This window comes from Dryobates pubescens, chromosome Z (genome assembly GCF_014839835.1).
Source record: "Dryobates pubescens isolate bDryPub1 chromosome Z, bDryPub1.pri, whole genome shotgun sequence".
Lineage (NCBI taxonomy): Eukaryota > Metazoa > Chordata > Aves > Piciformes > Picidae > Dryobates > Dryobates pubescens.
Window position 1 is genome coordinate 90,031,467 of NC_071657.1, and position 72,089 is coordinate 90,103,555.

The 72,089-nt window shown below is 43.2% G+C and overlaps 2 protein-coding genes across 2 annotated transcripts in view; one reads left to right on the top strand and one right to left on the bottom strand.

The window, feature by feature from the left end:
* The window catches only part of SKP2 (S-phase kinase associated protein 2), a 9,690-nt gene extending 7,662 nt beyond the window's left edge, over nucleotides 1-2,028 (top strand). The window contains exons 8-10 of the mRNA XM_054178251.1: nucleotides 86-137; nucleotides 729-836; nucleotides 1,428-2,028. Of these exons, the coding sequence (XP_054034226.1) occupies nucleotides 86-137; nucleotides 729-836; nucleotides 1,428-1,641 (374 nt within the window). The 3' untranslated portion in view covers nucleotides 1,642-2,028. The remainder of the gene's footprint in view (nucleotides 1-85; nucleotides 138-728; nucleotides 837-1,427) is intronic.
* A 4,011-nt stretch (nucleotides 2,029-6,039) lies between these two features.
* Nucleotides 6,040-47,472, bottom strand: NADK2 (NAD kinase 2, mitochondrial). The gene is made up of 12 exons (XM_054178250.1): nucleotides 46,932-47,472; nucleotides 22,606-22,694; nucleotides 22,304-22,392; nucleotides 17,793-17,874; nucleotides 16,425-16,508; nucleotides 14,777-14,913; nucleotides 14,248-14,326; nucleotides 12,391-12,534; nucleotides 10,172-10,227; nucleotides 10,039-10,092; nucleotides 9,511-9,634; nucleotides 6,040-7,038 (listed from the first exon to the last, which is right to left on the bottom strand). The coding sequence occupies exons 1-12, from the start codon at nucleotides 47,307-47,309 to the stop codon at nucleotides 6,900-6,902; spliced, it is 1,455 nt and encodes a 484-aa protein (XP_054034225.1). The 5' UTR covers nucleotides 47,310-47,472; the 3' UTR covers nucleotides 6,040-6,899.
* Nucleotides 47,473-72,089: the final 24,617 nt, after the last annotated feature.

Below are 72,089 nucleotides of genomic sequence, written 5' to 3' on the forward strand. Positions count from 1 at the left end.
AAGATACATAGAAGTCAGTAGTCTGTATAAAGCATACTTGTCTTGTTAATGAAAGATGGACTGAGTTAGTGTAACCTCTTTTCAGATGTTAAAACACTGGTGGAAAGATGTCCTTTACTTGTCCATTTAGATCTAAGGTAAGATGTGTGCAGCTAGTCCTTAAATCCTTACAGTTCAGGGGAGTGCTCATTGTTTTGCATTGCAGTAATGGCATAGCAATAATGCGTGGTTATGTAGGACGCCATAGCGAGAAAACACTTTCTATGCTTGACCTACTTGCTGTGTCATGACCTAATCTGGAACATTTCACCCTTAACATAAATCGGACATACTACCAAGTGATCATAATTTACAGGTGGAGTGGAAGGAAGCATTTAGATGCATACAGTTTATGAGCCTACCATCCTAGAGATGGTTTCGTTGAGCTCTAATATAAATTTGTTATCTGGCTGTAGAACTGGGGGGTGGGGTGGGGAAAGGTACATTTTGGTTTTGACTTAGTCAACCAAAGTATTTCAAAATCTCAGTGTGTGAAGCTTCTGCTTCGCTTGCCTTTCAGTATACCTCCTCCACAACACACTGGAAATGGGTTACTTACATATTGAACAAAAGAAATAAGATACTTCAGTTGTAGCAGAAGTTGATTAAATTTCTCAGCCTGAATTTTGGAAATACGAAATTTAGTGCTGCTTTATACTTGAAACTGTTTCCTATGCTCTTTTGTACAGTGACAGTGTGATGTTGAAGCCCGAGTGCTTTCAGTATTTTCATCAGCTCGTCTTTCTGCAACATCTGTGTCTTAGCCGATGTTATCAGATATCACCTGCTGCCTTAGTGTAAGTCATCTCTAAATGGCTTTGGCCTGCTGTTCATACAGAGGATACATTAATTTAAACTTGCTTTCTTTTAGGTTTAGAATTGGCAAGTACTGTTTTTAAAGTCTCAGTGGTATGAGGAATTAGGAATAAGGAACTGAGATAAAATAACTTGACTGCTAGAGCATGTACCTATGTGAATCCAGACTGGCACCACGGGTATTTCAGAATCTTTGCAGTATGTGGAACTTGCTGCACAGTACTTAGAGGCTTGTGTCCTGTGAGCCACATCACGCAACTTCATTTGGAGAAATTCCTTCCATTTGTTCTAAATATTTAAGTCCAAGGGAGGAGGAAAAACCAGTTTATTTTCATTCCACATGAGAGAAACAGTAAGAAGCAACGTATTCATAAGATTTCCTGGAATTATCAGTACAGAGAATTAATTCCAGTTAAATAACATGCTTTAAAAAGTAGGAAGAGGAATTTACCTTAAGTAGCTACCTTCAAAAAAATCAGTAGAAATGCAGTTAGCTAGTTTGGGTACAGAATGGTGGGGGGGGGAAAAAGTCCTCAGGTTCATAATTAATTTCATCTTTTTCCTTTTTCTAGAGAACTTGGTGAAATTCCAACATTAAAGACTCTTCAGGTATTTGGAATAGTGACTGATAGCTCCCTACAGCTCCTCAGGGAAACACTTCCTGACATGAAGATCAATTGTTCACACTTTACTAGTATTGCCAGGCCAACTGTTGGCAGTAAAAAGAACCATGAGATCTGGGGCATCAAATGCAAACTGACGCTGAGAAATCCTAGTGGCTTATGATCATGTACAATGGACTGTATGCAATGGACACTGCATGGTGAAGCTCCTTAAGAAGCCTAGTGATGGAGCACTTTTAATCTTAGTACTGTTAGTGTAAAAAGCATTTTAAGTTGCTCTTATACCTTAATGTAGTTTCATAAATATTTTAACAGTATTTTTTTACTTAAAGGCTTCAGAAATCTGATCTGTGAGCAATTGTAGAATTTCTAAGAACGTTTTTACAAGGGAACTTTTAAAAAAATGTTATGAAACAACCATTGTAATTATGTCAGCCTCTCTAGCAACTGTTGCAGGTTGTAATGCAGCTTTTGTTGTTCTAGGGTGTTCTAAAGCTGCTTTTGCTTAACTCTTCCGGTTCTACAACTTGTGAAACTATTTGCAGAGGTGCTAGATATCATAAAATTTATTAATGAACTGGGTTTTGCCTGAGTTTGGGGAACTTGGAATGAATAATGGTATTCAGATCCTTAATTGAACAGGATGTACAGTAAGATTAGAATCACAGATTTGTTTGGGTTGGAAAAGACCTTTAAGATCATGAAGCCCAACCATTATCTGACCCCACCAAGTGTGGTGCTAAACCATGTCCCTTACCACCACACCTCCACATCTTTTAAACACCTCCAGGGATGGAGATTCAACCACCTCCCTGGGGAGCCTGTTCCAGTGTTTGATAACCCCTCCAGTGAAGAAGTTCCTTCTAATATCCAACCTAAATCTCCCTGGGTGCCACTCGAGCCCATTTTCTCTTATCACTTATTACTAGGGAGAAGAGACCAACACCCACTTTGCCACAACTTACTTTCATGTAGTTCCAGAGAGTGCTTATGTCACCCCTGAACCTCCTTTTCTCCAGACTAAACAACACCAGTTCCTTCAGGTGCTAAAGCAACCCACTGTTAGAAGAATAGAGGAATATGTCTGAATCCACCAAACCAAACTAAAACAGGGAAAGCAGCTATGGCAGCTCAAGACTGTACAGGTTAAGATGGAATCTAAAGAAGCTGCAGAGAAGTTTTTTCTTTAGTAGGCCACAAAGGTAACATCTGTTTTTACTGTTCATTGTCAGCAACATAGATTCTGAAAAGCCCATTCAGCATAAGCATCTGTAAAATTCGATGCTGGTTATCAATTTTTTTCATGTTGTGCTAGGTTTTCTGATTAAATATCACAGAACTTTCGTGGAGATTCTGTGAGCTTGAGCTCAGATAAAACTTCTTAAAAATGTTCCCTTTCCTTAAAGAGCAAGACCTTTCAACAGCAACTGATAAATTGGCAGAAATCTTGGGCTCAAATGGTTTTAGATCTCAAACTACAACCAAGACCTGGGACTGCAGCATAAAGTGCTGAAAGGAAGAGATGCTTTGGTGCTATTAAGAGACATAGATTTCTCTTACACCTTATGGTTGTAATATTTCACTTCTCCTCTCTGTAACATTACTACTGTCTAGTGTTGGGATGTTTTTTTAGTCATATGAAAAGCAAATTAACTTAAAAGAAAAACAAATCCCTGACTTAAACCAAAACTGTGACCTGGGTTTATGATCAGGGTTCTTTAGCCATAAGCCTGGAATGTTCCAGCAAGTATAAGCATTAGTTGAGAAGGCCTAGGGCAAAACTTGTGTAGAGCATGAATGTGCTGCTTTTGTTCCCATGAATGCAGTAGGCAAGCAGGTGGTGAATTTATTCATGCATCTTTAAGGTTAGCCTACAGCAGTAATGCAGGGCTGTGGCATTCCCATCTCAATGTGAAGAAGAGTTTAGGAATAATACCTAGTAGAACAGAACAGATTAATCACTGTGGAAAGATTGTATGAGTACTAGAATTTGATATTTAGCTTTACTGCCTATAATGTAGCAAATACAGCATTATGTTGTTAATATATCTTAAGTTGTTTTGATTTTTATTAAATTTAACAGTGTAAGCAATGCCTGAGTCACTAATGGGCTCATGCCCCCTACAAACAAGTTAATGGGCAATACACCTTTTGAATGCTGGAGTAAAGGACTGACTGGAGGTTGGAGGATACTGGATATTCTATTGCTTCACAATTTGCAGCCTTAGGCCTGTGTCTTAAATTAGTTTAAGAAAAAGGGTAAATCTTTGCAGCACAGCAATATTGTTATTTCTATTTTCTATACACAATGTAACCCCATACAACTTCTGCATTTAATAAAGATATAAGGAATCAATATATTGTACAAAATGACTGATGGGTGGGAGAATATTTGCCTGACTTGCCTCTATCTTTATGTAATGGGTTAAAAAAGGAAGAAATCTGTCCAAGCAATGTCTAAACAATGGTGGTTTAGAGGACATGGTGTCATCACCAATGTTTAGCATTTAATAGACTGTGAAAGCCTATTAAATAGTAACAGTCATTAACTAAAGTATTAAAGTTCAGTGTTGGAAGAGGACAAACCTTTCTATTGCAGGTCTTAGTTATAATGGCAGGTGTAATGGACATAATGGAATCCCTCTGGATAAGGTGTACCACTGACCTTTTCCCAATATAACTTATTTGGTAGTTCCAGGCAACTCATACCAAGAACTGCAATGTCGTGTGTCTCTGCACTTGCTTTGAAGGCTTAGAAACCATTATTAAAACAAACTGCACAGAAAGTTAGAAGATGGTGAGCATATGAAACAGGTTTGAAATAAGACAGGACAGCTTCATGTATCTTAAGTTTTACATTTTTATTACACAATGTATAAACACTTTAAAAAAACCAACCAAACAAAGAATGACAGGACTAGTTTTGTAAAACACAGTGCAGACTGGCACTAAATGAGAAGACCATGGATTTGATTCAGTGGGTAGAATAGGTGCACAGTTCACTGCCTGTCCAGGCAGATTAAATTACCGTTATGCCAGTATTCAGTCCTGTCACAGAATACTGTCTACCAGGTTAAGTTGTCTGTACTGCAATCCCTTTGTAATAAAGGATTCTACAATCTTTAATAAAAAAAGGTAGCTGTTTACTGTTTATCTATTATAGATCTCTGAATCATCCTAGTTACTTAAATCAAGCATTCACCAGTAAATGCTTCAACAGATGTGCAATTAAAGAGACAATACCAGTAGAGGACACTCATGAGTTGGTCATGTTTGCATTTTGCTATGTTAAGAGTTTGACTGAAATCTCACTAAACCAGATTGTATATTGTATCTGTAGGGCCTCAGAATACTGCCTTTTAGTTTCAGCATTCATAATAAGGAATCTCAGTTTTCTTTGAGATGCCTAATCAGTCTCCATTAAAACACTGCAGCATAATAAATAGGGAACTTGGTTTCTGCAGGTATTCAAGGATGCTCTCAATACCTAAACTTTTTATCTAAACACAGTTGTGTAGTCATAAATTAGAGTTAATGGCATTAGTGTGTGGTTTGCTACCGCAGCAGCATCTTCACTACTGCACTAGACAGAGTCATGTAAGCCAGCGGAGTAACTACAACACCCTTGTCTCTGTGCAGCCAACTTTAATGAAAGATTAGCCTTTTGCATCTTCACCTATAGACCAGTTCTGCAGATTCTTTTAGACATTAAACTTTTCTTCTGATAGTTCCTGAACTTACAAAATTTTGCAAAAATATTTGGCTACTTTTGATTTTTTCCCTGTCTGGTCTGCAGTCAAGGTAATTCAAGCAGATAGTGTTAATGACTCATTCTGCAGCACACTTGAAAGGTGAAAAGTACACCAAGAGTGAGAACTTATTCAAAAAGCTCCATCACTATCACATTTTCCTAGAAATGAATGGTTTGGTGAAATCAAGTGAATACACTCTTACAGAAGCAAAAAATTCTTTATCTACTTTCTCTACCTGTAAAGATCAGTTTAGCTTTTTTGTTTAGCAAATTGGCCATTCTGGAGAACACTTCCATGAGACCTGAGAACATCTGTTACAGAAGTCTCTTCATTCAAAAGCAGTTAGAAGAAAACTCACTTTTGTAAATAGATCTGTAGTAGGCAGGACAAAACGCAGCTGTTTCAAGTCATGTAACAGAAGAGCTGCTGCTGTAGAGCCTTCATTTCATCTAATTCTGCCCCCTCCATGCAGCTGCACAGCACAGGACTTTCAAAGGCAGTCACAGTTCACAGTTTAAAATGTTATCTAAAAAGACTTGCTTTTCTATAGCCACTTTTTTCACCATTATCAACTTGCTTACCCAACACATGATCAGAGGCATGTAAAATGAAAAGTAATTTGTTGGAATTAAAGAATTCAGCATAGGATTGGAAGGGTGTAAAATACATACTTGGGAGACAGAGCAGCATTTAGTCCAACCCCCTTAATAAAGTAGGATCACCTTAAGAAGGCCACACAGGCACACACAGGTGTTAATTTATACTCCAACTACTAGCACCCAGCATATCACGTTCTTCTTCTATCATAAAGGAACTCAGAACCTAAAATTCCAAACCATTGAACCTAATAAGGCCAAATAGCTTTCTTTGTGATAGCCGCCTATGTACACTATTGTGACTGAACACCTGCTAGCCTGCTAATTCACTCAGTGAAGAAACTGTTTCTTACTTTAACAGGTTTCTATAGTTTGTATATTGCTATTAAAGGGATCAGGAAAACCCTCGGGTTTCAGGTACCTCTCTGGCCAAAAAGAAAAGAGCTACTTCATTAAAGATGTGATTAAACCAGACTTTTACTTTTGATGTAAATCTATAAAGTAGAAAAAATGCTGGAAGAGCAAAACAAATTGTCACAAGTTGTATGAAACTACAAAGTTGTAAAATTTTTTAAAAGCATACAAAAGTTTTTTATTTCCATTTCCATCAGCATCAGGATTTACCAAAATCTATGTATCCTTTCATCTAATTGCTAGATTGACAGTCAACTTTTCTACAAAAGTGAATGTATTAAGGTGTTTAGGTTTATCAGTCCCAGACTGTTACTAAAAAAAATGTACATCTGAATATTTACTGCTACTGACTTAATACTTGAACCCATCTACCTGTGTTTAAAAAGATAGCCTTTCATGTTTTCCTTATAGGTTAAACTCAATTTTCACTGAAGTCAGAGAAGACTTCAGATACATTTCTTTCAAAACAGATACAAAAGAACTATCAGGCTAAGGTTTCCCCAACCCAAAGGAATGAAAAACATCTTGCGTGTCCTCCAAATGCTTTTGCATCCAAAAAGGTCAATTTCCAATATAGTGCAGCATTGCGCTGTGCTGCATATCCCCAGGAATTCCCTCTCTGGATCCAAAATGGTTTCAGCAGAAGACACTAGAATTCTTCATTCTTCCAGCAGAACAGTGCACAGTGCATCCTCCTTGTCGATCATTATTGAAGCTATTGCCCCATCATTGAACTCAAAAGATGTTCCTCCATCTACAACCATACAAGCATCCCAACAACGGGAACGAACACAGACTCTGCAAAACCCCAAAGAAAGAGTTTTCAGAAAATGGCTTTTAAAAAATGAATTATTTCACAAATGTACTCATCTTAGGACTGCTTCTTGGACATTCCTGTGCATGGGTCAGTAAATGGCTTAATCACATGGCAGCATACTTGGAGAAGAATTTAGCATGGAAGGATGGATGGATTTAGAATCCTCCAACCTATGAGTACTTTGTCTAGACTCAGCAAAGCATCCAGAGAGGACTGAAGGTCTTCTCATCATTCAGAGAACTGCCTATAACATAACACTTTATAATGAAAGCTGCACTTGAGGCATATTCTTTAAATAAAGCTACTCATGATCCCATTTAATAGTGATTTACTTAACCTTTCACAAAGACAGTTTTCATATAAATTACACTACTAATATATAGTCTTCATGTTAAGTGAAGCATGCAGTTTCAACTAGCAATGCTTGAGATTAAAATAATTTGGATGTTGATATAGTCTGTTACATATATCTCTTACATGAACCATTCACAGAAAGAAGGGCAAGTAATTGCAAACACAAGGTTTAAGATCAGAATGTTTGCCAGGCAACACCATAAATATGTATTGCAGCCTGTTACTGTCAATATTACAGTTTGAATACTGTACCTTTAAGCTGATAAATTTAGGTTCATAAAATTTCAGGCAGCTCTTTTAGAGCTGCAGAAGGCAGAATAAAGCTACCAACCATCTGTCTCTTCGCTTACCTTTTATAAGGCATTTACTGGAATTTAACCTTTTGCATGTTCAGAAAACAACAACACTATTACATAGTCCTCCAAACCTCTTTCACGATGCTAGACAGGCAGCAATAGTCCCGACAGAGCAGCTGCAAAGACTAGTCTCAAATGGATGTGCATCATTTATTGCTTTGAACTTAGTCCTTGGTCTCAACAATGTTCTGATGTCCAAATTTTGATCAACAGTTACTGGTGACTTAAATTTTCCCAAAGACAACTTTCACAAATATGAAGAGCTGCCAGTGTCTAGTTGTGACCGTTTGACCAAAAAATCCACCCTTACAGGCAGAAAATTCTACTTTAAAACGGGAAAAAATGGTCAGATATCCCTACCAGGTATGCAGAAATTAGTGGCCTAAAGTATAATTTTTATATCCCATGCCAAGTATTCCAAATAAGACAAGAATTGGTCCTGTAGAACCCATAGATGAACATGCAGTTATTTCCTCCTGCTTTAACCTCTCACTACCTCTTAACATTTACTCACTCTTAAGAACTCACAGATCCAAATGACAAAGCAGCAATAAATATTAAAACCCATGATACATACACAGTGGGGATCTAATATTTTAATATTTAGTCACAGTAGCCAGAGATGTCCTTCATTACTAAGTCATAAAATGTTTCTGAAACACTGATGTGGCTCAAAAGACATTTGATATAAAAGGTTGAATTAGTATCTAATTAATACTGAAATACTGTTGTAATTCTGAACATAAAACTAACAGTTATGTGCACTTATATTTAATTGTGGCACGTTCCAGAAAAATCAGCCATAGAATTATTTAGATTGGAAAATACCTTTAAGATCATGGAGTGCAACCATAAAGGTAACACTGCCAAGTCCACCACTAAACCTTGCTCTTCAGTGCCACACTTACATCCCATTAAAATATCTCTAGGTGTGGTGACTCTACCACTTCCTTCGGCAGCCAGTTCCCATGCTTGATAATCCTTCTGGTGAGGATTTTTTCACTATTAGCTAATCTAAACATTCTGTAAATTAAAATGAACTACCAATCATTTATAATTTGGAGGTACATCTAGTCCAATCTCTCACTGGAAGCAAGCCTCACTTCAAACACAGGTTAGGTTGCTTAGGGCCTTGTCCTCTCAACTTTTTACTGTCTCCAAGGACAGTAATAGCACTACTCTAGATGACCTGTTATGCTGCCTGACCATTCTCACTGTGACAAAAACTTTCCTTTTTTTATCAGACCCTTATATCCTATAAAATCTTATGTATTGCCTCGTATTCTGCTCTGAAACCATTTTAACTTGATCTGTTCTGTAACCATCTGCTGGTAGCTGAGGACAGAAACTGGATCTACCCTGCTTGGTCTTGTCTCCTCCAGCCTAAACGAAAGCACCATTTGAGTCTCTCCTTATATTTTCACCCCTCATTCATCATATCAGTGACCCTTTCCTGAATTCACTACAATTTGTAAATGTCTGTGCTTCACGTTGAGGGAAATTGCACACACCTAAAACTGGGTACATTGAGATTCTTTTATTCTGTAGGACTCTGCAAGGATCAATCATTAAAAAGGCATAACACAACTTGGAAATACTTTCTCCCTGTTCTTACAACAACAACACTCAAGCCCCTCAAACTGGATGATGAAAACACTACAAGAGCAACTCTTGGATCACTGATACTTTGACAAATACAGAGAATGAATTAACTCTGTAATGACTCCTACAGCCAACACTTACTTTGAAGAGAACCCACGCTGACGGCTACTTGAGAAAACTCTGTTTACAATAGGTTCCCGAACACTGAAAAACATCTTTGGTTCTTCCGGACTGTAGAGCAAGGACTCATTATAATCATTTGTTACTGTAAATAGAGAAATCAGCCATTAGTTTTTCCAGAGAAATTGAAATTGTTCTTAGAAACACACATTCCTCTAAGAAAAAGCAGATCCCCTCAGAGGGAGAAGTTTAATCTACCAAAAAAAAAATCACAGAAGATTGCTTTCAGTGCTACTGCATGACAAACACTCAGCAGTCTTCAGGTTATTAAAGTGTCTAAAATCTAAACCAAAAATATAAAAATCTAAGTAAGTGCTTTCATATAAAGTCAGACATTTTTCACCAAATGTGGCTAAATAATGTTTTCAAGAAAGACTAATATTGCAAGAGCTCTAAAATACTGAAAGCAATGCTGAGTATTAAGAATACAGAGAAAATGACCCAATCAAAGATAAGATCTCTTAAAGAAACCATGCCTTTTTCACTAACCTTTTTGTACCAGTTCTGTATTCAATGGCAAATTCAAACTTCCATGCTTTTCACCTGTTTCAGAGAAAGAGCCTCAGTGAGCTAGGAGTATCTTTATATAAACTCAGCCAGTAATACCACACTGTTCACTCACCAATCTTAAGGATCTCTTCAACAGCTTGATGTGCTACCTTGTTAATATTATAGGACCTAGACAGAAACATAGAAGTCTTGTTTGCTAAGGGATACAAGATGGGAGAAAACCAAGACCAAAACAAACCAAAAAATCTTTCAGAGAGATAAACTATGTTTAACATCAGGAAGAAAATAAAATAAAAAATGCTATTAAGTGTGAGCTGACATCAGTTACTTTAAAAAACCCAAAGCCTTAAATTAACTCTTGGTTTGACATCTACCTGTGGGTTTGTAAATCTTAAAAATCCATTAAGTGAAATCTTCAGGGAAGAAGAGCACAACACAGAGGATGCAGTCTCCTTACCACTAATCCTTCTGCCTTAAAACCTGAAGAATTGCTGATCTGAGGCTGTGTAAAGAAACACTGAAGCATGAGAGTGTGTACAGACTGTGTGTGTTCTTATCCCTTCTGTCTACCTCTGGCTAATTAGTTCCTACTGTTAGTTCTTATTCATGGGAGCTAAAACCTTATAATAAATATGCCACCTTGTTCTTACCCTAAGGTGTGGGCATGAATCTCACAAGTATCAGTATATACAGAAAAGGAACAGTCAGATCAGACACTTTTGCCACATTTGGATGCACAACAAATCAACATGAAGGCTCAGTCTGAACCATGTCTAAACTCCAATAAAAGTCTCTTTCACAGGATAAAAAAGGATTAGGTACTGATCACAGTCTCTGTGCAGCAGTATTGTGAACATCTCAAATATGCAGGTCTCAATACAGCTTTAAAATGCTCACTCCAGTACTTCTATCATGGCAGTTAAGTATCTCAGACTACAAGAGGAGATCCACTATACATCTTTACAGACTACAGAGCTGCTAAAGGTGGTGGGCTAAGGTTCTCTCTCTTACACCCACCAGCAAGTCTTAGCAGATGGAGCTGAGCAAGGAACTGAGGATGCATACTTTGAAACGGTTCTCTCTCTCATTTAGATATCTTTTATGCAAGTTTTGGCAGCTGCAGGAAGTACTTGGACATTCAAATGCCTCTCAGTTCTAGGAGGTTTGAAATCTGAGAAGAGCTGGAAAACTACAGGCTAAGAACACCACTCCACTGAGGCTTGGCCTCAGTTTAGAGGAGTCCACCAGTATACTGTGATTACAGCAATGGAAATGGGCTGCCCTGGAGTTCAGTCCCTGCTTCTAGGATTGCTCAATACAGAGTATATAAGCAATGAAATACCCAAGAACAACTTTGAACTAAAACTGTACACTCCCAAAGTACTGAACACTAGGAAAGCTCCCCTGGTAGCTGTCTGCCAATTTAATCCTTGGCAGCCTCCAGGACCAAGTTATGCTGACTGAATACAAAATTCTGAATTACAATGAAGAGTAAAACCCAGTAACCATGGTTACAGCATGAATATTCATTTTTTAAATTTCATTAAAAGCTTCAGTTCTACTTCATCTTAGCCTGCCACATAAATCCAGGGCCTGTTGTACAACTTTAAACTGTAAGCAGATTTCCAAATGAAAGGGGCTCTCACTGTACGTGTCGCTTGCATCTCAATGCTATATTTATTAGATTTACACGCAGTACTACAACTTGTTTAAACTGAAGTTAAAATAATTTCTGCCTTTGATTAAGCTAGCATAGCTCTGTGTGGATGCCCTTCTTTATGAGGAATATTCTGGCCAAAAGTCTGTGCCCTTTTAGTTAAGCCTGAAAGAGGCAAAAGGCTTGGAAGAAGAATGGACAGTAGATGTGTCAGGGAACACTTAACACTGTTTCCAAGTACATGATTTCCCATTCTTAGAGCTTAGGAGTTTTCTGAGCTACTTAACTATTTTTATCTTAGCAACATGAGTAGTTCAGCTATCTCCCCAATATACTCTGCAACCATAATCTCTGTCCCGGGCTACCCCAAACCATACACCTCCCTATGTGGAATGTCCTCATTCACCAAAATTACACCTAAAGTAAACATCTGTCTCAATACCTTAGCACCTCACCCCTTCAACCCTTCATGCCTAGAAGTGAGGGGTGCAATGCTCTTCTACACCTAAAACAGCCTTGAACCACAACAACAGTGAGAGTATTTGGACATAACTGGCACAGGCTGACTTACCCACAGCCCAAAGCAGACAGTACAGACAAAATGCTTAAAGAAAATAGGTCCATCTAGCTTATCTGAAGCAACGTTTTATATCAAAGCAGCAACATGCACTTACCATGCTTTTGATCCTGTTCCAGTGCACACATTAAGTCCTGAAGTCTTCTGTTTTTCCCAAGGACCATCATCAACTGATATCTCATAATAGGAGGCCCTATGAAGCGAGAATTTAAAACTGGGTTTGCAGGACTTAAAGTTCTCCCTGAATAAGACAGAACACATAGCCTTATCAGGCACATCAAAATTTAGAGGGGCTAGTTTCAAATCTGGATGATAATTTCACAGGCTTTGCATGGTGCTTCCAATTTGGCAGCCACTTTTGATTCATTGTTTTATAGCAGTTTTTACAGTGAACAAAAGTGATTTGCAGCATGAACTTCTAGGCATTTTTTCTCAACCTCTTTTTGTATTAAATTATGCACAAAGAACTCCATGGTTCATGTGGGAATAGCTCTATACACAAGCAAGATGTGCTGGTCTTAAAAATGAAACAGCAAATACATTACCTTCCTTGCATAATTGCTGAACTACTGAAAACCCCCCATGTTTATGCTGTGATTTCGTTTCATAAAATTACTCCAGGGAATACTAAGAGGCAAGGCACTCTAAAGTCAATTTTAAGCCAATTTCTTGATCACTTCAGTAATTAAAAACTCACTCTGATTCTTCACAAACAGTTTTAGCTTTACAACAGTCAGCAGTCTTACATTTCTTTCTTTTCTTTCCTAAAATTCAAGTGTAGTAAGTCTTAGAGCACAAGCGCCATTAGGTGATGGTGGAATCAAACAGCACAATGTATTTTGACACTCTAAAAGGAGGGGGCTATTATGAAGTGCTGGAAAGCAATTCTGTGTTCCTCTGTCACTCTGTATTAAGGAAACATTTTAGAATATTGATTTTTAGAATATTGATTTTTGAATATTGATTTTAGAATACTGTTTTAGTGGAGAGCAAAACTGTAACTCTGAGACTACTTCCTTCTGACAGTCTGAGCCTGCAGTCCAGATGGAAGATAAAGCACTCAGGGAACATTTATACTGTTTTTAGCAGCAATCACAGTGTTCCAGGCATTACACAAACACAAGATGCTATACTCTGAAACTGGTTTGTTGGGGATTTTGGGGTGTCTTGGTTTGGGGTTTTCTAGGGGGGGCTGTTTTGTTTTATTGTTTTTTAATACCAAATAAATAGATACTCTAAAGTACAAGTAAAAGTTCGGCCAAATCATGTCCAAGGATCATGTTTTAACGCCCTTCCCACAGCCTCAATCACATTCCCACATTTCTTCTTGTTATCTGGCTGGCAGAAATGCACTGATCTTCAGGACAGAATTGACAGTCAAAAGATATCCTGGGTAATAGTAGGTAGTACCAGTATTTGATAGAAACAATTTTTTTAGAACAAGAAAATAAGTTTCTGCCAAAAGTTTCTGATACCTTTGCCTCTAATGACTGAAAAGGAGGGAAAGGAGTACTTGATTATGCTATAAGCTACTTCTTTCTGCCTGGTCATGCTAAAAGCTCTTTCTGCTTGGTCATGCTAAAAGCTTATGGAATGATATGGAAGAAGAGATGCAGGAGAGGAGGTATTTTAAGTACAAATATTTTAATCTTCAGGCCACTGTAAAGGTAGAAGGCATTCAATTACATAAGAACTAAACAGAAAGAAGTAAAATAATAAAGATGAAAGGAAACAACCAGGAATAATGAAAGAATGGCCAGATAGGAAAGTAAAAAACCAGAAACTAACATCACTGCACTTACATCTCTGAAAATATACTTTGTAATCAGCAACAATAATCACTGTTACATATTCATGGACTGGAACTGAAATTTGACAGTAAAGACTGTCACTGGTTCTCCACTGCAATGTCATGAAAAGAAGTGATTTATGCCCTCCTTAACAACAAACATACCTGGATGAAAGAGATTCCCCAATGAAGACTTCATTGAGTGCTCTCACTGGTAAAAGATGTGGACCAGAAATGTCAGATCCTGTGGATAATGATATAACAGTTTTCAACCATGACTCTAAACCCCCAATTTTCAAAACCAATTCCCCTTTCAATGGAGGATACACCATGGGTTTGTACTCCAGACCTAGTGCTTTATTTTCTTCAAGGACTCAATTTTTCACTGATTTACCCTGCAGCCAGTCACTGGCATTTTTCAAAAGCTCAGGTATTTTGCCAGCAGATAATACTATTTAAAAACATCTCTAAATTAACTGTTAGTACTGAAAACTGATTCTAAGTGTACAGTCCAAAATAAACATATAGAAACAAAAAATACTCCCTTCTATAAACCTAAATCTTAGTCTTCAGCTAATGAGCTGCCTGCCAGCCACCCAACAACATTTCAACTCCTTCAGTTCTTAGAAATCTTTATCTCCTATTTCAAATCATCATAGCAAAGTGATTATATACTGGTCAGATTTTAACCTACTTTGATCCTGGAATCTTTCATTTATGTGAGCCCTGCTGTGTTGCTCTTGGCTCAGCTGCTGTTCATGTAAATCTACAGGGGTTGGGTTAATACCAGTTCCCTCAAGATACAGTCGGATTCTTTGCCGCCACTGCCACCTTGGAGAAGAGAAGAAGTTGGTATCAGTAGCTGAAATATTCATTACAGAATTAGACAGAATCAGAGAATCTTCACTCTCAAAGCAGAGCATCTTAAAACTAGAGGACAAATATATTCAAAGTCACATTCCAAGTTTCATGGCTTCTACTGTAATTTTTAGTTTCAGAAAATTAATTTTAAATGTAAATACTTTACAGTTATCAATTTTCTAACTATTCTTTTTTTGTTAAAGTGTAAAACAGGAGGACACAGGCCAAAAGCAGACCACAAAATTATTAACAACTCCTCTTTTTAGGCATGTGATCCTATCTTATGAATTCATGACTGATGCAGTGATTTTGAGGATTTCTCTCAGGATCTCACACAGGATTTCACACGGAATATATGCTGTATTTTTACCATCTTTCATTTGTATTTGTAGCTGCCCAGAAAAGCAGCTCTATCCACCCCTTTACACATAAAGGCCACAAGCATCCTCTCATTTTAAGAATCTCTTCTACCCTAGGAACTTTAGGATCCCTATGAGGAATTCAAATGAAGAAAGACACAGACATAAAAGGCAATACTCCTCAGGCTGTTACAACATTGTTGGTATTTTTTCCTAGAGGTGGCATCAATTCCTTTTTCCTCCTACAGTTTAGACATTATATAAAACAGTAACAGTAGCTTTGCTTAAGAAAGCAAATCACAATGGAGTGCTAGGGGCACATCTTTTCCCAGTCCATACTCTTAATACCTGAGTGACACTAACCAACTTTCCTGAAATTACAGCAAGGAAGGCTTACACTTTATGTAACTACATTAATAGTTTCTCCTCCTTGCACAGCTTCATTCAACACATCTTTACTATAGCTACCTACCTGCCCTTAAATTCCAAGTATGGTTTTAAGTAGTTATGTAGACAGCACACATTGAGTATCACTGTGATAGCCTCCTGAAAATACTCGTGCTAAAACAGGTCAAAACCCCCTAAAATTAAAAAATGGGACTGTACTTCTATTATACCTCTAGTCTGAGATCCTGTTACACCACTGACCCTCAAAAGAGCATTATGGGTAGTGTGACATAGTTTGCCCTTTATAAATCAATAATGCTGTTTTTTTTTCATGGGACTGCAAAGTAATTGCTTACACAGATTGTTGCACCGACTGATACTTCAAGGATAATGAGAAAAGCCATTCCCACTTTTCCAGTCTCTGGCATTTCACTGTCCTTAAGCAACTCTGAGCCATCAGAAGCTCTTCCAGACAGGCTGATCCAGTGCAATCAGTGACTGAGGGTGAAAACTAGAGCCTTTTTGCTGAAATTGGCAGTTACTTTTATCTTTTTGCAGTCCAGTTATCACTCTTGACCACAAACTCATTTCTCAACATAGTGAACATCTACACAGAACTCACAATATGAGGCCTGAGGATCTCACTAAGCATCATCTGCCCCTTAGGAATTGCACATCATTAAGTATTTTTCAACCATAATGTGTTTTAGAAAACCAAAGATCAGTGAATCCTACCTGAACTCACCACGATATAGCTTCTGTAGTGCTTCAGAAAATGAGTGTGTATATCTCACAGGCAAGCATAAGTGTCCCTCTGATCTGGTAGCAAAAAGGACAACAAAAATGACAATTCAACTATGAGGACTTGGTTAAAACAAAACAAAACAAGCACCTCTTTCTATTACATAAAACAAAGCTACACTTTGACATTTATGAACCTATACTATTCCTACATAGTAACACATCTGAGATAACACACCTCTTTCACCTCCCAAGGTGTATGTGTGTAAGACATAGGATGTGTCACACTTTCCCTAAAAAACTGGCTATTCAGTACTAATCCTGCAGGAATATGTAGGTACTAATATAGTTCCTGTCACCATAGCTTGAGGCAAGGAATTCAAGCTTAATAAACATTGCAAGTTAAAAAGAAAATTTCCTCCATTTATACACCAGTTAGTGATACAAGACAGGTAAGCAACATGCCTAAGATCAAAAGAATCTCATATCAATGCCAAGACATTAAACACTGCTCCCCTTTCATGAGTGGTATTTGATAGGTTGAAGGCACTTGTTATTTGAACCCTGCTATTCAGGCTTCATAAAGCAGAGTATCTATTCACAGCATCTGAAAAGTTTTGGAAGAATAAGGTATGGAAGGAATGGAAGGAATTAAAACTTCTGGTCACCAGTTTCCTATCTCTTGACATTAAAATCACTTGTAATATTAAAAGCAGAAAGCTAAATCTGGAAATCTCAGCAGACAAAGACTTAATGAATTCTGAGATCTATTTGCCACCCATTTCAAGGTTATACCAGCCATGCAGTACTGCATCCACCTGCCCTTATCAGTCTTTGTGATAGGTGGATGCAATTCATAGTTTATAATAGGACACTAACTGGCTATGGAGACTGCGTCCTCTAAGACATGACATGGCCTACCAGAAAAAACTCCTTAATCTGAGGCCCTATCAGATTTCCAGTAGGATTCACATCTTTTTAAAGAAATCAAGCTTCTGTGTGCTTAGGCACCATTTTCAGTTGGATTTGTTCCTGTTTCCTCTTCTATACTGCCCTCCCTAGTCTCAAAGTTCTGGTCAGAGAAGCTAATTAGCTTCAAGTGCTGTTACCCTGCTGTGAGTAAACAGCAGTGGTGGTTTAACAGTCATGCTTATCCAATACTTTGTAAGGTCCTCTCAGATGAGACAGGATAACTTATTGGGGAAACTTCCTAATGGCACAGCAGGATCACTTGATATTTACAGTGCACTAAACCAGACATTTAAGCTACCAAATGCTGCAGGCATGCCTCATGCATCATGAACACAAATGCAAATTGTGCCTGGTATTAATGGAGTATTGCCATCACAAATGTGTTTTTACCTTTCAGGATCAGTATTTATTCCAATAACTGGTTTAAATTTATCAAAGACCTTACTGGCTGCCAACAACATTGTACCATCTCCTACAGAAAAAAACAGAACAAATGTTAGTTTCACTTTACCTTCTAGTATCCGAAACAAAACAGTCTCATATGTACTGAAGCATTATCACTATTTACTTTCCTATCAACAACTGATGAGGTAAGCCACACAAAAATAAAACAGGACCAGAAAACTACTGACACCTTTCAAAGCAGAGTAGTGACAACTGAATTTAACATGGAAAATGTAACTGGAAAAAAATATGGCTTATCTGATAGCTATACATAATTTGACAGAGGCAAGTTTGAGAAGATATTTATGGAAAAGTCTGCATGTTTATCAGCTTGTAAAAGAGATTATTTAAAGAAATAAATTCAGAAAGCATTGCTAATAGAAGCCACAGGAGACAGGAAATAATACCAAATTTGATATTATTTTATGTGGATTACATGGAAACAACTACTTTAGAGTTTCATCTCTGTTGCTCTGCTAGAAGCCACAATTATAAGGCTAGAAGCCTTATTTGGGCCCAAATAGGCACACTTGACAAAGAAGTCTTAGATAAAACTGTTGAAGTGAAAATCTTCTAAGTGTCACTGGTTTCTTGAAATACTGATATGCTTTCCCGCCTGTCAAACAGGACAGCTGCATCGGTCTTTGCACCAAATACAAGCTTTGAAAACCTCAGATATGTGTCACTTCCCAGCTGTGTGCCACATAACCATGACAAATGTTGCCACAGACAAATCGGCATTTTAATCTCTAGCTTAGAGGAGTTATTTGAAATCTACAGGAGTTTGTTAGGATGCTTCAGGAATGTACACATGTCCCTTTCTACCCCTGCTGCATGGTAACCTTTGCTAAGGGCAAAGTGGACCACTACAGAGGAAAGAAAGGCAGAGCAATGGTAAAGTCTAATGGCCACAGATGACTGAACATTATGTCAGAGCCCAGCAATATCCTGCATATATCACAGAATTGCCTAGATTGGAAAAGACCTTTAATATCATTGAGCCCAATCATTAACATAACACTGACAACTCCTTAACTAAATCATATCCCTAAGCACTGTGTCTACACAATTCCAGGGATGGGGACTCCACCACTGCCCTGGGCAAGCTGTTCCAATGCCAGATCAACATTTCAGTAATGAAATTCTTCCTAATATTCAACTTAAATAGCCTGTGTGTTGTAGTTTGAGCTGGGTGCCCCCCTGGTGCATTCACTTCCTGTGTCCAGAAGTCCAGCCCAGAGGGATGGACACAGGAAATTGTGTATTCCCTACCATAATTCTTTGCACCACTATAAGATCCAGTGCGGAGTCTGGCACTTCCTCTTTCCTTCCCTCTCCGAGACTTGGTAACTGGGGGAGAGATCTCCCGGCCATGGGCCTGATTGGGCCCAAGGCCACAGGGGGATGGGCAGTCTCAGGCCTGGCCAGCTGAGACTAGCCCAGCAGAGGGAGGGGGAAGAAGGAGCCCTGGGGGTTTTGCATGCACCCTCAGGTGGGGATGGGATCTTTCTTTGTCACTGTGCTTTGGGTTTTATGTAACATTCACTGCTTTCTATTTAAACTTTCATCACCTTTGCAATCCGTTTGCCTGAGTCGTTATTTCTGCCTGTGGTGGGGAGGGGACCTGCCCCAACCCATTACATTTTTGGCGCCCAACGTGGGGCCAACTGCAGCTCGGATTGCAAAAGATGGAGAGTTTAAATTTAGTTCTGGGCGTCGGTTTGGGTTTGGAAAGTTGGGGCTCAGGTTTTGTGTTGCCGGGGCGACTGTGTGAACTCCTGTGGACTGCAGGATAGCTGGTGCGTGGCTGATGGCATGGAATTCCCTCCTGTTGTTTGGGAACAGCGAGGGGTGGCTCTTTCTGTGACTTTCTGCCCAGGGTAGCTTAAGAGTGCTCTAGTAGCCTAAGAAGGCGAGACCTGCCTTCTCCTCGTTCTCTGCGGAGCGGCAGGGAGCGGAGGAGGGGCAGCGGCAAGCAGAGCGTGGTCGGCCCGCGGCCGCTGCGGGGAGCGGACACCCGCGGCGAGCGGGCAAGCGACTGCTGGAGGTGACTCGGACTCTGCATCGCGGCGACAGAGACGGCGGGGGCCGGGCCGGGCCGCGTTCAAGCGGCGGCGGCGGCACCGCCCGAGCCGGGCTGCGTTCAGGCGGCGGCGGCAGCTGTAAATCTTTCCCTGGTGTTTTCGGACGTGTTCCGAAAATGGCGCCGAGCACCTGGCTCCGCCTCCCTGCTTCTTCAGTGGGCTGTGGCGCAGCTCCTCCCTCTTCCGGGGGTGGAGGTTGTGCAGCCGGATGCTGTCCTGCCTCGGTACGCGAGCGCCCAGCCGGGGGGTGCGGAGTGCCTCTGACATGCATCCGTGTAGCTTTGGTCCACGTGAAAGCGGTTGGCTGCGGCACCCTGGATGGATTGAAAAAGGCAGTCGTGGAGCCGGATTGTTCCGACTGGCCTGCCCCAGGGGTGGAGAATTTGCCGCTGAATAGGAGAGTAAAGGCTTGGCTGAGAAGTTGTGAGGTATTTCCAGGTGACCAGGATGTCCCAAGGAGTCCACAAGGAATTCACACTGCAGGAGAAGGACTGCGTCGCTGGGAGGTTCCATCACATGAGGAAGAACAACTGGAATGGACTGATGCTTGAGCCTGAATGAGAGACTGTTTGAGTGGACGCCCAGATGAAGAGATGGACTTCGCCGGACATGTCATCAGAAGTTTTCTGATCTGATGATGTGTTTGGGTGCAAAGATTATGGTATGAAATACAGGGGTGGCATGTTGTAGTTTGAGCTGGGTGCCCCCCTGGTGCATTCACTTCCTGTGTCCAGAAGTCCAGCCCAGAGGGATGGACACAGGAAATTGTGTATTCCCTACCATAATTCTTTGCACCACTATAAGATCCAGTGCGGAGTCTGGCACTTCCTCTTTCCTTCCCTCTCCGAGACTTGGTAACTGGGGGAGAGATCTCCCGGCCATGGGCCTGATTGGGCCCAAGGCCACAGGGGGATGGGCAGTCTCAGGCCTGGCCAGCTGAGACTAGCCCAGCAGAGGGAGGGGGAAGAAGGAGCCCTGGGGGTTTTGCATGCACCCTCAGGTGGGGATGGGATCTTTCTTTGTCACTGTGCTTTGGGTTTTATGTAACATTCACTGCTTTCTATTTAAACTTTCATCACCTTTGCAATCCGTTTGCCTGAGTTGTTATTTCTGCCTGTGGTGGGGAGGGGACCTGCCCCAACCCATTACACTGTGGTACAACACAAGGCATTTCCTCTTGTTACCTGGTTGACTAGACTGACCCCACCTCTCTACAACCTCCCTAAAGGGAGCTGTAGAGAACAATAAGATATCCTCTCAACCTCCTTTTCTCTAGGCTGAACAACCCCAGTTCTTCTAGATGCTCCTCCTAAGACTTATTACCCAGACACTTCAGTAGCTTCATTGTCCTTTTCTGCACCTGCTCTAGCACCTCAATGTGCTTCTTGTAGTGAGGGGCCCAATACTGACAACAGCACTTGAGATGTGGCCTCACCAGTGCCAAGTACAGGGGTAAAATTACTTCCCTGGTCCTACTGGCCACACTATTCCTGACACAAGCCAGGATGCTGTTGGCCTTCTTGGCCACCTGAGCATGTTGTTGGCTCAGGTTCTATCAACATCACCAGGTCCCCCTTTGCCGAGCAGCTTTCCAGCCACTCCTCTCCAGGCCTGTAGCACTGAATGGGGTTGTTGTGACCAAACCTGGCATTTTGGCCTTACTGAAACTCATAAACAATTGGCCTTGGCCCACCCGTGTAGTCTGACCGTGAGCAGCTGAAATCACAAAAGTAACACTGAAAAAACTGCTGTGATCCAGTGTTAAAAAGAAACAACTCAGCTGCTCTGTGGTTAGCTGTTCTGTTGGTTCATTTGAAAACCTCCAATCAGTGGTACAGGTCACTCAAAAGTTGGCTTCTATCATCCAAGATACTCCAGTCACCGGAATTAAGTGTGAAAGCAAGATAGACAGTTTGAGAAAGGGGAGGAAAGGTTGTATGTTAGTCCACCTCATACATGAAAACCCAAGAAGTTTGGTTTATGGCTATGTATAATCACAGGACATGAAGCACTGTATCCTCTTTCGTAGAAAACTTAAAAATTCCACATTTTATAGTGTTTTACACAAGACAATTGAGTATTTTCAAGGTGGTCATACACTGGGATTCAATTCCCAGTGCCACAATTTTAGATACTAAAAGCAGAGAGAATGAAAGAATCACAGAGCATTTTGGATTGGAAGCAACCCTCATAGATCATCCAGTCCAACCCCCAATTGTCACAGCCACTGTATTTTATCATATTTTCTGACAATTAGGTAAGACATGTTTTCTCAATGTTCATACCTCCACATGTTTCAAATACTGCAAAACATTTTTGAAAAAGATATAAAAATACACTGAAATAAATCCTTCTCCCTTCCCTGGAGCATACCTCCTGCTGATATAACAGCGTCGGCCCATCGAACTGTCTCTTCATTATACTCTCGACGTTTAACAAGACGCACTTCAATCCTCTCGTTCCTACAAAGTGCAGAAAAAGCTTGTATGTGCCCTGTATTGCTCCTTGTCACATAGTTCTGAAAAACTGACATGTAATTAAGGACTAACTACAGTGGCATTTAGCCTGTAAGCGTTTGACACACGTAGCACAAAGCTTCCTTACATTGTTTCACACAACCCACGGATATTTGCACTGTCTGAAATACTCAACACTCAACATCCACGCAGTCTTACCGTAAACTCTCTACAAGATGTTCCACATTTTTTGTATGAATGCGATGCCGCTCCAGTAGACCAGCGTAGTTAGACCCCTTCAAGGCAAGCTGTAGGGCATAAAATAATTTGTCAAAGTGCTCTTGAATAACACAAACAGAAGCTATGAAAACAATGTACTTTATCTCAGCAGAGACTTTTAGAAGCATTCCACTAATTACATCTATATAGAATATACATAGAATATACATAGAATAAACCAGGTTGGAAGAGACCTTCAAGATCACCGCGTCCAACCCATCAACCAATCAAACACCACCCAAACAACTAACCCACGGCACCAAGCACCCCATCAAGTCTCCTCCTGAAAACCTCCAGTGATGGCGACTCCACCACCTCCCCAGGCAGCCCATTCCAATGTGCAATCACTCTTTCTGTATAGAACTTTTTCCTAACATCTAGCCTGAACCTCCCCTGGCGCAGCCAGCATTTTACACACACCAGTCAGCCTACAGCGAGTAGCTCACAAAATGAGTTAGATGGCTGCAGTAGCCAAGAAGCACAGAGCTTTCAAAAGCTCTATACAAATAGGCAAGCATGCTACACTGTCTTCTGTGCCACTTCAGACACTTTGCTTTCCCTGAATCTGCTAAGTAATTTAAACTGTAGGTTATATCTACATAAAATATTAAGTAACTATATTCCTGTCATGTGCTAAAAGCACGCAGCTAATTAAGAATTATAAACACTGTGCTACAGAGGACAACAACAGAAAAAGCAATAAGAATTTTTGAAATATGTAGGCCACTAACCTTCACATTGTATGGGAGCTAAAATGGAAGACTGCCAAGTGCTGACAAAGGTGACATTTCCCCTGCATCAAAAAAAGCTTAAGGACAATCTACCTACTACCATTGATACCATCCCTGAATTATAGACCAGATTTTTCAAACAAATTCACATCAATAACAAGACAAACAGAATTAAGCAGTTGCATTCTAGTATCATTCTCTTTGGAAGCTGAATCATCTTAATCTTCATCTTAATCTTGGCACACTCTTCTGCCCATGGAAACATTTTGCAGTTCATATAGGCTGCGAGGTGTAACTGCTGGCTGAAGATTGGATATTTTGCAGCAAGTTTCTGTGAGACTAATTCAGTCACCATCTCTATGCATTCATTCTTCCCCTCACTTTGTGTTGATCTGCATGTTTACATGGAGATGAAGCAAGAGGAGTGAAAAGGATGTTAAGCAAATGGAGTTTACAAATACATTAGAAAAAGTGATCTGGCATTGAGCAGGCTAGACAAGATGAGTTTCTGAGTCTCCTTCTAGCTTGAAGTATTCTACAATTATTCTGCCATTGCTTTCTATTCCATAACCAATGAAAACCAATTTACCAGCACACAAACAGAATTTCTCCTGGAGTTTGTGTAGAGAAATTCACCCATGCCAGAGGCTTTGAACAGGCATTTCCAGCAATTTGTTCAAGTGCCTTTACTCAAAGTTGCATACTGTTCCAAGAGAAAGTGGGTGCCAGTCAGCCACATCTAATCCCATGTCCACAGAGACTCCCACAGCATGGAACTCCATAGAAAAGGGGAGAGGACTGGCACAATAGGGCAATCACAGTTAACTGCAAGCTAATGCCCAGCAAATACAATCTTTCTTCATCTTCCATCTGCTGATGTCAAGAAATCCAACCATGAGCTATGCACAAAGTCAGTCTTGGTGATGAAGAAATTACAGAAAAGAACGGAACTGGCCACTCTGGAATGGTATCAGCATCCTGCTCAGTGTGTTAATTAGTGATTAACGTCAAGAAAAAAATCTTCAGGTGGTCTTGCAGCCGGGGTCAGGAAAGCACCTCCAACAGAGAGGCCCCTGGATGTTGCTGGGATGCCACCAACAGGACCACAGGCAGACAGTGGGAGTACCTGCACTTATTTAGACTCACACAAGTGCATGGGTGATTAGAAAACATCCAGTCAAAGCTTTTGGATAATTATTACAAAGCTTGATACTACTGGTTTACAGGGGCGTGGCATGTTATGTTCCATTAATTGCCTCACATATTTAAATCCTTCCTATTACCCAGCTACAACATTTGTGCACTCCCATATGTCTCTTGCTCTTTAAGAGTCCATGGTGTTACACTGGGACCTTGAAGTGCCACTCTAGCCAGTTACATACAGCACTACCCATCGCTGCATCTGCTTCAGCCTCTCATGATCCATTTGGAGTATAAAGGAGAAAGTGGAAAGGAGAAAAGTAGAGGTATTCATCTCCACAGACAACACCTGCCACTGAGTATCATGCATCTAATTTGCTAGAAGAGGGTTTTTCAATTGCTTATTTGAAGCACAAATTGACCTCATTTTACCATTAGAAAGAAAAATAAACCCACATGAAATAGCCTCTAAAAAACTGTTACTAGAATCAGTGTTCCCATACGTGCTTCCTCTAGAAATACTCTGTTGTGAATGAAATAAGCAGCCTGTCCTCTGCAGCATATATGCTTCAGGCTGCTCTTTTGACAGACTGTTAGCTCAGCACTCAACAGAAACTGCAAACTTCTTGCAATTCTATATGCCTCATTTATTTGGCTAATTTGTCAGCACACTATCTATCAGCTTGGTCAAAGAGAGCTTCTATCTTGGAATAAGGACAGTGGAATAGATCTCTGTATGATCATGTGGGGGTTTCTGAGACACCAACATCAGTGGTGAGGTTACAGCTAACATTTAATTTGCTTTAATTGCAAAGAAAGGTTCAGAGAGCATCACTTCTATGGAACAGAGTCTGATTTGTTCTGTAACTTACATATGCATTAGGTGCGCTAAATTATTTCATCAACAGCTTCAGAAAGCAGAGTTGGATGTTCAGCAGTATTCTGACAGCTGTACTTCTAGGCTTGCTAAGAGCAGTACTGCAGAACAGGTACCTTGTGTACAGGTCTCCTCTTTCCATTTAGATTTAGAAAAAGTAAGCAGGTAACACTAAGCAGTAAGGTAAATCAAAAGTTAGGGCCTTGATTTTAGACAGCTAAAATACATCTACATAATTAACGAATGGTCCTAATCTACAAAAGACTCCAGAGACTGGAATACCCTGCTCATCTCTAGCTTCATCCCTCTAGCTCAGAGATAAGTAACTCACAAGTTCAGTCACCTAAGAACTCGGAGATTAACAGGTTGCCTGAATCTCTGCTATATAGCTATCAAACATGAACATAAATCAGTTGCTCTTCATGCAACTATGCCAAAGAACCAGAAATGCCTACGGGCCTTGTGGTCAGAGGCCACAAAAGGTGGGAAGGCACTTGGAGGTCATCTTGTCTAAACCCCCTGCTCATGCTTCATCACCTGAAGCTGTAATGGCCAGGTGGATGTCCAGAGGGCTTTGCAAGATCTTTACAGGTAGAGTCTTACCATGGGTTGAGTTGAATCTGCTGATATGTATTCAATACAATGCTGCCATCATGCCAACTTTAAAATGACAGTGTTGGCTGAAGCAAAATATCATGGGGCTTGGAGTTCAGATTGTAACATGAGAGGCTTCCTGCTCTGGCTGCTGCTTCCAGTTTCTGGGTTTAGGGCGTTGGTCTTTTCCACAGCGCTGACTACTGCGTGCTTGGGTGGGGGAAGATTTCGTCACTGGCTTCTGCTGATGAGTCTGCTTTTGCTAAGCTCATTGTATAGCACACAATCTCATTAACCCCTTTGTCTCAATTCACAGGTGTTTTTGTATTACTTTCCCTTCCATTTGTGTGGGGGGCAGGGGGCTTGCTTGTGAGAGCAGGCTGTGTAAACCCAGGACAGCCCATTTCTTGGCACCCAACACAGAGCTCAAAAAGCAGGCTGTCTTAACCAGGACAGTCTCTTTTGGCAGGAGATGAAAGGGTTGAAATAATGAGAAGCAAGGAAACAAGAAGATTCAATTAAGGCTTGAGGCTTGTTAAGGGAGTTTTATATATGTTTGTTGCGGGTTTTTTTTCCTGTGGTATGTTCACATCATTGATGCATTTGCTTCACAGGGGCAGCTGGGGCTTAGGTGCACTTGTAATTGATGTGCTGTGTGGTGGCGTTCTTCATCTCAGGCAAACAGCTTAAAGCTAAGCTGTTGCTGTGCTGGATACTGGCATATTATGCTATGGTAATTCCACTAGCCACTTCATTTAGATATAATCTTACCCAATGGATGGGCCAGCTTTTGCAGGTCTTTCCCAAGAATGCCACCCAAAGATCTGCCTTGAGGCTGGGTATTTATGAGTGGCAGGATGTGTGGGAGAATATAGGGAAGTGCCTACCTAGGTCAGTGGTCACTTCCAGTGCTTTGAAATTTCATCCCTGAGTGTAATGGGTTGGGGCAGGTGCCCTCCCCACCACAGGCAGAAATAACGACTCAGACAAACGGATTGCAAAAGTGATGAAAGTTTAAATAGAAAGCTGTGAATGTTACAGAACACCCAAAGCGCAGTGACAAAGAAAGATCCCATCCCCACCTGAGGGTGCATCCAAAACCCCCAGGGCTCCTTCTTCCCCCTCCCTCTGCTGGGCTAGTCTCAGCTGGCCAGGCCTGAGACTGCCCATCCCCCTGTGGCCTTGGGCCCAATCAGGCCCATGGCCGGGAGATCTCTCCCCCAGTTACCAAGTCTCGGAGAGGGAAGGAAAGAGGAAGTGCCAGACTCCGCACTGGATCTTATAGTGGTGCAAAGGATTATGGTAGGAAATACACAATTTCCTGTGTCCATCCCTCTGGGCTGGACTTCTGGACACAGGAAGTGAATGCACCAGGGGGGCACCCAGCTCAAACTACAACACTGAGCAAATGCAAAATCCTGACAAGCTGATGAAATGTTTGGAAAAAGGCTTTTGTCAGCCCAGAATTTCCCAAGAGACAGAAATTGCTGCGATGTGTTAGGGCCTGGTCTGTGCCTATTTGCGGGGGACTGTGATGTATCTATGAACCCTTGGAAGAGCTCTGGTGAGAAAACCTCACTGTGCTCCCATGAGAATCTGGAAACTCCCTGGACAGACAGAGTGGGAATGAGAAACCGCAAGATAAGATGGGAGGCCACCTGGACTAGCTTAACAAGTAACTACAGCAATGCTATTGCTGATCCATAAGAATCTTGAGAAAAGTTCATTAACCAACTGCAGGCAGCCACACTAACAATACACACAATATATGAGTTGTGTGCTGGAATAAATCTCTCACCTTTTGGCCTTCTATATGCTCTGCTTGTGTTTGATTCTTGTTGCACAGACCACCACCTTATCCCTAGCCCGACCCCTTTACAGCAACACCTATTGAGCCCTTCTCATGACTGCTCAGAGCAAGGAGGGGCAAGAGAAGGTCTCTGAACTAACAGCAGGCATGGCAGTTGTACCTGAGAACCAGTCTGTGGCAGCATTGGTTGCCCCTGCACAGAAGAGGAAATATACAAGGAAAGCAGCTCATCTGGCAAAGGATGAGAATGAATCAAGTTCATCAAAGGAACAAGAGGAAGAGCTGGAGTGATCACTCAGTCTTTGGCTTTGCAAGATGGCCAAGGACAAATGGTGGATGAAACAAGGAGTAGGCCCCAGCAATGCAACTGAAGACTCTCTTCCTCTGTACAGGGCTGCTTCACCTGTGAAAGAACTGTCCCAAAAGGTCAAGCAAATCCAAGAGAGTATGTTCTGGTCCCTACATGTATGCTCTTACGTTTCAGACATGGGGAGCATGCACCTCCTTGTTCAAAGGAGAGAATCTGGGAGGTACACACCACAGCATACCCTGTGGCTTTACTTTTCCCCTGTGGCATTAGTAGATACAGATTCACAGTCCACACTAATGCCATCAAAACTACAAGGGATGGGATCTCTACTTCTGAAATGAAAGGGAATACATAATAGAATACAGAATTAACCAGCTTGGAAAAGACCTTTGAGATCACCGAGTCCAACCTATCACCCAACACCATTTAATCAAATAAACCATGGCATCAAGTGCCTCATCCAGTCTCTTTTTAAACACTTCCAGTGATGGTGACTCCACCACCTCCCTGGGCAGCACATTCCAATAGCCAATCACTCTTTCTGTGAAGAACTTCTTCCTAACATCCAGCCTGAATCTCCCCTGGCGCAGCCTGAGACTGTGTCCTCTTGTTTTGGTACTGGTTGCCTGGGAGAAGAGACCAACCCCCACCTGGCTACCACCTCCCATCATGTAGTTGTAGAGAGCAATGAGGTCTCCTCTGAGCCTCCTTTTCTCCAGGCTAAGCAACCCCAGCTCCCTCAGCCTCTCCTCATAGGGCTTGTGTTCCAAACCCCTCCCCAGCTTTGTTGCCCTTCTCTGGACATGTTCCAGCAAGTCAACCTCCTTCCTAAACTGAGGGGCCCAGAACTGGACACAGGACTCAAGGTGTGGCCTAACCAGTGCAGTGTACAGGGGCAGAATGACCTCCCTGCTCCTGCTGGCCACACCATTCCTGATACAGGCCAGGATGCCATTGGCCTTCTTGGCCACCTGGGCACACTGCTGGCTCATGTTCAGCCTACTATCAGCCAGTACCCCCAGGTCCCTCTCTGCCTGGCTGCTCTCCAGCCACCCTGACCCCAGCCTGTAGCACTGCATGGGGTTGTTGTGGCCAATGCGTAGAACCTGGCACTTAGATGTGTTACATCTCATGCCCTTGGGCTCTGCCCATCTGTCCAGCCTGGCAAGGTCCCTCTGCAGAGCTCTTCTACCCTAAAACAGATCAACACCTGCCCGCAACTTGCTGTCATCTGCAAATTTACTCATGATGGACTCAATCCCCTCATTCACATCATCAATAAAGATATTGAACAGAATGGGGCCCAGCACTGATCCCTGGGGGACACCACTAGTGACTGGCTGCCAGCTGGATGCAGCACCATTCACCATCACTCTCTGGGCTCAGACCTCCAGCCAGTTCCTAACCCAGCGCAGAGTGCTGCTGTCCAAGCCATGGGCTGACAGCTTGGCCAGGAGTTTGCTGTGGGGGATGGTGTCAAAGGCTTTGTTGAAGACTAGGTAAACTACATCCACAGCCTTCCCCACATCCACCAGGAGGGTCACCTGATCATAGAAGATCAGGTTGGTGAGGCAGGACCTGCCCTTCCTAAATCCATGCTGGCTGGGCCTGATCCCTTGGCCGTCCTCTAAGTGCTTGTGTGATTGCACTCAAGATGTCCTGTCACTGTAAGGGTGACAGAACACTGGAACAGGCTGCCCAGGAGGGTTGTGGAGTCTCCCTCTCTGGAGATATTCAAGACCAGCCTGGATGCACTCTTGTGTGATCTGATATAGGTGATCCTGCTCTGGCAGGAGGGTTGGACTAGATCATCTTTTGAGGTCCCTCCCAACCCCTAACATTCTGTGATTTCGTGATTCTGTGACCCTCCAGAGCGATTCCAACAGCTGTGTCTTCCAACGGGGACACCAGAAGTGGGTGCAGTATTTGAGATAGGGGCTCACAAGAGCAGAGTAAAGCAGAAGAACCACCTCTCTTGACCTGCTGACCACACCCCTCTTGATGGAGCCTAGGATATGATTTGCCTTCTGGGCTGCAGAAGCACACTGCCGGCTCATGTTGAATTTCTCATCAATCAACACACACAATCTCTTTCTTCAGAGCTACTCTCAACCCACTTTGCACTCAGCCTCAGACTGGCCCAACCCAGATGAAGGACCTTGCACTCTGGCTTCTTGAACCTCATGCAGCTGGCACTGGCCCACTTCTCAAGCACAAGAGTAGTCAGCTATGGGTGGCATTAGTAGAAGTACCCAAATTCAGAAGTATTCGTGCAGATCAGGAAGAAACAACAAATAAAACTGTAGGCCTACGAGGAGCATTAAGATATCAAAACAGACACCAACAGGCATGAAATACATTTAGTTATATCTTCAGAAGGCTTCTTAAACCACACAGCAGAGGTGCAATGACAAGCAGGTTTCCAGAAGAGCTTGGAAAACTCACTTAGGTGTGCAGAAGTCAGGAGTTATTTTTCCTTTGGAGCTCAAAGGAGAAAAGGTCTTGACTGAATACCTAAAAAACCCTTCTTTTTGCAACTTATGGCCAGATCCTGTTTTAATGAAAGGAAATTTTTTCACTGACTTCCTTTAACAGTCATTTCAGCAAGAGACATAGGATCAGGGAATTGTCTCAGTTGGAAAAGACCTCTAGGACCATCAAGTCCAATCATCAACCTAACCTAGGCTGAACATGAGCCTGCAGTGTGCCCAGGTGGCCAAGAGGGCCAATGGCATCCTGGCCTGTATCAGGAACAGTATGGCCAGCAGGAGCAGGGAGGTCATTCTGCCCCTGTACACTGCACTGGTTAGGCCACACCTTGAGTACTGTGTCCAGTTCTGGGCCCCTCAGTTTAGGAAGGAGGTTGACTTGCTGGAACGAGTCCAGAGAAGGGCAACAAAGATGGTGAGGGGCTTGGAACACAAGCCCTATGAGGAGAGACTGAGGGAGCTGGGGTTGCTTAGCCTGTAGAAGAGGAGGCTCAGAGGAGACCTTATTGCTGTCTACAACTACCTGAAGGGAGGTTGTAGACAGGCAGAGGTTGGTCTCTTCTCCCAGGCAGCCAATACCAGAACAAGAGGACACAGTCTCAGGCTGCACCAGGGGAGGTTTAGGCTGGAGGTTAGGAAGAAATTCTACACAGAGAGAGTGATTGCCCATTGGAATGGGCTGCCTGGGGAGGTGGTGGAGTCACCATCATTGGAGGTGTTTAGGAGGATACTTGATAGGGTGCTTGGTTGCATGGTTTAGTTGATTAGGTGGTGTTGGATGATAGGTTGGACACAATGATCTTGAAGGTCTCTCCTATTCTATTCTATTCTAACACAGACATGGCCATTAAACCATGTCCCAAACTGCCATGTCCACACATTTCTTGAACACCTCCAAGGATGGTGAATCCACCACCTCCTGGGCAAGCTATTCCAATCCCTGACTTGCCTCTGGCAAGTCTCACTGCACTTGGTTTGAACAGTGAGTCTGCTGTCCTTGAATAATGCTGCCCCTCCAGAAATGATGCTGCATGACAATGACATGGCTTGCTGCCATAAGTAGATGAGAACATAATACCAGGAAGCATCCAAATATCCACTGCTGTCTATATATAGGTGGATTATGACCCTTGACATAGGGAGTGGGGAAAAGAAAGCCATAGCCAAGTCTACTGGTGTTCTCATGACTGAGGGATGTGAGCAGAGGTAGCAGCAAGGGCCAACAGGTTTCTGTGGGCAGAAAACACCTCCCCATAAGCCACTTCTCTTTGTTCCTCAAATCATGCTAAACAAGGCATTAGGATAAAATTGCACGCTGTCAGGACAGAAATGTGGCTGTTATACGGTGCAAAACTGTGAAGTGAGCACCATCTATGTGTCATGCAGGTACACTAGAGTTAACAGGAACATTTCAGATATGTTTTGGTTACAGACTAATACATATATTATATATATATATGTATATATATACATACTCATTACTAGGCTGTCCTGAATTTATGGCACTACCTTCAAATTGCCTTAAACTGCCAGTGAACCAAGGTGGAGTTAATGCCTTGGTGCAGCAATAAATCATTTTATGACTGCTGCTCATTCAGCAGTTGACCTAAACGTCTGACTAGAGAGAAGAGAGGGAAAAAAAGCAAAAATAAAAAGCATAGATCTAGAAATTATTACTCTCCACATTTCCACAAGGGACTTGCCGAGGCATGCACTAGAGCAGAAAAACAAGAACAGACCACTACTTTACAATCACCCTAATTTCTACAGAATGATCCTCCAAATAAATCCATTTAGAGAGCAACTGTGAAACATGTTAATTTGAATTTTGACCCGAAGAGGAAAATACTAAGACCACTATAGGTATAATCATCTAATAATTCTGAGCACTGCTCTATTGAAAGTCTTGTATTTTCAGATACTGTTCCTCAGATCAACCATATTTCCCAAGCACAGACAGAAGCAGCGCCCTTAGGTTTGCTCCTGATTTTTTAAAAATACTTTAGACAGGTGTGTAGGCAAAAAAAAAAAAATTCCAAAACTGTTTTGAACTAGAAACAGCTTTGAACATAGCAAATGCTTTAACTAATACACTCTTTTGCACCACTTTGACAAATAATTAACACTGATTTAAAATTTTCTTCAATACCAAGGACTGGCAATCTATAGTTGCATGCAAGTAATGTTCCTATGTTCTAGTGTCAACTACTAATGAAGTTCTGGATCTCTGGAGAAGTCCCAGATGACTGGAAGCTGGCCAGCATGATGCCCATCCACAAGAAGGGCTGGAAGGAGGAACCAGGGAATTCCAGACCTGTCAGCCTGACCTCAGTGCCAGGCAAGATTATGGAACAGGACATCTTGAGTGCAGTCACACAGCACTTACAGGATGGCCAAGGGATCAGGCCCAGCCAGCATGGATTTAGGAAGGGCAGGTCCTGCCTCACCAACCTGATCTCCTTCTATGGATCAGGTGACCTGCCTGATGGATGTGGGGAAGGCTGTGGATGTAGCCTACCTGAACTTCAGCAAAGCCTTTGACACTGTCCCCCACAGCAAACTCCTGGCCAAGCTGTCAGCCTGTGGCTTGGAGAGCAGCACTCTACTCTGGGTCAGGAACTGGCTGGAGGTCTGAGCCCAGAGAGTGATGTTGAATGGTGCCACATCCAACTGGCAGCCAGTCACTAGTGGTGTCCCCCAGGGATCAGTGCTGGGCCCCATCCTGTTCAGTATCTTTCTTGATGATATGGATGAGGAGATTGAGTCCATCATGAGTAAATTTGCAGATGACACCAAGCTGGGGGCAGGAGTTTATCTGTTTTAGGGTAGGAGAGCTCTACAGAAGGACCTTGACAGGCTGGACAGTTGAGTAGAGTCCAACACCATGAGATATAATACGTCTAAGTGCTGGGTTCTACATACTGGCCACAACAACCCACGCAGTGCAACAGGTTGGGGTCAGAGTGGCTGGAGAGAAGACAGGCAGAGAGGGACCTGGGGGTACTGGTTGATAGTAGGCTGAACATGTGAGGCGTTTGGAGCACATGCCCTGTGAGGAGAAGCTGAGGGAGCTGGGGTTGCTTAGCCTGGACAAAAGGAGGCTCAGGGGAGACCTTTTTGCTGTCTACAACTACCTGAAGGGAGGTTGTAGCCAGGTGGGGGTCAGCCTCTTCTCTCAGGCAACCAGCACCAGAACAAGAGGACACAGTCTCAAGCTGTACCAGGGGAGGTTTAGGCTGGATGTTAGGAAGAAGTTCTTCACAGAAGGAGTGATTGGCTGTTGGAATGGGCTGCCCAGGGAGGTTGTGGAGTCACTATCACTGGAGGGTTTTAGGAAGAGACTTGATGGGGTGCTTGGTGCCATGGTTTAGTCTATTAGATGGTGTTGGGTGATAGGTTGGACTCAATGATCTCAAAGGTCTCTTCCAACCTGGTTAATTCTATTCTATTCTATTCTAACGTTACATCTCCACCTATTATGCTATGGGGCTCAAACCATACATAAAGCTTTCCTATTTCATAATGTAAAAATAATCTTCATACAAATAAATGGGATTAAAGCACAATTCAGCTTTTGATACTTAGATAATGAAATGGAAAAAACAAGATACATAAACTTAGCAGTTAGCCGTGGCTGAACCTGCCTAGTAGAAATCCACACCTTGGAAACATTTCACATTTCACAGAAAAGTCTTGCAACACAGGACAGCCACAGCAACCTTGAAACACAACCCTGAACATTCAGTGTTTTTTCCAGCGTCACTTGGAACTAACAGGGTAGTAGAATTTGGTGGTCATATGCAAAAGATGTCCAGGTTTGGATATGACTTCAACTTTCACAGTAACTGTAGGACAGCAGGTCCAACCTTAGTTTCTTCTAACTGGGAAAGAATTACCAAGACAAGTGTAATTTACAAGCTTCAACTGCTGTATCTATACTAATGAGAGCAAGTTTGTGGATAACATCAAGCATGTTGGCTCATGGGTTAGACAGGTGTACTCTTCCTGGATAAAAACCCTGATTGGATGGCCAAACCCATAGAATTGTGGCAAACACAGTTAAATCTAGTTGGCAGTTGGGCATGAGTGATGTTCCCCAGGGCTCCATGACACTCATGTTTGATATCTATACCAATGATCTGGAGGAGGGGATTGTGTGCTCCCCATGTTTGCAAATGAACCAGAATGGTTAGGAGTATTGATCTGCTTGAAAGTAAGAAGGCTCTGCAGTGGGATCTGGACAGGCTGGAATGATGGGCTGAGATCACTTGTAGGAGGTTCACCAAGGTCAGGTGCTGAGGGCCACAACTGAGTCACAGCAACCCCTTGCAAAGCTATAGGCTTGGAGCAGTATTTGGAAAGCTGCCCAGCAGAAAACGACCTGGGGCGCTGACTGAGAGATTGCTGAACATGAAACATCACTGTGCTCAGGTGGCCAAGAATAAGGACCAGAGAAGTAATCATGCCCCTCTACTGAGCACTGAAAAGGCCACACCTTGAATTCTGTGTTCAGTTTTGGGTCCCTCACCACAAGAAAGACATTGAGGCAATGGCATGTGTCCACAGAAGGCCAACAAAGCTGATGAAGGGTCATGAAAGTAAGTCTTATGAGGAGCAACTGAGGGAACTGAGGTTGTTTAGTCTGAAGAAGAGTAGGCCAAGGGGAGATCCCATTGCTTTCTACAACTACCTCCAAGGATACTGAAGCGAAGTGGCTGTTGGTCTCTTTTTCCACACAACTAGTGATAGAGTGAGAGGAACTGGCCTCAAGTTGCACCAGGCAAGGCTCAGACTGGATACAAAGACAAGTTTCTTTACTGAAAGAGTGGTCAAGCATTGGAACAGGTTTCCCAGGAAGGTGATTGAATCACCACCCATGGAGCTGTGCCAAAAAAAAAAAAGGCACTTCAGGGAATGGTTTAGTGGACATGGTGTTGCTAAGCTGATAGTTGGATTTTATGACTGGTGGTTGATGTTGTCCCAGAGGTATCTAGACAGGTTCAACGTGAGCACCCATGCAAACCTCATGAAGTTCAACAAGGCCAAACTCAAGGTCCTGCACCTGCATTAAGGGAACCCACAGTATCAATACAGGTTGAAGGACAAAGGGATTGAGAGCAGTACTGCAAAGAAAGACTTGGGGGCACTGGTGGACAAAAAGCTGGACATGAGTCAGTGTTCACAGCCCAGAAGCCAAAACGTATCCTGGGCTTCACCAAAAGAAATGTGGATAGCAGGTCAAAGGAGGTGATTCTGCCCTTCTGCCCTGCTTCGGTGAGACCCAGTGTAGAGTACTGCAGTTTGAGCATTGCTCATGTTGGAGTGATCCAGAGCAGAGCCACAAAAATTACCAGAGGGATGGAACATCTCTCTGTTAGGACCGACTGAGATAGTTGGGGTTATTTAGAAGGCTCCATTGAGACCTTACAACAGCTTTTCAATACTTAAAGCGGACTTGTAAGCAAGATGGGGACACTCTTTTTAATATGCCCTGTAGTGATTTCCACTGAAAAAGGGTATTTCCACTGTAGAGGGCTCCAATGGAAGACAGATTTAAACCAGGTATTATGAATAAATTCTTTACTGTGAGGGTGGTGAGACACTATAACAGGTTCTCCACAGAAGTGGATGTCCCCTCCATGGAACGTTCAAGAACACCTTGGATGGGAGTTTGAGCAACCTGATCTAGTGGAAGGTGTCCCGGCCCATGGCAGGGGTGTTAGAAATAGATGATCTTTATGGTCCCTTCCAACCCAAAACATTCTACGATGCTTGGACTCTACTTGTCAATGAGTTACATGACTTACACTTCTTGAAAGGCAGAGTATGTTTTCTTTCTTACTTTTGTACTAAATGCATTAAACCTGATCTTAAGTGGTTTGCTATACAGAAAAAAATGAGATAGTATGATCACCAAATTTGGAAAAAAAAGTCTAGTGAAACTTAAGTCTTTGCTGATTGTTTGATAAGTCTCTGTCTCAACCTTTTCCCAAAACCAGCTAGGTTTCAGCAGAATCAAGCATGTGTTGATAGTAGATTAACCCATTTTGAACACTCAGATCTTTCATGGACCTACAGTCCAGCCCACTGAGACCAGCAGGTGTGCTCTAAAGCACTCTCTGAAGTGCACCTGAGAACTAGTTTCACTGAGCAATTCCAAGCCCTGGGTGAAATTAAAATGCATTACTTTCTGATAACTTAACAGGTAAAAAATAAAATCCACAAACACAATATATTGTTTACAGGGCAGCTTTAACAATTAGCATTTGCCTTACCTAAAGTAGCACAGAAATCATGCAGCTTCCCAAAACAAAATCCTACTGAGTATCAGCATTACCGAGGCTCAGGTTTAAGTTTCTGCAAAGCTTTTAACATGAATCAAGTCTTCAGTTATAAGCTACTGCTGAGTTGGAGGTCGCAGGCATCAAGCGCAGTTCCTTCTCCCATCCCAGTCTGGGTTATTAGATGTTACGCAGGCCATTACTGCTCATAAGAATGTGACAGGTTAAATAATGCAGTACCCAAAATAAAAGTAGTAGGCTGCTCCTACCCACCCAATATTCATCTGTTTACTGTTGACTAACCAGCTGTCAGCTGCTTAGAACTGTTCCTAATGCTGTTCCTGGCCACTTGCTAGGATTCCACCGGCTTGATACATCATCCCTTGTGCTGCAGAAGCCAAATGGACTGTGTTACTTAGGATTTTATTTTTCTCTGTAATTTCCTCACTGTTTTCTTCTGCAGCTTAAACCTCCCACTTCCATACATAGTCACAGAAGCATTTCAAACGTTTCCTTTGCGTGTGCTATGTACTCTGTAGGAGACGATGAATGATTACGAACTCATTACACATTATAGCATTTCATATGTTATTACTTCTCTAGATGACTACAACAAATTCTTTACTTGCTAGACTGAGTATTATTTTCCTAAAGCTTTACCAAAATTCTGCTTTGGGGCAAGAGACTGATCTATACATGAACTAAAGTAAAAAGATCAAAAACTGTTTACTAATTCTTCACATTTAAGTATTATTATCATCTTAACCACAACCAAAGAATATACAATTCCTTTAATTCAGATGCTAATGAGGAGCAAATTGTTGTGTTCATTATAAACAGAGCAGAACCCTACTTTCTGCACTGAGTTGTTTCTAGAAACCTGGGAAAATCCAGGCAGCACGTCATAAATCACAACTAGAAAGTACTCACAGACAATATTAAAGTCACTTCCAAAAGGCAACTGTATGAAGTATCAGATGCTTGGTGGGATAGTCCATGTAGTTAAACTAAGGTGTACTGAAATACCCTCCCTTTGCATGTTTGCTCTATATGAGTAAATACTTCAATGGTTTACTGGAAAAAAACAAACCCCACAGAAAACTAATTACTTCATCTCATTTTTTCCCATCATTTTTCAAACTTTTCTAATGACAGAATAGCACTATACAAGGGATTCCGACTGAAGAAGATGCAGCTACAGTTACTGAACACTGATGAAAGTACATGGGCTTCAACAAGGCCAAGTGCCAAGTTCCGCACTTGGGCTGCAACGGCCACATGCAACACTGTTGGCTCAGGGCTGAGTGGCTGTAACGCTGCTTGGCAGTAAGGGACCCGAGGATGTTAATCAACAGCCAGTTAAATATGAGTCAGCAGTGTGCTCAGGTGGTCAAGAAGCCCAACAGCATCCTAGCCTGCATCACAAATAGTATGGCCAACAGGAGTATAGAAGCAATTGTACCATTGTACTCTGCACTGGTCAGGCCACACCGGTGTTCAGTTTTGGGCACTGTAGTGTACCAAAGATATTGAAGTACTGGAGATCATGCTGAGAAGAGCAACAAAGCTGGTGAAGAGCCTTGAGAACAGGTCTTATGAGGAGTGGATGAGTGTTATGGTTTGAGGCTGGATGAGGCTCTAAGAACCATAGGGAAGTCTTCCAGGAGGACCAGACAGTCCAGAAGATGAAGTGTAATCTTTTGTTGGTAGCACATAAGACCTTTAATGGGGAAGGTCATGAGTTCAAGCCTGCAGTGGGCACTAGTGTCCTCCCTACTCTAGTCATGAGGTCTGTGGTGACAGGTTGGACTCGATGATCTTTGAGGTCTCTTCCAACCTTAGTGATACTGAATATTTGTATATTTGTATTTGTATATTTCATTCCCAGAATGCCTGCATCTCCCCTTTATAAGGAACAGCCCAAGACGTCCAAGCCCCTTCTTCTCCCTCTCGCTGTCCCTTTTCCAGTGTGGGCTCTCTTATCTTTGCTACACAGGGAAGTGGGGCCTGGAGCTGCCAAGCTGAATTTTAGCTGTATCACTTGAGTTTGATATGGAGAGGGGGAGTAGAGAGGGATAAGGGGCAGGCCAAGCACTAGTGGTTTGTAGGGAGGTTTGTGGAAAGCTTTGACCTAAGGATGTTTTTGGAGAACCATGGCTGAGGTGAACTATAAACTTTATGTATTTTATATGCCTTTGTACAGTTGTGTGTAGTCATGACTAGTATTTCCATTTAAACTTGTAATTCTTTCCAATCCAGTGTGGAGTGTTTTCTTTACTCCTCTGGGAATGGGTGAAAAGACACAGAGAGCTGGGATTGTTTAGCATGGGGGAAAAAAAGGAGGCTGAGGAAAGACTTGAAGCAAGGTTGCAGTCACATGGGTGTTGGTTTCTTCTCACTTCATAATTTAGATACTTACAGAAATAGCTGTTACTAGCACATTAAAGTATTCATGTTTCTTAGAAAATTCTCTCTTGGAAATACACTATTTTACTTGCAACTCAATATATGATTTTTGTAATTTTTTATAACAGAGGTTTTTGCATTACAGAAAAAAAATAAAAGATGCATTTTTTAGTTTCACTTTTGATCATTAGCATTTTCCCAAGTACTAGTGTTTCAAGGCTTGTGAATGTCACACCATCACCCCAAGGAAGACTTCTGGAAACTAGCCAAGTTATTCTTAGATTTTTGGTTTAGAGAACTGCAGTTCAATCCAAATGCCCCCGTGATCCACTAGAACTCTGTTTAGAAAGGGTTACTCAAGTGTTTTCAAAAGACTAGAATTCTTACAGGTGCAAGGAAGGCAACAGAAGGAAAAAGTAATATGCAAACTTCAAAGTTCAACTGAACTCTGATTTTAAAAGTAAGTAATTCAGCAGGTGTTGGGGTTTTGGTGGTGGTGTTTTTGTCTGGCTGTTTTTTTTTTTGTTTTAATCATGTGGGGGGTTTGTTTGTTTTTCCTGAGGGGGGAAAAAAAAAAATTTGGTCCATCCTAGAAACAGCACATATTAGTGTGTTTACCCCTATATTCTCCTGTGGATCCAAATGTACAGTGGTTCATTTGAAGGTAGTATCCTTAAAAAGAAAATTGTTTAATAAAGTGGTACTGTGAAGCTTTCCGTTGTCAAGTTCAGACACTCACCTCTGTTTATTTTGTAATGTGATTTATTTCAGTAGATGCTCTTCATATAAAGTGCTTCAAAGCTAGGAGCACTGTACTCAAACTAATATTGAAAGGCGGAGGAACTAAGTATCAAACAGTTGAATTTACAGCATACAGAACTCAAAACACAGGTTATACTACACCAAGACTATATAAAGCTGAAGACAAACTTTTTTTCCCAGAGAATTTTTGATGTACTCTACAGGAAACTGTATACTTTTTGATGTTACACAATGACAGTGTGCATTCATTTATCTTTACTTTTGAAATTTAATGCAGAATCACTATGTTTGGAAAAGACCTCCAAGATCATGAAGTTCAACCAGGACATTATCTAACTCAACAAGGGCACTGTATCTAGATGGCTTTTAAATACATCCAGGGATGTATCCTGGGACAGGCTGCCTGTCCCAGACTTTGATAACCCTTTTCTTACAGTTTTTCCTAATGTCTAACCTAAACCTCCCCTGGCATAACTTGATGCTATTTCCTCTTGTCCTATCAGTTGTGACTTTTGAAAAGAGATGAACACACAACTCAATATAGCCTCCTTTCACACAGCTGTAGAGAGCAATAAAGTCTCCCTTCAGACTCCCTTCTTCAGACTAAATAACCCCAGCTCTTTCAGACACTCCTCCTAAGACTTATTCTCAAGACCCTTCAACAGTTTCACTGCTGTTCTCTGCATCCACTTCAGCAACTCAGTCTCTCTCATACTGCAACACCAAAAACTGAACACAGTACTCATGGTGTGGACTCCACAGTGCAGAGTACAGGGGGACAATCACCTCTATACTCTTGCTGGCCACACTGTTCCTGATATGGACCAGGGTGCTGCTGGCCTTCTTGGCCACCTGAGCACACTGCTGGCTCATGTTCAGCCAGTTGTTGATCAACACCCTGAGGTCCCTTTCTGCCAAGCAGCCTTCCATCCACTCTGCCCCAAGGCCACAGTATTGCATGGGGTTTTTGTGACCCCAACTCAGATCTTGGAATTTGGCCTTGATGAAGACTGCATGACTGCCCTCAGTCCATTGATCCAGCCTGACCAGGTCCCCCTGAAGAGCATTCCTACCCTCCAGCAGATTCACCTAACTTGGTGTCACCTGCACAGTTACCGAGGATGCCCTCATTCTCCTCATGAAGAACATTGATAAAGGTATTAAACAGGAGTGGTCCCAGCACTGAGCCCTGGGAGCACCATTTGTGACTGGCTGCCAACTGGATTTAACTCCATTCACTACCATTCTCTGGGCCCAACCATCCAGACAGTGTTTGATACAGCTGAGTGTATGCCTGTCCAGGCCTTGGGCAGCCAGTTGTGTGTCAGAGTACTCAATACGTTCTGCTCCATGACCATCCCTGGCACTAAGGTCAGACTGACAATACTGTAGTTCCCCAGATCCCTCTTCCAGCCCTGCTTGTAGACACAGAACAACATCGTGGTGCAGAAGCACACACGAGCTCCAGCTGAAACGCTCCTACCTGCTGAAGACATTCCTTCTTTTCTTCCTGACCAGCTCTGACTGGTATGCTGAAGATGAGTTCACATTGTGCCTCTTTTGGAGGAAACAATACATCCTGCTAATAGGTTACCTTTTCTTTACCCAGATACCAGTCTTCAAGAAAGCTCTATGAACTTTGCATTTCTGAAATGGCCACCCCTCCTGATTGTTGCACTGGTTCAGAAGAACCAAAACTTGCTACAAACCTGCAACTCCTTGCTTTCCTTCCCTACTGTGTGATTCACAATTAGTAATTTTCCTCCAATTAAGACCAAAACAAACACAACTTTTCATTCAAACAAGACGCTTTGAAAGGTAAACTGCAAATGAAGCATGTCTGGAAATCTGAATTGTTGATCTTTGCTAGATAGCTTCTAGCAGTGAGAAGTGAACAGCTGCACTTTGACTGTGCTATTACAGAAGCACATAAAAAACAACCCCCCATAAAAAACCAAAACCACAACCACCCACCCAAAGCAACATCCCACAAACCAAACAACCAAAAATAAACAACAAAACAGGAGTAAGAAATAAGGTTTATCTCCTACGAGGATACTAAGTTTTCTCAGTTCACATACAGACAACAGCAACGCTTGCTCTTTGTGGGTTTGCTGAGAGTGAAATAACAGCCAGGACACACAGTAGCTCTCGGCACTAGTTGATTGGATCATTTGGTTTTGTAGCCAGTCATATTTAGATGCCCATCCAAATGACCAGGTCAGAAGAAATTCAAATCATTGAATTGTTGTCATTTCCAGTAAGGAAACTATTTGTAGTAACTTAGGAAAAGGACAAGTATTTGTATTTAAACTTAAAGCTAGTAACTGCAAGTGTTGGAAATCCAATAGTCTCTTTAAATCTCATGAAGGCCAAAAAATTACTTGTTGTGTGATTTCATTAACACTTTACCAACAAAACACTTTTTTTTAAGTGCTAGGGCATTTTGAGGCATTTTTATTTCCTGGTATTAGAAGAATGTCTCATTTTTATAGGTCTCTAGTTGAGAAGAAATTAGATCCTCTCCTGTACAACAGCCTTCAGAGCATTTAACAATGCTTTTCAGAATATTTCAGAATTAGAGTACTCATTATGATAGTCAGATGTACAAAGAGATTTAAAAGACTCCTTTGTAACTGTGTAAGAGTATCTGGCACAATATATTTAAAAGCAATCACCTGGAGCAAGCAGGTATAACATGTATGCAGAGATACAATGAAACATTTACTCTTCCACAAATCTACTAAATATTCTTCCAAGTGTTAGCCCTTGCTCTCTCCTCTGTTCTGCTCTTCTCCTGTCTGGGCTGCATCTTCAAACTCTCCCATCTCTGAATACATAATTATGAACTATGACCTTGCAGTTTTAACTCTGAAATGTTTAATAGTGTTTGTGTAGTACAACTCACTTGGTGGGTCCAAAAGAAAGGTCACTCACAGTACTTAGATGATCAGCCAGTTTCAATACTGAGATGTTCTGCTTCTTGGATTATATTGTGATTTATGTAGTGTATTATATACATGATACATTCTAAGTTTTGTATCATATATTACTATTTGTCTATGCCAGTGATTAATCTATAGTCTCCTTAGATATGGAATAAATCCTATCTAATTAGGATGCGTGCCCAATACGCAAACACACTGGTTGCAACCGTGAAATTCAGGTCTGCTCTGTCTCAGCGATCTCACACAACTTCTTAAACACATGGTGATCACTACTGTGCTGTACTAAAATCTGAAGGTTCCACACAGAGACAACAGTCACCATCTGCCAACATGTAAACAACTCCTCTGCCCACAACCAGCAGGCAAACAAGCCCTAGTAGGGCTTCTCAACTATAAGCCTCTAACACATTGCCTTGAAATTTAATTTCAGTATTTCAGATAGCCAGCATCTGGACATCTGATGACCCCTGATAGTTAACTGCTGGCACTAGTACAGACTCACTCATGCCACAGTGTTGCCACACCACAAGCCAGCTCTAGGATCACTTGGGCCTCTTGCACTGTAATATGATTCCCACCATCACCACTCCAGTCTGGGTTAGCTAACATCTTACAGTACCAGGCAAGCCAAACCTCTCCTATGCACTTTTGCTCTCAGTTTGATGCAACCCTAAAAGCAGGCTTCAATGCAAGTCCTGACTCCCACCTTGCCCAGTGTGGTCATTCTGTGTGACAGAGCTCCCATGCGAGATTCACAACCACTCAATTCACAATCTTCAGGGTAAACACAGATAACCCTGGGTAGCAGCAGCAGGGACTTGCTGCATGTCCAAGGGCAGCATCTGGCCTCCTTTCTCAGAGACCAGCAGCCTTAAGACTAGCTTCTGAAATCTTCCCAGAAGAAGCAGGGACATAGCAAGCATAAAGAGCAGCTAACTTCTGGAGGCAGATCACATCGTGTTCCTGAGCTGCCCATGAAGGACAGGCTACAGAGGGAGAAGGACACTTAGCAGAAATTGCTCTACTAAGAATTCATCTCTGTCACTAACAGAGAGGGTAAGAGTCTCTTGAACCTTCACCTAACAGGTTTCCTGAGCAGCCATTAGCTCAGGAAATTTGAGGGGAAAAAAATCTTGAGACCAGAATCACAGCAGAATATAAATACCAAAAAATGTTAAGGGCCTGCTAAAAAAAATTATTACATAGGCAGTAAAGACAATTCATGCACTCTCTTAATTCCTATTTCAAACATACAACCCTTCACTGTATTCTTGCATAAATCTTTGTATTCCCATCCATACAGCAACAGCCTAGCAATGTTACACAATTTGGCACCTTCATTTTGTCTGCCTGGCAATACTGAGTTTGATTGCTTCAATTCCTCACTTGAAAGTATTTTCAAGGAAAAGCTGCATGTAAAAAAAATCATTCCTAGAATAAAGTCTAGGATTTTCCAAAACAAGGGGAATTACCTTAAATCTGTGTGTTTCCCCAAAAGAACAAACTTGTGTTTCTGCAGCCACTACACACTGTGTATTCACAGAATCACAGAATGTTAAGGGCTGGAAGGGATCTTGAAAGATCATCTAGTCCAACCCTCCTGCCAGAGCAGGATCACCTATACCAGATCACACAGGAACACATCCAGGCAGGTCTTAAATATGTCCAGAGAAGGAGGCTCCAAAACCCACCCAGGCAACCTGTTCCAGTGTACTGTCATCCTTACAGTGAATAAATTTTTCTTTCTGTTTCCATGGCACTTCCTACACCTCAACTTCCACCCATTGCCCTTTGTCCTGTCATTGAGCATCACCAAGAAAAGCCTGACTCTACCCTCTTGGCACTCACCCTTTACATGTTCATAAGCATTAATGAGGTCACCCTTGGTCTCCTCTTCTCCAAGCTAAAGAGCCCCAGCTCCCTCAGTCTGTCCTCATAAGGAGGATGTTCCACTCCCTTCATCATTTTTGTGGCTCTGCGCTGGACTCTTTCAAGCAGTTCCCTGTCCTTCTTCAACTGAGGGGCCCAGTACTGGACACAATATTCCTGATGCAGCCTCACCAGGGCAGAGTAGAGGGGGAGGAGAGCCTCTCTTGACCTACTAACCACATCCCTTCTAATACACCCCAGAACAGTATTGGCCTTCTGTGCCACAAGAACATGCTGCTGGCTCATGGTCCACCTTCCACCCACTAGGTGGTTTTTCTTTTTACTGCTCTCCATTGATCAAGTGCCAAAAGTTATTCAGAGTAGGGTTTTTTAAAACACATGTTCAGACTGAAATGGGTTGATGATTGTGCAAAACATGTGACAAGAGAAACTGCACCTATTGCTACATTCATTCAACACTGCTCACCTGTCCCAGTCTTGCCTGTACACTAGTGGTTAGGGCAAAGATGACTAAACGCACCATTTTGGTTTTCTTGGTTTTAGCTGCACACTTAAGATGACTTGACGCTCTACATTTAGAAGGCAAGAAATACTTCCTAAAAGGAGGCTTAAATGAGGAACAATAGAAGTCTTACAGAGGAGCTCTATGAGACATTGCTATTCCACAGCCACCATATGAAGGGAAATATGAGGACAACTGTAATGGGTTGGGGCAGATCCCCTCCCCACCACAGGCAGAGGGGCACAGGGAGGGGATCTGCCCCAACCCATTACAACAACTCACCAACTGGAACCTATGTGTAGGTGAGAGCAAAAACACATGTACTGGAATTCTGTAGGAGGTGGATGACCAACTGACATGTGCAGAGAAATGTAAGTACTATCTTGCTTTAGATACTGTACTATTTATCATAGTGCATTACAAAACAAGGCAATTTGTCACTACCATGTAAGTTAAGTACATTTGCAAGTTTAATCCACACAGGACAAACCAGAGGTCTAAAATATTTCCAGTTGTAAGAGATCAAAAAAATTATGGACACCCAAATTTACATTCTTATTCATAATAAAGGCAGTAATATAAGCTCATTATCTGGTATGCAGAGACAGCTTGCAAACAAAGCAGCTACAGCAGGTATCATCTTTTTAGGTGACCTGTGGCAGAGGAGCACTGGAAGGAGACAGTCACTGTCTATATAGAGGACGGGATGGGGTCACTGAACTTGATGGAGGTGAAGGCACTAGACAGTGCATATATCAACTTTTAGAGATACCAGCTTTCCTTATTATACCTTCATTAACAGGAAAGGCACTTGTTTTTGTGCAGTACTGTCATTGTACTCTTTCTCTAAGACCAAAGAAAAAGGCATTTCTAAAATGGTAACAAGACACATGAATATGAATAGGAGATTCAGCTGTTTTGTTGGAGGAGTTGTTAGAAAAATACCTGAAGGAGACAGTGAGGCAAGGATACACAGCAAAGGAGCAGGAGGAAATGAATGAGTCCTCTCTAAGTCTCAGTGGCAAATTTCACATTTGTGTTTTCCTCAGTGCGCCTTTCTCTAAATACAGCCTTTATACAACACAGAGAAAAAAAAACCTGCAGAACACTGAAAGCAGCTGGACTCACTCAGAGGATAAAATCCAAACATGCTTACTACTACACAAATCCCCCATTAATTTGCAGTAGATGAAGGGCTCTGCAGCGACGAGGCTCGTACGCTCCCACAGGTTACCGCGGCGGATGGCGCCACTCGCGAGCTCAGAAGTCGGGCTCCCGGGCCCGGGGAGGTGGCGGGACAGGCACAGCCGCCTGGAAGCGGCCGCGCCCCCGCCGCCAGCACCGCCCTGCGAACCAAGCTGACGGGAGACCCCAGGCCCCCACCGGGCAATCCGGCCCGACGGCCCACTCGGGAGCCCAGGCATCGCTCTGGTAACTCCTCAACGTTTCCCCACGGCCCCATCCCTATAGCCGGGCCTCGCCGCACCCTGAGAAGGCCGGGACAGCCGTCCCCTCCCGCCACTCACCAGCTGCTTGAGGTCCTCCTCGGAGAGCCCCGCGTAGCGGTACCGCTGCTGCTCGAACTCGTACCGCGTTGTCTTCACCACCACCGCCACCCGGGACGGCCGGAACCCGCTGCCTGCCGCCCCTAGCCCGCCGTAGCCTCGCCGCCGCGGCGCGCACGGCCCGGCCACCACTGCCCCTCGCCCTGTTGCCGCGCTGCGAGTGTCGGGGCTCAACCCATGGAGAGTGAAGAGGCGCTGGTGGGTGCCGCCAAAAAGCGGCAGCCCCGGCAGGGCGGAGGAAGTCCCCGCCGCCCGCCGGCAGAGCAGCAGAGAACGGCGGGCGGCTGCCCGGTTGGTGAAGCAAAAGTAGCCGCAGAGGAATCCTCGCAGAGAGGACATGGCCCGGGCTCGCTCCCCGCCCACACCGGGAGCCCGCGGCCGGCAGCCCGTATGGCAGGAGGTACAGCACGGCGCTGCCTGGCGGCAGCTGCCCCCACTCTAAGACGGCCTCCGCGCCCCGGCAGCTCTCAACACACATGGCACGACCGCCCCGCAGCACCCCGCCCCTGCCCGCGCGCAGGCGCCGCCTCCTCCAATACCGAAAGAGCGGCGGCAGACACCCACCCGCGGGGAGGCGGGGCGGGGGCGGGAGAGAAGGGCGGGAGCGGGAAGGGGAGAGCTCACGAATCGGACTCTGCACCGCACGCTCGTGCGTTCTTCTTGGCCAACCGCGGCGGCCGAACGGAGGGAAGGCGGGGACGGCGCGTGGCAACTGACGAGCCCCCCAGGGGCTTGTCCGTAGAGATTGCGCGTGCGCCTGGGGCATGGTGTTCTACCGCCTGCCTTCCGCGGGCGGGACGGGCCTCGAGGCACGTAGGCTGGGGCGCGGACTGCGCCTACCTGGCGGCCCTGGACGTGATGCGGGGGTTGGGTACCCGCAGATGGGCTGTTTGGCTTTCCCGTCTCAAAGGGATGTCACCTCGCAGCCCTTCTGCTTCGCTTCTGTCTGTGCTAGCAGTTTGTAATATAAAGCCATTTGCGTCTTGCGTGTTAACATGAGACAGAAGTTGGTAGTAAGCAGACTGAAAATGCCTCGGTCGGCCTCGGTGAGGTGCCTCGCTAGTAAGCCGGCTTGCTTCGTTGTTAAACTTCTTTAAGGAAAAGACCTTTGAAAGAAAGCCACATCAGGTTCTTGATTTTAAAAGGCCTAAATACAGCGTCCTGTGAGGATCTGATGAGAAACGTATTTTGAGAAGTCCATCTCAGGATTAAGCGCACAAATAGGATGGTGAAGGCAGCAGGCGTGGGTGAAGTACATGGTCAGCAACTCTGAGTGCACATCAGTCTGCATTTTGTGAGTCCCAAGTAAGAAAGAAGTAATCGATCCTGAGTCACTTTTTAATACTGTAAGCAAGCTATCAAGAAATACTTCAGATTTTTACATCATTAGTAATAACTGCCTTCGCGGGAATTGATTTTCACGGTGCTTTGGCGTTGACAGCCTCACGTATAGGTTTTTCTCATTACTTGCCTTGTGCCTGATTTTACCCTGGGGGAAATCAAGTCCTCTGAACTCTGGGGAGGGGTTGAAGCCACAGCTTTTACTTGTCAATGCATCATCCTTCTGCACTGCTTTATTAAGAATCTTAAGAAATGAAAGTAGCTAAAATCATTCAGTCCTTCCCTACTTTCGTATAGCAACACAAAATCTCCATTGAATCTTTACTGATGGGTATGAAGATTTGCTGTCTACTGATTAGCTTAGCCTTGAAGTAAACTACCACAAACCAGATTACCAGGAAAGTAATTAAACATAACTAATTCCTTTGCTAACTAGAAAATACCTCATTGTGTAACTATTAACTTTTGGATTTTAAGAAGCAGTAGATAATAAAAGGTCCTAGAGACCAAAAGGGTAAGAAGAGGTTTTGAAAATTTACAGCTCTGTTTTTAATGCTATTTTATAACTTATTTGGTCTAGGATTCTGTATTTCATGTATTACCTATTTATATAGTTAACTGTTTTGACCTTTGTTTGAAAATCAAATTAGCTTCAACCACTAAGGCAAGCTTGAATATGAAGCCGTATCTTACTCTGAGGCCATAAAATTATTACATTATCGTCTTTTGAATTAATGACCTCAACAAGCATTATAAGCATAAAATATGAAATATTTATTTCTGAATGTAAATTCAAAAGACTAGATGGTATCTCAGTGTTCTGGAAGCAGTGCTGAGATACAGAGCACAGAGTGATTGATCTAAGGTCCCTAGAAGGAAGTCTCTGACAGATCAGCTGAAGGCTACACAGATCATCTGATACCCTATGAAAACTTCCCACAATGCTGTAGAGTTTGTGGAATGTTACTTACAGTTTGCATCTTACTTTGTAAGTGGACCTATTTTAAAAATGTTCCCTTGGCACACTTTTTGGTTTGAGTATACACAGGAACAAGACACAATTATCCACCAAATGAAATTTTACTTACTTTGAGTTGTAGTCACGGTTTGTGACACGTGGCCAGTCCTTGGGCTCCATCTTCCATGACTTCAGAACAATACACTCGTGCATTTAGGGACAGATTCCCTCATACACAGCTAAATTAATAAGCATTGATATTTTAGCTTGGTATTCTTAGAGGATACAGGAACAGGATTCAGTTCTCACTGCATAAAGTTTTTAAGCCTTTGGCTGACTGCAACCAACTTTGTTTTGGGCAGAGAGTACTGTAAAATTCCATGTGGAAATGGACCATTCAATACTGCCTGCAGTATGGAAAATGTTTCTGAGTAATTCCCATTTTAGACATCAAGGAATTGTAATACATGAGGTAAATTTCAAGATACAAATCCATGGAAAACCAGACATCCTGAGCTCTACATTCTTCAAGTGATATAGGGGACTTAGAAAACCCAAACAGCTATGTAATAATCTATTCTGTGTTACAAAACAAGCTAACACTAAAAATTTCTGTGTAAACACTAAATTCTTTCAGCCATTACACTAGCTGCAAAACAGGCAATGCATGACTGTAGCAGCAGTTTTGCATCAGAAGGTTTCTAAATGTAGCCTTTGTTAATCCAAAGGAATGTGTATGCTGAATAGAGTGCAGTTCAAAACTACAACTGCCCATTTCTACTCCTTATTGAAGCCTTCTTGTCATCATTTAAATAATAATCAGTTAAATAATTACCTAATAAAATAATTTACATTTTCTAGCCTGTAAGTACTAATGGTACCTGAAAATAATAATGTTATTAATGTTAGTTGCATTCACAGAGGAGGAGGTAAACAAACCATCACAGTAATGCTTCACAAAAGTGAGTCCCCAGATTTCGATTCAGGCTGACCAGAGCTTGCAATTCAGATTATCCAAAGGAAAATCCCAGACTGATGCTTAGAGAACTTGTCCCTTGTGGAAGGTGAGACTCTTATAGTGCTGGTATATGAAAACATTGGCAGGTGTAGTCTGACAGAATTTCTGATCTCAGATTCTATTTATGTTTATTTGGGTTTTGCTTGCAATGTACATGTCCTAAACAATAATTATGGAGTTAGGTCATATAATTGGCTTCATAAATTCCAAAATAGAGAAGGATGCTTCAGAAGAAGCAGCATTAATGTAATAATTCTTATGAATGCAAATTACTGAACATTTTTCACACAAACACAATGAGAAGGGACAAGCTTTCTTGTCTGCACTTTCATTAGAATATGTTTTAATTAACAGAAATTTACTTTTCTTCCCACCCTTTACTTAACACAAAGCAAACTACACCATCCCTGAAGTGGTCTAGCACAACTGACTTCACTGTTTCAGGCTATCTGAATATGCTCAAACAGCTGAGACACATTGTTTTGTAAGAATAACTTTAATATTGTGAAAGAACTCAGGAATCTGAATGCCACTTTTTAGACAGACAACTGCTGCAGAACAGGCAGTGTATGTTTCTTCTAGGTTTTCCTGCCAGCATGCCCCAGTGGTAGGTCCTCTGAAACCTAGCTAACGAAAAGATGGTCATGTGCTTTTCTTCCCTCTCTGTGACAATACAGGCTATCAGAGCATGGAAAGCAATATCAAATGTGCTAATGGTTTTCCACGTACCCATTCATTCGAGATGTTACCTAACAATTCAAACAATACCTAAAACTAATTCAGAGGTCACTATAGACCACGACATAAAAGCCTGAGTGAGGAGATTTAGGAAGTGATACAAACACTTCCAAGAGTATAAAATAAGCCATTTAGGCTGTCCCATCCAAGGAGATTTTGCTCATAATCTCCGTGCCAGGTATGTATCCTTGTGTTAGGAATTGTTAGTTCTCCACTCTTTTGAAAATTATTACTACACTAATAGGTAGGAACGTCCACCTCCTTTGTGTACATAAATTAATCACTAGGATTTGTTATATATAAATAAAAAACATTTATCTGAAAATAACACTGAAGAACAGGCTGCTCCACAAATAGTAAAATTAATGACATATAGTTTATAGGGATTTGGGTCATGTCTCTACACCCCTCTTCAGACCTAGGCATCTGTCTTTCCATGGTTTCATTCTCTTCCCTCCCAGCAAATGCTGGAGCGTATTCACAAGCCAGAATGTGCTACTGAGCCCCACATGACTCACAGAAAATACCAAGTTTACCCTGAAACCTTTTTCTCAGAGGATACTTCCCTCTAATTTCTGTCACTCAGCAACTGCCAATTTCATGAAGAACTTAAACTGGGTTTGAGCTTGCTACCTCCTGCCCAGTTTTTCTGAATTTGAACAGTAGATGGTGAAGTGGGTCTGATGGGTAGACTGACAAGTACACAAGTATTCAAATCTTGTTTCCTTGGGAAAACAGGCTTGGAATTCTGCAGCATGGAAGGAACTGTGTGCAGGGAGCTCTAACTGGAGCACAAAACAAGGTAACTAGTTAAACAAAGCTGTAAGAAAATAGTTTATTGTTCAGGCATAAAAATTGCTGCTCCAGCTGTCACAAAATTACAAACTTCATTTAAAAAAACAACAAACAAGTTAATATAGTGCATATTAACATACCTTCAGTCTTGAGAAGCAATTTTAGTGCAATGGGACTAAACAGAATAAATAATTATGATACCAAGAATAAAAATTTGTACCATAAAATATGTCTGCACATATATGCAGTTATAGGTCCTCCATTATCACAGTATCAAAACACTTCAGTTAAAGATCTCTTTTTCTCCTCAGCTTTTAGTAGGAGGGACTTCATGTTTGAGTCTGTGAGTGCACATAAGCATGTCTGTTTCTGTGTACACTTTTGTATATCTGTAGGAATCTTGGGAAGAGGCAAACCAGGACAGTTTATTTGTGAATGATCCTACAGCTTACTCCTTAAGATGTGGGAGCAAATGACACTGTTTAGGTCCTGTGTCTGCAAAAGTCCTGTTGTGCCTGTACTGTAATGCTCCTTCATTTGCCAAGGATTTTACAACTGTGGTTGAATTTAGAGCGATACCATGACTCTCAAGTGCTTAAATCCTGCTTCACAGAAGGCTTTGATTATCAGGACAGACTTTGAAATCAAACTCTGCATTCAGTGCATAGCCAGCTGAACTCCAGGGCAAAGTTATCATCATGACCTCTTGCTAAATACATAGGGCTGCTGTGTTTTACAACTGCTGAAGTTTTTATAACATGGAGCTTTGTTCCTCAGTATCAGTTGCAGCAATTAAATATGAAGGTCACTGTTGCAAATACCAATGTGGTCAGGAACGAGATAGACGGAAAAGGACACAATGTACAACTAGTTATGAAGACAACATTTTTGTTATTAGCAGGCTGAAGAGTCAAAGAGAACCCTAGTGCTTCAATATTTGACACAGGTGCTCTGTTGTGAAGCAAAACTCTAGTTCCATTTAAGCTTACCATTATCCAGATGCTAAATCAATGTCAGCCAAGTGCTAATTTTGGCAGGCTATTTAGGATTCAGCGTAAGACAGATGCTAGTTCAGCTTCATCTGGATGCTAATCTTGACAGGACACAAGGAGTTCAGGAAGAAGATGGTATAATTCCAGCTTCATATTATATTCAGATGGGAAAATGAAATTGTAAATTGACTCTCCAGGCATGATTCAACTTTCACAACTGAGCTTCAGATATTTCAGAATCTTGTTCCAGCTCTGAGGATGACAAAGGAACAATGTTTGGTAAGCAGCAATACACAGGGCAGCAGAGAGTTGAAGTAGTGATTACAGATGTATTTTCTTCATCTTTTGACAGAATGAATACACAACACAGCATAAATGCTGTTCATACTGCATATGGGTTCATGAAGCCTTGGAATCTCTTTTACAGAGTCACTGGGTCTTTGGCACTGTTGGCAGCCATTAGAATGCACAAGGTACCTGTTTCAAGGGATGGTGCTATTTAGGGACAGCTAAAGCTAAGGCAGAAATAATCTCATAATCTCACGCATTTGAGGTAAATCTCTATGTGGATATTCATACATCTAAACAATTAACAGTGCAGGTTCCTGAAGTGTGCAACTGAAAGAGTGTTCATGAATGCAAGCAAATGCACTACTGGATTTTAAAGCTCATATGCTCCTAGAACTGGATTGCAGTTCTTTATTGCAAATTCTCCTGGTGCTTACAGCTATAAAAGCAGTTGTGTCTCTTTGCCCCTTAACAAAATTCTACAACCATCACACAACTCCAGATATTTTCAAAACAAACAGAAAAACCCTTTGTTTTGAACGCTGATTTCTATGGCCTTGGTCAAGCTAAACTGCTCCCAGTTCTGCTTGTATGTACTTAAAACCAAGATGATGAACATTGCCACACAGTTTTAATACATGTTTTTCAGTGAAGCCTGACTTAAAGCTTTCCGAATCTATCTTTTAAATGACATATATAAGTAACAAATACCTCTTCATGTTTATTATTAGCTCATGGTTATGAGGTTTTATCCATCAATATGATGAACAATCATTTGTTCCCTATAAAAATCCTTAGTTTAGTAATGCATCTACATATATGTAATTCTAAAATCTGAAGCCTTTTTAACAGTTCCTGAATATTGGAAGCCATTATGTCATTCCCAGCTTACTGCAAAGCAGATTGACTGGAATCCTCCAAGGTGTATCTCAAGTTTTTTGTCAATGTATTAAACTTAAGCTGTCCCTAAAAATAAATATTTGTTTAAAAGTCATAAAGCAAGTGCATCTGCCTTCCTCCGTCCAGGGACTGAGTCAGCTTAGACATGTTGGGAAGATGATTTCCCAACCGTGCTGTGTAGCTTCTGGTAAGTGTAATGGAGGTTGGAACTAGATGATCTTTAAGGTCCCTGACTCAAGCTATTCTGTGTTTTTATGAACAGACTTCAGACTGCTTGCAGTTCCATCCAGAACAATCTGAAAAAGAAATGTTTAAAATCTTGCTGATTTGAGCATATCCATTCTTTGAAACAATCTGGCATTTCATAATAACCAAAGCAGTAGGTTAAAGTTTGGATGTGATCAGGTCCTAGTTTAGGTAAATACCTAACTAGATAACACAGGATTTTTCACAAATATTTGAGCACGTGAATAGTGAATGAAGCCTGTGACCCACCACGTCAGCAAAGACAAGCATATAAGCACTGCAGGCTCACATGTCTAGACAGGACAATGTGTCTGGGATGCAAACCTCTTGCTCTGTATGGAGTACACTGTGTTAACACTTCATAATAGATACTTAGTAAACTGTGAGAAATCCAACATATCCTCAAACAACCCATTAGTCATAATAAAGTACCTAGGGGTGTTTTTGGTGCATAATATCCATGACTTTCAGACATCTGCAGAAAGTAGATATAGATGACTGATTAATGCTGGACATGTAACACCACTATCTTAGCATCTATTTAAAAATTGATGATACCCTCTGGCCAATGCTAAGTACATACAAACAGTTTCAAACCTCTTACAAGTGAAAAGAAATGCCTTGCATTTCTGAGAATATTAAACATGATTTCCACCCCTGTTTCCTGATATGTCAGTATTTAAAGTCAATGAGAGAGCTGTCTTTTCTTGTCTGCTTTCAATACTACCAATACCTGCTGGAAAGAATACAGAAATCTGGGCTCCAACAAAGACATTAATTCTTGATTTTCATCAGTTTTAATCTTTATCAGGTATGTGTATGTGTATATGTATGTGTTAGATTTATGATTTGGAATCCTTAACAATTGCTAAGGATTTAAATTAAATTGACAAGAAACATCAAAAAAGTTTTTCAGGAGTTCCTGTGGTGTTGCTGAACAGTAGTACTTTAAAACAGAATCATAGAGTGTATGGGGTTGGAGGGGACCTCTAGAGATCATTAAGCCCCCTGCCAAAACAGAATCACCTAGGGCAGGCCAAACAGGAATGTGCCCAGGCAGGTTCTGAAACACTCCGGAGGAGACTCCACAGCCTTTCTAGGCAGCCTGTTCCAGTGGTCTGTCACACTCACAATAAAGAAGTTGAGGTGGAACCTCCTGTGTTCCAGCTTATACCCATTGTTTCTTGTCCTATTACTGGGTACCACCAGAAAGAGTCTGGCACCTTCATCTTGACACCCACCACTCAGATACTTATAGACTTCTCAAGACTAAATAGCCTCAGTTCTCTCAGTCTTTCTTCATAGGAGAGCTGTTCAAGTTCCTTTATCATCCTTGTAGATCTCCACTGGACTCTCTCCAGTAGATCCCTGTCACTCTTCAACTCGGGAGCCCAAAACTGGGCATAGTATTCCTGGCATAGTCTCACTAAGGCAGAGTATAGAGGCAGAGTGGAACTTCCCTAGACAATCTGGACACACGTTTCTTGATGGACCCTAGGATACCATTGGCCCTCTTGGACACAAGGGCACATTGCTGTGCCATGGATAACTTGTTGTCCATTCCAAGGTCTTTCTCCATGGAGTTGCTTTCCAGAAGGATGACCCCTAGTCTGTACTGGTGCCTGGTGTAACTCCTTCTGAGATATAGAACTCTACACTTAACCTTCTTGTACTTCATGAGGTTCCCCTTTGCCCAGTTCTCCTGCCTGTCCAGATCTCATTGGATGGCATCACAGCCTTGCAGTGTATCAGCCACTCCTTCCAGTTTCATAGCACCAACTTGCAGAGTATTTAAAATACTTTAAAAGTATTTCACTTGAGAATAAAAAATGCTCTTGTAATGTTTAAATCTTTATAATCACCAGCAGATGACAGACTCCTAATGAGGCAAACATGCCAGGAACGTGTATAATGGACCAGAGAACATATCTAAAATAAGACAAAGGTAGCAATTCTGCAATGACACTCTTCAGTTCTTAACATAAGTAGCCTCCAAAATCCATGCACTTCTTGGTGGACCCATATGACACACACTATGTCTTTTCACAGTATGGTTTTCTCTTAAAGTCTATGGGTATGTATGGAAAGACTAATTGGGACTTACCTAGTTCTAGATTCCAGCAACTCTGAATTCACTCTAATAGTTTCTAAAAGAAATTATATGGCAGGAAATAGAAGACACATCAAACAAAAGATAGAATCTCTCAATCAGGATGAAGTTAGAAGATTTAAGAGTTATTGGTGAGGTCCATTAATATTAATATTTTTGTTAATTGTATTTTTTAATTTGCTCTAAAACCTGACATGATTATTTTTTTTTACTACAGTATAATTTAGTGTTTTTCAATATATAGAATAACATTGAGTCCAACCATTGACCTGATACACTATTGCCAGCAAACCAAGTCTCAAGGTACCATGTCTACACATTTTTTTGAATAGCTACAGGGACAATGGTACCAATATCTCCCTGGGCAGACTGTTCTAATGTCTAACTACCCTTTCCGTAGTTGTAGAAAGTAATAAGGTCTCCCCTCAGCCTCCTCCTCTCCAGACTATACACAGTCCCCTCAGCCGCGCCTGTTCTCCAGACCCTTCTTCAGACACTACAGCACCTCAGCGTGCTTCTTGTAGTGAGTGGCCCAACACTGAACACCACTTGAGATACAGCCTCACCAGTGCCAAGTACCTGGGCATAATCACTTCTCTACACCTGCTGGCCATGCTATTCCTCATATAGGCCAGGATGCTGTTGGCCTTCTTGGCCCCTGGGCCACATTCAGCCAGCTATGAACCAGCATCCCATGTCTTTTTCTGCCAGACATATTTCCAACTACTCTTCCCCAAGCCTGTAGTGTTGCATGGGGTTGGTGTGATCCAAGTGCAACACCCAGCACTTGGCTGTGTTAAACCTCACACAACTGATCTCAGCCCATCAATCCAGCCTGTCCAGATCCCTCCGTAGAGCCTCTCTACCTTCAGGCATAGCAACATTCCCATCCAGTTCAGTGTCTGCCAAGGTGCACTCAATCTCCTCATTGAGGTAATTGACAAAGATATTAAACAAGACTGGCCCCAACACTGAGCCTTGGGGAACACCATTTGTGATAGCCAACTTGATTTAATTTCATTCACCACTCTCTTTGGGCCCGGCAAGCCAGCCAGTTTTTAACCCAGTGAATTGTCCACCCATCCAAGCCAGGAGCACTCGGTTTCTCTAGGAGGATGCTGTGGGAGACAGTGTAAAACGCGTTAGTGAAGTCCAGATAAAGAAGATCCACAGCTTTTCCCTCATCCACAAAGTGGGTCACCTTTTCATAGAATAACATTAGGTTCATCAAACAGGCCTGCCCTTCATGAACCTATGCTGAATAAGCCTGATGACCTGGCTTTCCTGGACATGCTACACAATGGCACTCAAGGTAATTTGCTCCACGACCTTCCCAGAGGTCTGTAGTTCAGGATAAAGGCAAGGGGACAGAGCTTCCGGTCGCTGCGGTTGCCTGTAATTCTAGTGCACAAAGATCCAGATAAGAAAAGGACTGTCAGTATCATTTGGTTTGGTGAACGTGTGCGTGAGATGTGGACTGGACAGTCCGGATTCACAAAGCAAGTGTAGAGTTCTTTTAACCACAGTTCCAGGACATCTTGAGTTCCAATATCCCATGAGGGACTTGGCCAGTGAAGGGACAAAGGGGTTGATGAAGGAAAGCATGGCCCTCAGGAAATGGGGCAGAGGTCGGGTAGACAGACCAGCCCCGGAAAAAACAGGAGCAAATGGGTACCCAGGGACATAACCCCGGACAGTCTTCTGGGTTCCTCGACCGACTGGACAGATGGGCAGAGTCCAATGGGATGGTCGAGGATCTTCTGGGGTTACAATTAGCATATTGGGAAAATAATCCTGATACACGGGATAACAATAAGGCAATAATGATATATTATTGTATGGAAAAGTGGGCTAGAGAGAAGATTAGACAAGATAATTTATTTAGCTCCAATATGGGTCCTCGGAAGGATGGAGCTGTCAGGCTCTCAACCTTTATGTTAACAGTAAGGAGCCTTTAAATCAGGAGGAGAGTGAATGTGCCACTTGCTGGAAAGGAAATGTTTGGTCAGTGACAGCAGTAACAGTTTTTAAGGTAGTGGAACAAGAGCCAGAAACTGAAAAGTGGGAACCACTGAATCACTTACCCGCACCTTATAACCCTACAGCAGCAGCCCCCATTCTCCCTACAGCTCCCATCCTCTCTGCAGCAGCAGTGCCCATCCTCCCTGCAGAAGGACCCACTAGCCCAACCCCTAGTCCTCCCCTGTCTAGATCCACCCGCCAAAGGAGAGGAAGTAGGCAAACTACAAATGTCATGGTTTTGGAGGAAGAGTCTACTGATTCAGACAATCCATATGAAGGAGTATCATTATATCCTTTGAGAGATACCCCTGGGGGGAGCGAATAGGGGAACAGGATATGTAAATGCCCCCCTCACTTCTACTGAGGTGAGAAACTTCAAGAAGAAATTAAAAGGCCTCCTGGAAGACCTGATTGGAGTAGCAGAACAATTTGACCAATTCTTGGGGCTGAATATTTACACATGGGAGGAAAATCAATTATGGGAATCCTTTTTACTTCAGAGGAAAGATGATTAGGACAGCTGGAATGAGGATTTGGGAAAGGGAAAATCAGCAGGGACCTCCAGGTGATCAAAAGATGCCCCTAGCTCCTCCTAATTGGAACCATAATGATGATAGGGGCAGGCAAAACATGAATGAATATCACACCTTGATTATTAGAGGCATAAAGGAAGCAACACCCAGGGGGCAAAATACAAATAAGGCATTTGATAGTCGACAGAGAAGAGAGGAAATCCCTACTGATTGGCTTGAGAGATTATGGAAAAATATGCAACAATACTCAAGAATATATCCCGCTAGTCAGGATGGCCAGATATTGTTAAAGGTATATTTTGTCATTCATTCCTGGCCAGACATTAGAAAGAAATTGGAAAAAATAGAAGATTGGCAGGACAGAGGACTTCAAGAATTACTGAGGGAAGCACAGAAGGTGTATGTGCATAGAGATGAGGAATAAGCAAAAGCAAAGGCCAAAATTATGGTAGCCAGTATGAGAGAAGCAGGCCAGGTGGGGAAACCTGAGAAGAAAATGCAATTCTCCCACCCTCCACCTCCTCAACCTATGAAGGATAAAACCTCCAGGCCTCACTGGGACTAGGGGAATGCTCAAACTGGAAGTAAGGATAATGAATGTTACTATTGTGGGAAATTTAGGCATTTTAAATGAGATTGCCCAAGGAGGAAGAGATCTTAAAGTTTTTGATGATCTTGAGGGTCCTTTCCAACCTGGTTAATTCTGTATTCTGTATTCCCTTTCATTCAAGAAGTATAGAATGGAATGGAATGGAATGGAATGGAATGGAATGGAATGGAATGGAATGGAATGGAATAGAATAGAATAGAATAGAATAGAATAGAATAGAATAGAATAGAATAGAATAGAATAGAATAGATCAGGCTGGAAAAGACCTTCAAGATCATCAAGTCCAACCTATCACCCAACACCATCTAATCAACTAAACCATGGCACCAAGTGCCCCATCCAGTCTCTTCTTAAACACCTCCAGTGATGGTGACTCCACCACCTCCCTGGGCAGCCCATTCCACTGGGCAATCGTTGTTTCTGTGAAGAACTTCTTCCTAACATCTAGCCTAAACCTCCCCTGGAGCAGCTTGAGACTGTGTCCTCTTGTTATGGTGCTGGTTGCCTGGGAGAAGAAACCAACTCCCACCTGGCTACCACCTCCCTTCAGGTAGTTGTAGAGAGCAATAAGGTCTCCCCTGAGCCTCCTCCAGGCAAAGCAACCCCAGCTCCCTCAGCCTCTCCTCATAGGACTTGTGCTTGAGGCCTCTCACCAGCTTTGTTGCCCTTCTCTGGACACATTCCAGCAACTCAACATCTCTCCTAAATGGAGGGGCCCAAAACTGGACACAGGACTCAAGGTGCAGCCTAACCAGTGCTGAGTACAGGGGCACAATGACTTCCCTGCTTCTGCTGGTCACACCATTCCTGATACAGGCCAAGATGCCATTGGCCTTCTTAGCCATCTGGGCACACTGCTGGCTCGTGTTCAGCCTACCATTAACCAGTACCCCCAGGTCCCTTTCTGCCTGGCCACTCTCCAGCCACTCTGACCCCAGCCTGTAACACTGCATGGAGTTGTTGTGGCAAATGTGTAGAACCCGGCACTTAGATGTGTTGAATCTCATGGTGTTGGACTCTGCCCATCTGTCCAGCCTGTCAAGGTCCCTCTGCAGAGCTCTCCCAGCCTCTAACAGATCAACACCTGCCCCCACCTTGGTGTCATCCACAAATTTACTGGTGATGGAAGTAATCCCCTCATCCAGATCATCAGAAAGGATATTGAACAGGATGGGGCCCAGCACTGATCCCTGGGGGACACCACTAGTGCCTGGCTGCCAGCTGGATGTGGCACCATTCACCACCACTCTCTGGGCTCATCCCTCCAGCCAGTTCCTAACCCAGCGCAGAGTGCTGCTGTCCAAGCCATGGGCTGACAGCTTGGCCAGGAGTTTGCTGTGGGGGACAGTGTCAAAGGCTTTGCTGAAGTCCAGGTAGACTACATCCAAAGCCTTCCCCACATTCACCAAGAGGGTCACCTGATCATAGAAGGAGATCAGGTTGGTCAGGCAGGACCTGCCCTTCCTGAATCCATGCTGGCTGGGTCTGATCCCTTGGCCATCCTGTAAGTGCTGAGTGATTGCACTCAAGATGTCCTGTTCCATAATCTTGCCTGGCACTGAGGTTAGGCTGACAGATCTGGAATTCCCTGGTTCCTCCTTCCAGCCCTTCTTGTGGATGGACATCATGTTGGCCAGCTTCCAGTCATCTGGGACCTCTCCAGTGAGCCAGGACTGCTGAAAAATGATGGAGAGCAGCTTGGCCAGCTCATCTGCCAGCTCTCTCAGCACCCTAGGATGGATCCCATCTGGTCTCATGGACTTATGGGGATCCAAGTGGCTAAGCAGGTCTCTACCTTCTTTCTCCTGGATCACAGGGGAACTATATTGCTCCCTGACTCCATCTGTCAGCTCAGGAGGCCAGCTGTCCAGAAGACAACCTATCTTGCTATTAAAATTTGATGCAAAGGTGGTGTTAAGTACCTCTGCCTTTTCCTCATCTTTAGTTACTATATTCCACTCCATGTCCACTAAGGAGTGGAGGTTGTCCTTGCCCCTCCTTTTGCCATTAATATATTTGTGAAAGGATTTTTTGTTGTCCTTCCCAGCAGAGGCCAGTCTAAGCTCTAAATGGGCTTTTGCCTCTCTTAATTTTTTTCCTACATGACCTAGCAACATCCTTAAACATTTCATGGGTTACCTCTCCCTCCTTCCAAAGATGATACACCCTCTTTTTTACCCTTAATCCGCTCAGAAGTTCATTGCCCATCCAGGCTGGCCGTCTGCCCCGGCGGCTCATCTTCCAGCACACTGGCACAGCCTGTTCCTGCGCCTTCAAGAGTTCTTTCTTGAAGTAGGTCCAGCCCTCCTGGACCCCTTTGTTTTTAAGGGCTGTTTCTGAGTTAGTTCCTTAAATAACCTGAAGCCTGCCCTCCGGAAGTCCAGAATGGAGGTTTTGTTGCTGCCCCTCTTAGCTTGACTGCATATTGAAAACTCAATTATTTCATGGTCACTGGACCCCAGACAGCCTCCAACCACCACATCTCCCACCAGCCCTTCTCTCTTTGTAAAACCAAAAAAGGTCAAGCAGAGCCTTACCCTGGTAGGCTCACGCAGCAGCTTGAATAAGAAGCTATCCTCCATACACTCTAACAACCTTCTAGACTGCCTCTTCTCTGCTGTGTTAAGTTCCCAGCAGATATCAGGCAGGTTGAAGTCGCCCATGAGAACAAGGTCAGGCAATCTTGAGATAGCCTCTAGCTGCCTATAGAATAATTCATCAACCTCTTCATTCTGGCTGGATGGTCTATAACAGACACCAACCATTATGTCTGCCTTGTTGGCCTTCCCTCTAATTCTCACCCACAGGCACTCAATTTAATAATCTTTAATCTCTACTTCCATGGTGTCTAGAGCCTCCCTGATGTACAGGGCCACCCCTCCACCCCTTCTCCCTCCCTGTCTCTCCTGAAGAGCCTGTAGCCATCGATTACAGTGCTCCAGTCATGTGAGTCATCCCACCACATTTCTGTGATGGCAACTACATCATAACTTTCCTCCTATAATAAGGCTTCCATGTCCTCTTGTTTGTTACCCATACTGTGTGCATTAGAGTACATACACTTCAGCTGGGCTGCTGGTCTCACCCCTGACTCCAGCTTACCACCCTCAGACTCCTGTCTGGGGCAACTGGTTTCAGCCCCTTCCCCCTTCAAATCTAGTTTAAAACCCTGTCAAGGAGACCTGTCAAATCCCTTGCTAGAACCCTTTTCCCTCTGTGGGATAGGCTGTTCTCATGTGCTAGGATTTTTCTCCCCCTCTGGGATGGATGTACTCCATGCCTCAAATGCTTTCTGAACACAAATTTTGGCATATACTGCAAGTGTATTAGTGACTGGGTAACTTAATAATGAATAAAAATTATTAACCACCACTCAGTTGATATCCTCTAAGATATAGCAAGACATATAATAAGGTCAGACGGACTTCTTTACTAAGTATGCTTACTTTTTTGTGGACTTACATGAAAAGATTCAATGCACATGGATGTTACTTCTCCTTTGTATGAATCAGCTTCAATAAATGCTTTTGGGGTACTTCTCAGGACTCTAAAGAAAGAAAAGAAGAATTCTTATGTACATAATATGGCTATGTATGAAGGCCTACAAGTGCAGAAAGGGACCTGGGGGTACTGATTGACAGCCGGCTGAACATGAGCCAGCAGTGTGCCCAGGTGGCGTGAAAGGCCAATGGTATCTTGGCCTGTATCAGTAATAGTGTGGCCAGCAGCACTAGGGATGTAATTCTGCCCCTGTACTCAGCACTGGTGAGGCCTCACCTCAAGTACTGTGTGCAGTTTCAGGCTCCTCACTTCAAGAAAGATACTGAGGTGCTGGAGCTGGTCCAGAGGAGAGTGATGAGACTGGTGAGGGGACTGAAGGGAAAGTCTTATGAAGAAAGGCTGTGGAAGCTGGGATTGTTTTGCCAGGAGGAGACTCTACAACTACCTGAAGTTACAGTAAAGTGGGGGCTGGGTTCTTCTCCCAGGTAGCTTGTGACAAGATGAAAGAGCATGGCCTGAGGCTGCACCAGGAGAGGTTTATGTTGGATGTTGGGAAGCACTTCCTCATGGAAGGGGTAACTAGGCACTGGAATGGCCTGCCCAGGGAGGTGGTGGAGTCACTATCCCTGGAGGTGTTTAAAGAATGATTGAATGTGGCACATAGTGACATGGTCTAGTCAGTGTGGTGTTGCTAGGTCATAGGATGGACTCCATGATCTCAGAGGTCTGAGGAAATTTGTATTGTTTAGTCAGGAGAAAAGCAAGCTGAGGGGAAACCTTATTGCTCTCTACAACCACCTGAAAAGAGGTTGTAGTGAGATGAAAGTCAGTCTCTCTCCCGAGTAACAAGCAATAGGACAAGAGGGATGGCCAAGCTGTGTCAGGGGACGTTTAGGTTGAGTATTTCAAAAATACTTCTTCACCAAAACCATTGGGCAATGGAAAGGAGTTAACAAAGCATGTTTGCAGTTTGTATAGTGGCCAGCCTAGCCCTAACATTTGACATCTACACACAATCGTGACTTTTCATTGCAGAAAGAGTGTAGTTCATTGCTATAACAATCTTGTGTCCTCTTAAGATTGTTTGTAGACCCTTTATGCCAGTATCTGTCAAGGATCTGTTTCATACACTAGGATTCAAGACCATTCCATTGTTCCCATTGGTGGTAAGTGGGACAGTACTCTTAGGGACACTGATTAGGTAGAAGACAGCCTCCTGGGATAGAAAATTTTATTCCTGTGGCAAACATCACCATTAAACTGCAGGCAATCTAATTTGTGCACTTACTTTAACTCCATTCTGTTTTACAAGTATAATTTGTAGCACACCATGTAAAGGCCTGTTTGAAAATCATCCAAAGATTCTTCCCCAGCACTGTGGGATTTCCTAACAACAAATGCAACAACAGTTTCTATTGAACTGCCACTACTCCTCCTAACCTATTTTTTCTCCTGTCCAAATACCAGCCTACTCCAATGCACTCCAGCTCTGTCCTGCAGAAAAAAAAAACATTCTGTACATTTCTTTATTTTAGCTAATACCTACTTTCCTACAGAAGTATCTTTGGTTTGGTTTGGTTTGGTTTGCTTAGTTATTCTTGTTTGTTTGTTTGTTTTTCAATTACCTGGCTAGGAGGGAGGGAAGGTAAAGGAAGATGACCTCCCTCTTTGCTGAGTAAGAGTTGCATCTGAACGGGTAAGAGACTGAAAGTTATCTTTTGTTCAAGAGACAAAAAAAAAATAAATTAATTTTAAGGTAAGCCAACCTGATGTCATGCCTTCATTAGCAGAAGGATAAATCATTGTCTGCAAACTACTAGCTTTGTGAAGTGGACTTTTAGGTTCTGCCAATACTGCTGAAACACAGCAGTATCTGTGACCAAGTAGCACAGCTTGTCTTGGTCGCACTGCTTACAGCTTGGACATTGCTAGTTGGAGAGGTTCAAAATAGGACCAGGGAATGATCTATCAATTAAGCAGTGTGGACAATCACTCAAGTTTCCTCCTGCTCACTGCTTTATTTTTTGGCTGCAGCCAGGTGGGGGTTGGTCTCGTCTCCCAGGCAACCAGCACCAGAATAAGAGAACACAGTCTCAAGCTGTGCCAGGGGTGGTTTAGGCTGTATGTTAGGAAGAAGTTCTTCATATAAAGGGTGATTGGCCATTGGAATAGGCTGCCCAGGGAGGTGGTGGAGTCACTCTCACTGGAAGTGTTTAAGAAGAGCCTTGATGGGGCACTTGGTGCCATGGTTTAGTTGATTAGATAGTGTTGGGTGATAGGTTGGACTTGGTGATCTCAAAGGTCTTTTCCAACCTGGTTAATTATGGATTCTGGATCATACTCTAAAATTTCCACTGTATGATTTTTTTTCCTGTACAATGTCAAAGTAATCTTCAGAGTAAACCAAACCTTAGCTTATGTTAAATCCTCCTAGCTACATTCAGGTGTGTCACAGGACTAGATAAAACAAAACACAGTGTACACATTAATGCCCAAATTCAGAAACATCTTTCTGGCCCCACCCATATGTTAAATAAACACTCCAAAAAACAGCTCAGTCCTTCTGCACAGTAGCCTCAGTGACTTGTGCACATGTCCCACAGCAGCAATGTGCAGTCTTTCAAGGGTTTTCCAGGTCACCTGTTGGCTGGATAGAAGAAAGCACCCTTCTAGAAAGTGCTTTACATTTTCAGGGATTGCCTGGTAAGAGTAAGTAAGAGTCCAAATATTATTCTCACAGCCATCAGTCAGTTCTGTGAATAACTCAGTTACTACAGTGTTTCAGTGAGGTTGTTATTACCATTTTCAGGTTTGCAATCTGGGTCTTCTGCAGGCCTCTAGAAAAAAAAAAAATCTGTGGGAAGGTCAAGGAGAATAGAGTTGCCATTTCTGTATATCAATACAGCACACATGCATTAAAAGCAGTTTTATTTCTAGTCTCTACTTTCCCTTTTTCATTTTTGAGATCATTTCTTAGAAGCCTTAACCGGGGCTAAACTCTCTGCTAGGATCAATGTCTATAGAATACTCTTTCCTCAGCATGTTTTTATCAGTTATTAAAACAAACAGACAAAAACCATGAACAAACAAACAAAAAAAACTTTTTACCTTTGAAGGATGGTCCTTCTTTTCAAACACAAATGTCAGCTGGGCAAGCACCAATCTCTCTGGAAAATAGAAGACATAATTTTTATTAACAATTCTGTAATAGCACTTCTCAAACACAGTTCTTCAAGTGCTGTGCAATAACAAACAGGATTGTATCCTTTTTTTGCAAAAGAAGAAAACAACCAGCACCAGAACAAGAGGACACAGTCTCAAGCTGTGCCAGGGGAGGTTTAGGCTGGATGTTAGGAAGAAGTTCTTCACAGAAAGAGTGATTGGCCATTGCAATGGGCTGCCCAGGTAGGTGATGGGGTCAGTGTCTCTGCAGGTGTTTAAGAGGAGACTGGATGGTGTGCTTGGTGCCATGCTTTAGTTGATTGGATAGTCATAGAATCATAGAATCAGTCAGGGTTGGAAGGGACCACAAGGATCATCTAGTTCCAACCCCCCTGCCATGGGCAGGGACACCCCACACTAGATCAGGAGCCAGAGCCTCGTCCATCCTGGTCTCAAACACCTCCAGGGACAGGGCCTCAACCACCTCCCTGGACAACCCATTCCAGGGCTTCACCACTCTCTTGGTGAAGAACTTCCTCCTCACGTCCAGCCTGAATCTCCCCACCTCCAGCCTCATTCCATTCCCCCTAGTCCTATCACTACCTGATATCCTAAGAAGTCCCTCCCCAGCCTTCTTGCAGGCCCCCTTCAGATACTGGAAGGCCACAATTAGGTCACCTAGGAGCCTTCTCTTCTCCAGACTGTCCCAACTCCTTCAGTCTGTCCTCATAGGAGAGGTGAGGCAGCCCTCTGATCATCCTCGTGGCCTTTCTCTGGACACCTTCCAGCACCTCCATATCCCTCTTGTAATAGGGGCTCCAGAACTGGACACACTGCAGGTGGGGTCTCATCAGAGCTGAGTAGAGGGGGAGAATCACCTCCCTTGCCCTGCTGGCCACACTTCTCTTGATGCAGCCCAGGATCTGATTGGCTTTCCGGGCTGCAAGTGCACACTGAGAGCTCCTGTTGAGCTTCTCGTCCACCAGCACCCCCAAGTCTCTCTCCTCAGGGCTGCTTTCCAGCCAGTCCCTGCCCAGCCTGGATTTGTGCCTGGGATTGCCTTGACTCAGATGCAGGACCCTGCACTTGGTCTTGTTGAACCTAAATGAGGTTGGCTTGTGCCCACCTCTCCAGCCTGTCCAGGTCCCTCTGGATGGCATCCCTTCCCTCCAGCGTGTCTGCTGCACCACACAGCTTGGTGTCATCAGCAAACTTGCTGAGGGTGCACTCAATGCCACTGTCCATGGCACCCACAAAGATGTTGAACAAGAATGGTCCCAGGACTGATCCCTGAGGGACTCCGCTTGTCACTGGCCTCCACTGGGACATGGACCCATTGACAGCCACTCTTTGGGTGCAGCCATCAAGCCAGTTCTCTACCCATCTAGTGGTCCACCCATCAAACCCATGTGTCACCAGTTTGGAGACCAGGATGTGGTGCAGGACAGTGTCGAAGGCTTTGCTCAGGTCCAGGGAAACAACATCAGTTGCTCACCCCTCATCTATTAATGTTGTCACCTGTTCATAGAAGGCCACCAGGTTGGTCAGGCAGGATTTGCCCTTGGTGAAGCCATGCTGACTGTTCCAAATCACCTCTTCACTATTCTTCTGAGTCAGTAGTGCCTCCAGGAGGATCTGCTCCATGATCTTTCCAGGCACAGAGGTGTCCTAGGATACCTTTACTGTAAGACTCCAATCTTGCACATTCTTAGTTACACAAATATTTCATAGCATGCATGAAACAATTTCATTGTTACCAGTTATATCCGTTATGTATCACAATATCACCAAGGTTGGAAGAGACCTCAAAGATAATCGAGTCCAACCTGTCACCACAGACCTCATGACTAGACCATGGCACCAAGTGCCACGTACAGTCCCCTCTTGAACACCTCCAGGGACAGTGACTCCACCACCTCCCTGGGCAGCCCATTCCAATGACAAACAACTCTCTCAGTGAAGAACTTTCTCCTCACCTTGAGCCTAAACTTCCCCTGGTGCAGCTTGAGACTGTGTCCCCTTGCTCTGGTGCTGGTTGCTAGAGAGAAGAGACCAACCCCTTCCTGGCTATAACCACCTTTCAGGCAGTTGTAGAGAGCAATGAGGTCACCCCTGAGCCTCCTCTTTTCCAGGCTAAATAATCCCAGTTCCCTCAGCCTCTCCTCATAGGGCTTGTGCTCAAGGCCTCTCACCAGCCTTGTTGCCCTTCTCTGGACACGTTCAAGTGTCTCGATGTCCCTCCTAAACTGAGGAGCCCAGAACTGGACACAGTACTCAAGGTATGGCCTAACCAATGCAGAGTACAGGAGCAAGAGTATGAGAGCAAGGATTCTTCATCCAGGAACAGTTGTGCAGCATCAGGCTTTAACTTTTTAAGGCATGTAATCTCACTTTTCAGTCACTCTTCCCAATGCTACAGATTCTAAATAAAGCATTCTTGATCAGTGTGGAAAGGATTTCTTTCACCAAACAATTCCCTTTACTACTCCTAGCTTCCACTGTGGGTTTATAGCATGCCATATGAAATTTAAAAATTAACATGCTTCTCATCAGCTATAGAAACTCAGCTGACAGCCTGCAAAAGTATTTATCAATACAACACATGTCATATTCATCTCTGTTGTGCAATGTCTTCATCTTTGTATGGGAAAGACATAAATAAGCATTAAAACAAACAACAACAAATAAAACCCCTTATCCCAGCAATACAATGATTTCTGAGAGAACTGAAAGAAGTTGGCTTTATTTCAAACATTAGAATGAAGAAAATTTGGGTTTTTTTGGTCTCATCACTACAGTATCATTCTGGTAGCGATGCAATACCAGAAATAACAGTGTCAGTACAGAAGCAGGACTATGCCAAAGTACATAACCAAACACTGTTTTAGAAACACTGCAGCTTCCATCATCAGGGTGCTCAGCATTTTTGATCTATCATAAAAGTCTATAAAATATTCAATGCAAGGACAATAAAATTCATAGGCATATAAATTTTAACCAATTTAACCAATACTACATATAAGAAATCCCTACAAAACAGCACAGAAGTAACAGAGGGGTTGTGCAGAAATTGAACTATAGAGGTAATGAGGCCATGATCCAACAACAGTCACACATCATTAAATTTTAGGCATGCAAATAAATTGGGCTATATGTGCTTAACACTAAGTACACGCTGAAAGGCTGGTTGACTGATAAATTAGCCTAAGCACTGTAAACTGTATCAGTCACTGGACCAGGTCTGAGTTTGAAAGTGCATGATTCAAGCAGTGCTTGCTGGTTTGTGTTCATTCATCATCCTTCATGGTTAAAAATGGGTAGCAGCGCCTCCTGCAAAATTTGTTTAGTAGTAGCATTTGTTTATTCATCTTCCTTAAAAAAGTTATTACTACCATTTCACATGAACCATTCTCATATCTTGGGTCTGCTCACTAGCTAGATGACAGAGGATTTTGCTACCTGACGCTGTAGTCAGGTGGCTTTCTGGGGAGCTAGACCAAGCCAGTTTTTCTCTCAGCTCCCAGGCGCACAGGGCAGGAATGGCCAGGAAAACAGGTGCTGTTCCTAGGAGCATCCGGGATAGTAAGCACTACTCCCACCCACTGTGAGGCCAACTTTCTCTTAGAAACACAGAGACCACTCTGGGATGCTCTATAGGTAAACCAGTGTCATTTCCTTAACTAAAATCTGAATTGGAGAGTCTTAACAGAGTACTCCTAGGAACTTGCAATAAAGAAAGTACAACCAGCCAAGCCCTTGTTTTGCTTCACTGCTGCCAACCGGGCACAATCTTTGTCTTTTTTCCCCTCATCAGAAACCTCCTTGGAGGGGGAACACAGGAAAGGTGAGAAAGTTATCAGCCAACAAAACCTACCTGGACAGCGTTCCTCCTTGGGTTTTAGCTTGCTGGTACAGGAGCCGAGGCAGGGCCTGCTGGCTTTCTTACAGGGGAGGATCTTGGTGCTGAACCCAGGGATCACGGAGCCAGTGTCTTCTTTTGGGAAGGTCAGGCTTAGCCTTCACACCGTGCCCAGATCTGACTGAAACATCACAGCCTACAGAGAAGCACCGTATGCCTGTATATGAAACAGTCCCAGTGCAAGCAGGAATTGGCTGGTTTCTCATGATGAGGTTCTCGGAAATACCTTCATACATATATTTGTGTAATTACACATGTATATATTATATGCACAAACTGTATATGGGTCTAGAACTTTGGCTTTAGTCTTAGTAGCCGCTCCCTAGGCCACCTGTCTTCAATACTAGTCAGGCGAGGACCCGAGACGCGCAGCCCCGCCAGCCGCACAGGGCGGCAATGGCCGCGCCGTGATAATTGAGCGGCCGGGGTCCCAGGACACCGTCCGCCGGGCACCCCTTCAGCTCCGCGCGCTTCCCTCGCCACGGGCGAGCTCCGAGCGAGGGGCTGGCCTTTGGGAGGGCATATGTAAAACCGCGCAATCAACGTCAGAGGGCGGGCGGGGAGGCAGCTGTTGTTTAGGGGTGAGAGAGGGCGAGGGGGTTGTCACGGGTGGGTGCAGTGGCGTATGCCGGGCGGGAAGGGCCGTGGCCCCCGGTGGCACAGGCTGGCGACCGCCGCCTTGATGGGGCTGCGAGTGCTGTCGGGCGGCTGACGCAATGGGTAGGGCGCCCTGCGCTGCCGGCGCCGAAGCGCTGCCGGGGTTGGCCGTTTCTGGTGCGCTCAACTACCCTCGGGGACTACTGCAGCTGCTGTCCCACTGCTCTGCCGGTCATCTCAGGAGGCGGTTGGCTTTCCGGCCCTGCTCAGAGATCACAGAATCACCGAATGGTAGGACTTGTAAGGGACGATTGGAGATCATCCAGCCCAACCTCATTACTAATGCAGGTTTGCCTAGGCCAGGTTGCAGAGAAATGTGTCCAGGTGGGTTTTGAGCCTCCAGAGGAGTTTTCCCAGTTGCCCGGCGCAGGCTATTCCAGTGCTCTGCCACCCTCAAGCAAAGAAGTTTCATCTCAAATTCAAGTGAAACCTTCAGTGTTCTAGTTTGTACCTGTTGCCCTGTGTCCTGTTATTTGCCATGAGTGAGAAGAGCCCAGCCTCAACCTTATGACTTGTTTTATCGTTTAGGTATATATATGCATTTGTAAGATCCCCTCTCGGTCTCTTTTTAATCCTGGATAAATAGCCCCAGGTCTCTCAGCCTCTCCTTGTGAGATGCTCCGATCCCTTAATTATCTTTGTGGCTCTCTGTTGGATTCTGTCTAGTAGTTCCCTCTCTTGAGCTGGGAAGCCCAAAACTGGACACAATACTCCAGGTGCAGCCTCACCAGAGTAGAGGGGGAGGGGAACGTCCCTCTACCTACTGGCCACACTCTCCAGAATGCACCCCAGGATACCATTGGCCTTCTTGGTCACAAGGGCACATTGCTGGGTAATGGTAAAATTGCTGTCCACCAGGATTCTCAGTCCTTCACTGCAGAGCTGCTTTCCAGTCCCTAAACTGTACTGACACATGGGGTTATTCCCCACCAGGTGCAGTAGCCTACACGTGTCCTGGTTGAACTTCATAAGGTTTGCCTCTGCCCAACTCTCCAGCCCGCCCAGGTCTCAGTGAATGGCAGCACAGCCTTCTGGTGTGTCAGCCACTCCACCCAGTTTTGTATCATCAGCAAACTTCACAGTATCACAGTATCACTCAGGTTGGACGAGACCTCAAGGATCATCGAGTCCAACCTATCACCACAGACTTCATGACTAGACCATGGCACCAAGTGCCACGTCCAATCTCCTCTTGAACACCTCCAGGGGTGGTGACTCCACCACCTCTCTGGGCAGCACATTCCAATGACAAACGACTCTCTTGGTGAAGAACTTTCTCCTCACCTCGAGTCTAAACCTCCCCTGGCACAGCTTCAGACTGTGTCCTCT

What these genes read in the sequence shown, in the direction of transcription:
- NADK2 (XM_054178250.1), bottom strand. Translation starts at nt 47,309, where the DNA reads ATGTCCTCTCTGCGAGGATTCCTCTGCGGCTACTTTTGCTTCACCAAC. An exon ending in CATCTTGTAGAGAGTTTACG is followed by an intron (nt 22,393 to 22,605) that starts GTAAGACTGCGT and finishes TGCACTTTGTAG; the next exon opens with GAACGAGAGGATTGAAGTGC. An exon ending in GGAACAGGATCAAAAGCATG is followed by an intron (nt 10,228 to 12,390) that starts GTAAGTGCATGT and finishes GTTTCTGTCTAG; the next exon opens with GTCCTATAATATTAACAAGG.